Genomic DNA, 72,089 nt, shown 5'->3' with positions numbered 1-72,089 from the left:
CGGCTGGTTGATAATGTGCATTGATTATAAGTGACTTTGGTTGTAGTACGTCAACACAACACTGTGAAAATGTACTACACAAATACAAGTCTTGAGTGAAGACAATACCTTTAAATTGTACAATACAAATAAAAGTCTTCAGAAAAGACAATACCTTAAACCGTAGAACATAACTGCACGTCTTCAGGAAAGACAATACCTTGAAATAGTACATATTACGTATGTGAATAATTTTCAGGTGCAGGAAAACAATAACAGCAAAGATACGTATGCTCTAAAGATACTCAACAAGCAGCACATTGTTGCAATCGGCCAACAAACACAGGTCCTGAATGAAAAGAACATTATGGCGGAATTGAGATCAGATTTCATTGTAAGGTAAGATTATGATTTTTATTTTCCATTATGATTTTTATTTTCCATGCTCCCACTGCTTGTAGATGTCCTTAATACGAGATGTTGGTGTCGTTTCGTTTGTCCAATTGTCATTTTTTTTTATTATGCTCTCTTTAGGACGATTGCCTAAATAAAGAAGGAAAGAAATTCAATTGCAAGAGGAAGCCGTAGACATATTTACATACTCTTGAAAAGGATATGAAAACTGCTTATTCATCATTTTGAACTTTCTTTTTGACAACATCCTTGTTAGCACGATGAAGCAAAATCAGTTTCAAGTAGACGAACAAAACCTGGTACGCACGTTATCTTCTTAGCATATTTAATGCAATGACCACTTGATGTAGACAAAAGAAATTCGATAAGCTTGTTGGTATGCATTACGGAAGACCGACCTAGTGTTTCATGTCACTTGATCATTCTCAAATTTGGAATAGCTTTTTTTTTAACTGTTTGGGTCTTTACTTTGTTTGGTTTGAGCTGTTTGGGTCTATACTTGTATTGGTGTGAACTGAATGGGTCTATACTTGTATTCGTTTACAATCTTTGAGTCTATACTTGTACTGGTTTAAACTCTTTGGGACTATACATTGTTTGGTTTAACTGTTTGGGTCTATAGTTGTATTGGATTGAACGATTTGGGTCTATGTTTGTATTGGATTGAACTGTTTGGGTCTATACTTGTTTTGGTTTGAACTGTTTGGGACTATACTTGTACTGGCTTGAATTGACTGCGTCTATACATGTATTGGTTTAAACTCTTTGGGTCTACATATGCATTGGTTTGCTATTGAGCCATACGTATTATCCAAACGAAAACCGAATTCATTTCACTTCGGATCCCATTTGCACAGTAACTATTTTCTAGGTTGCATTAAGTTTTTCACTTCAGTGAACACTCCATGGTATCTAAGCATTGTTGTCAATTAAAGCTGGACAAAATAGTAAGTGAGCAGTCATTTTTGGGTCACTCACTTTTAGGAAAGACGGTAAATGTTTAGTTGTTATGCTTATTTCGAGGCAATTTACTTTATAGAGTTTCAATATATTAAATAGGAGTGTTGGATAGAATTTGTTCATTAAGAAACAGTAAATTTGTAAAAGGTAAGAATCATTAGATTACATTAACTATTATGATTGTGAAAATACTGTATTAAAAGAAATGAAGAAAAAGTACAAAAACACGTGCATCACGTTTTCATATTGCGCAAGGAGATCATGTCACAAAATTACTTGTCCACCGAGATTCGCCTTAGTCCAACACAAATTGATCTTCTCATGTGCATAAATTCCATAGGATGAGAGACAATAACAATTAAGCTATCGTACTATATTAAGACATGAAATCCTTGGCCTATAAAGACGTTACAAACAAGTCGGGTATGATATAATATAATTAAATGCATTCCTTTTAATAAAATATCGAGTCTCACGCGGAAGCTGCAAACGAATAATCAAACTCATACAAATGACAAAAGCGTCATGAAAAAATTTAAGAATCTTATCGACATTTAGACCTGACGAAAATTCAGTAGCTATTGTATCCATTTAAAATATTTGTAATTAAGGCATCTTCAGTTGAACATGTTAATACATTTATAGTATTTAGTAGATGATAGTTATAAGGTAGGTATGATCAAATAACAGATATGGAGCTATGTTTCTTTCACAATTTTTTTTCTTCCAGGTTGCATAAAACGTTTAAGGATGATGAACATCTGTACCTGTTAATGGAGCCTTGTCTTGGAGGCGAGCTGTTCACCTTGTTAAATGAAGAGTAAGTTAAACAATTTTATACACTGCTGATTTAGATTGTATTACCGTAATTGTTTGTTTGTTTTTCAAGAAAGCTAACACTTAAAGGATGGTGTTAAAATCCAAATTTAAATAAATAAGAAACATCAACTAACACTTTCGTACGTGGCACTGTAGAGGTCATCTTTCTCTTATAGGTGCACAATAATTTGATGATACAAACGTGCATATTTATGTCATCATAAAAATTATCTGAAGAAACGGAGATCGATTTTACTGCATTTATTCTACTTGTGCGTGTATACTTGCTATGGATGGCGGCGCTAATTTTGTAAATCTGTTATCTAGCAGCTGTGATTTCTTCCTTGTACACTGTTTTTACCATAAGTTTCCTGTTGAAACAAACATTGGCTACGTGTTACATTCAGGTAATTTCAAGTGAGCCCTTATTTAAATAAGATACAAAATGGCCTTTATCCCTCAACTTTAGGACACTATTAGCAGTACTGGCCGTGTTTGTATTATACGCTTGTATCATTTTATAAATTCATCATTGTTGGGCTTTCTTCAGACCTTACAACACGATCACGGGGATTAATTAAGGACAGGAAACTAAATTTTCTGTCAAATATAATCGCGATCCGGTTGTCTACGTGATCTACACGCATTAGTCACATCAGCTGTAACAAATTCTTTTTCCAAGGTTAAAGGTTATCCTTATAAACAAAATTAATTAATTTGTTGTTATTTAGATATGACACTCATTGAACAAATGTGACAAAAGTATTTACTTTTATTCCGCTTATTTTCTCACAAGTACAGTTTGGGTGCTACGACTCGACCTCCTACGTCACTGCCTTAATTAACACATACGTATTAGTTATAAATATTTTGAACTAATGTCATGTGACTCTCGACGTTATCAGTTCAATACACAAAACACGTAAAAATCACAACTGTAAAATTGCTTTTTTAAGAGTTGCAGATGTTGAATTATTCTGGTTATATAGTTATTTAGATTTTCATAATTTTATTTAGACCCTGTAAACAGTAGAAACGGTGAGGAACTTAAAATATTTGATGAATATGACTTTTGAGAAAAGGTTCACGTTTTGTATTTTCTGAATGAAAAAATATTTGTTGGAGATGTGAGTTGTTGATATTCACTGGAAGGAGATGAATGCCCTAGAATGGTCTGATGGCTTTAATATAAATCTTCATAGAACGCAATATATGGCGACTTTGAACAAAGTCTAATGCTATGCTCCTCTACGCTTCTAAATTTGTTACTTTTTTGTTATAGAAAGAACCTTAGTCATACAGCTGCAAAATTCTACACAGCCTGTATAGTAGAGGCAATCAGCTTCATACACTCAAAAGGAATCATCCACAGAGATCTACAGCTCGCAAACGTACTCCTGGACTCCAAAGGATATGCAAAACTGGTATGTATACCTACACATTTATACTCTCATATATGTAATCCTGGCTCCAGACTCCAGAGCGTACGCAAAACTTATATATATATATATATATATATATATATATATATATATATATATATATATATATATATATCTTTGTACTCTCAAATGAATATTCCTGGACTCCAAAAGCATATGCAAAATTGATTTCATATATTTTGGTATTGGTACTCTCAAATACGTACTTTTGGACTCCAGAGCATGTGCAAAAATGGTATGTATACTGTTACGTATATCTGATTTAATTCATATTTATTTTACTTTAATTGTTTGTCACTTTTAAATTTTGCATTCTATTATATGCTATTATAATGTAACTTTATTCACTGGAGATAAAAGTATTTCCAGGAAATCAGTTGACATGAATTATTCTTTCGTAAACACCAGGATTTGACCTAGAACCTAACCTTGATTCAAAGTTAGTAGCAAACACGTAAATAAGTTCTATTTTATTTTAAAATGATTGGTTGTTGTCAAGGTCATGATTCAAGATGTAAACAATTTTATTTTATTTTATTCTAAGAGTAAAACCATTCGTCTAATCAAGGCCATATTATGTGCACGTGATTTTTTTTACATTTAAACACGGTCATATGGCCCTGTGTTTCGCAATTTTTCCATTACTGTGCATCCGTTAGTTTCAATAAAGATGCGTAGAGAAAGATTTCTGTTTTGGGCTTTTTACACTGATGTTAAGTTATTTTGTTGTAGCCAGATTTTGAGTTATAATTTTCTTCAGATCAGTTAGATTTCGAAAGAATTAATTCTCTGGAAATATTTTAAGAAGTGATCACAGAGAAATTTTGAAAAGACATTGCTAAGAAATTTAATTTGGATTTCCAAGACCGACGTGATAAATTTTTATTTCTATAAGTAACTGTAGACTTCAACACTACAGAATGTAACACTACAGAATGTACCATACGTCATCGTCTTCCATCTTGTATTCTTCGTCGGGATTCGAACGTGAAATCAGTAGGACATTTTGTTATTAGGACTTTAAAAAATGTATTCTTCGATAATTCTCGGATTAATATTGGATTTGTTTCTATAAAACCGTAAGTTCATATTTTTTTTATTATTTTTACAGAACTTTTCCAGGGAAATAAATTTATGTATTTTTGTAAGCTTGTTGTTATCACCCTTTCTTCTCTTACTGTTTATTCGAGCCTAAACAAGTAACATAAGAATACTTCTATATTTTGCTCTCAAATACATGCTCCTGGACTACAAAGGAAGTGTAAAAATAATATGTATACCTCTAATGTTACTTTGAAATACGTACTCCTGGACTACATGGCATATGCAAAACTTATATGTATACCTATACATTTTTACTCTGAGATACGTACACTTGGACTCCACAATAGATGCAAAACTGGTATATATATATATATATATATATATATATATATATATATATATATATATATATATATATATATATAGACAGATAGATATACCTCCACCTTTTTACTCGGAAATACGTCCGTTTGGACTACAGAGGAAATGTAAGGCCAGTATGAATATCTCTTGATTTTACTCCCCAAAAATAATGACTTATACTATTCCTATTCACTGAGGCAATTTACATTCTTCTGTCGGATCGAATTTTAAATGATCATTATAACTGTCTCAATATATATCACGAGTTGATATGAAGTTGCTGTTATCATAAATATAAACGACACCGTAAGTCAAGAGCATGACCATTTCTTGTTCCGTTCTATTCCTTATCCCCACTCCACGACAGATATATGTAGCTAACGCTTTGTCCGTTTGTCTCCACGTAAACCCTCTTTGTCAATTCTAAGGTCCGGAGTATATCGCAAAAAATCGATGTATTTCTAAGAAACTTGAAACACATATTAGACTAGTGGCTCATATCTGCCTTATGGTCTTCACAGTGCTTCATTTCCAATATTTGTAAAATCTTTCGGCATTTATCCTGTTGATACATTTGTTGGTTATAAGGACCTTTCCAGATCACAACTCCAAAGTCGTTTGAGATATATAAATGATCTTTGGTAAATATTCCAAAATCGTAATTCGGTTGTATCTTCTGCATTTCATTAATTTATTTGTCATTCCTTCCATTATCCCCGATTTAGTTGCAGGGGCTTAACACTAAGATGTTGTCCAAAACGTGTATGATACACTTACTGGACAAGCGGTATAAAGGTACAGTTCCATATTCAAAGTTCTTCTATTAAATCCCGTGAGCATTTATCTCCATTTGTCAGATCATTCATCCATCAATTACACATCCATTTTTGGAGCACAACACATGCTCCAAGTCAATTTCCTGTATATTTTGTAGATACGAATGTCCTATTTATGAAATCTATGATTAGTAAGTATGTCTCCTAGCAGACATTTGGCCTGGGAGGGAATGTAGATGACTTCATGTTTTTGTTTCTTCTCTCCTATCCCCAATGTGATACAGAGGAGTGGAAATATGACATCATTTACTTCAACTGCATGTTCTTAAATATATTTCTTTGGCAGATCATAATTCCCAAACCGATTAAATTATTTCACCAACACCCAACAACAACAAAAACGATACAGATGTGAAAAAAATCGACTTGAGATCCTTAGATTTTTTCCCTGTTCAATATTTTTTTTTATGTCGCCTTATGGTAGTGGCAACCCATGTCTTGCTTGTTATAGTAGAATGGTATTCAAATAATGATTCTTCCTTTGATAAGTACAAGTCTACAACAATTTGCGCCATACATGTTTGAACTGTAATCTTTACACATGAATCTGATGTGCGTCAAAACGAATTTTAGAAAATTGGTTTTGGTTCATCTAGCCTTATAATGAATGTACTGGATTTCATAAAGTATGTAGAAAAATGAATGAAACATACGGCATACCTTTAGTCAATATTCGGAAATGGTTTTATTCCCATAACGATGTAAATAATTGCCTTCAACTCTCCATCAATAACATTCTTTGGTCAAACTTTGCTCTGCATTTTAGATATGTAAGTGGAAGGCATATTTTAACATTGATGAACTTGTGGCCTTGCTAAATTAGTCCTCCGTGTCTCTATGACACGTTAAAACTGAATCTTATACATCGCGCTCTTATTAATGGGTTTCATTCTTTTAGTTTGAGAATAAATATTATTTCTTTATGTGGTTAGAAAACATTATGTAATATTGTTTATCCTTTTCTTGCATAGATTGGCAACTTTTTGTTTCATAGCACTAATTTAAGTGCCCATTGTTATGCACAAATTAACAGGGGTTTTGTAAAACCTTTAGAGAAATAATTTGCAACACATGTCGGATTGATTTAGATCGCATTCGGTGAATCAGTGATAGATCATCCCCATCCTCACTCATGGGTTAGTTAGGTAAACATTTCACCTTTCATTACTTATAGTGGATATTGTCAAGTTAGGGTTACTAAGTACTTTCCGAATACACTCTGCTTTTCAGCTACATATAACACATATCATTTTGTTCGTTTTTTTCTCTCAATAGATTGACTTTGGTATGGCCAAGAAGGTCGGACCAGGTGAAAAGACCCAGACGATGTGTGGAACGCCAGATTATATAGCCCCTGAGATCATTTTAAAAAAGGGACACGACACAGCGGCAGATATTTGGTCCTTGGGAGTTCTTGTTTTTGCTATGCTTTCTGGCCGGTAAGAATTGACAAACATTGTGTACGGGAGTTATAAACGGTTTGCTGAGCACCAAAACTAGCCTGTGCCTGCAATACATGCATTTATACAGTACGCGAGCCTCTGGTGTTTTTATACAGCTAAATTCGCAATAGCGCACATGTCAAAACAGTTACGTCTGCCTCGATCATGTATGAATGATTAAGTTACGCCTCTTCGTATAAATAATATAATATGCTTAATATATAAGAAGAGAATCTAGTTGTCTACCCACGTCTTTCTTTTACAAACACGTACATCTTTTATATCTGAACCGAAAGTAACGAATAAACTAAAACTAAAAATCTATTTAAATGAAAATTTAATTTATACCGATTTTGTATTAACCTTAAGAAAAATGTAGGAGCCTAGAAATCAAACTTTTCCTTTTACGTATGTAATTCTCTAGAGATTTTAATTCAACTGTCATGGTTATAAATTAAATATCGTAAGCGGGTAGTGATTATATTGCGTGGAAGATACCACGATTCCGAGTTTTTCCGAGTTTTGATGAGACGACAGATCACGTGGTCCCGTGACGCAATACTAGCCAGTCCTCGAATACAAACGTAAACATGGCGAACGAGGCAGACAGGAGGAGACCACATTTGGGTTGCACATTCAAAAGTTGAATCTGCTGTCTAATATAAAAGTTTATGTAATGTACTGGTCAGTGCTAAACGAATTTTCGTAGGCACATGCAGAACACACAGTACTAATTATACGGAAGAACTGTGAACCAGTCTAGAAATGATAGAGTATTTACGGGTTTGGTGGTCCATAATTGGTTAATAATTTAAATCAAAATTTTAGGAAAAATATCTTTTGAGAGCTTACACTATATGCAATTTTAAAAAAAATATAGACAAATTTCTACTGATGCAATTTTAGCATTCTTACAGGCTTGACTCAGGAGTACTCGACAGTGAAAGTAGCACCTGATTCATCTGGTGCAGAATCAATAACATGTGTTTCATGCACATGTATGTAAACAAAATGCCGCAGCTCATATGGTGTTCTCCAAACATAAGCTTGCATCAAGGTTAGATGTACATGGAGAATTATAGGTCTCATCATCAGCACCCAGAAATTTTAAGTTATTGAATTTTAAATATGATGGTGTTTCCATATGTTTACTCATGGAGTTGAATTAGTACCGTGTGTCCTGCACCGGGCTGGTGACTTAAATAAACTCAATCCCTGACTGAAATTCCACAAGCCCGGACAGTTCATACCTGTCAACTCTCAAGCCGGGAGAAATACCTCCCGATCTCGTATTATCTCATTAATTTTTCTCAGCGAAGTCCCGATTATTACATTATGTCTGTCAACTTTTCATTTGTCAGAAGAAAAAAGCCCAACCCCAAACCATTTATTAACACATATAACGTATGCAATCCAGTCTAGACTGCCACACTGCAGACATTGTTGCAATGTGACTGAAAAATTGTCAAATCAAACGCACACACATCTAAATCCGGCACTGGACGAAATAATTAACATCACACAACAGTTTTGTTTTTCTTCAGTAAATAGAACGTGAAGATTAAACATTATTCAAGTAACAGTACTATAGTAAAAAAAAATTAATTTTTTGGTAAAGAAATGGTCACTAATTAGCTTAAACGAATGATCACTGTGAAATTTTCTCTGCAAACAAAATCGCATCTCCATTTCCGCCAAAGAAACTCGGCCAGTTAACACCTGACATTCCACCACCGTATATGTAAAGTTTAATCACTATGATTAAATTAAAACAAGGAATAAAACAAAATATACCATGCAGCATATGTGCCCTTAAAGAACTAATTCATAATAAATATTTTATTCAGCAAACAGTGTTACATGGATTAAGACTTAAACCTAAGGATATAAGATGGGGAATAAAACGTGAGAAAAACAGTTGCCACGTGTACGGTAACTTGTGACTGCAAATTTGAACAGTTAAAATGAAGTCCATGGCATCGTAAGTAACAACAAAATAGGCATCGTTTATTTGGCAATCAATTGATGGTGCTTTCATACGCACACTGTCGAACATGGTTTCTTTGAAGTATGTCTGAAGGGCAGTCGTTTTCACAAGATCAATGTAAGGATAAGGATTATGTTCATTAGTCACACCGGCTTTATTACTTGGATCAAAACTTTAGCTATTTTGCAATTTAGCCAGAGCTGACAAGAATATGCAAACCAGGCTTGTCCTGTAGGAATAATAAGGCGTATCACAAGGAGAAAAGGCATGTCCCATGGGCGCTCGCACATTGGGGCAAGGGGTTGGGTCAATAATATCCTCTCTCCCCCCCAGTTTATATTGTCAGCCAGTTAATGTGAAACGTTGACCTCCTTTTTTTAATCGCTGCTATTTAAACTGCCAAACTGATAGTTTTATATCAGTTCCAATCATTACAGGTTACCGTTTATGTATAGTACATGTAACAGGCATACACTAAAACTATTTTGTTTTTAATTTTTAATTTTTTAAGATTACTGAAGATTTTGTTTTCTCGAAACACGGCAGGTTTAGAATCTTATATTTAGCAAAGCTTCCATTTGATTAAAATCAGATCTAAATTTCACATACGACAGTGGTGATTTGACTTCGATTGTGCCGTGTTAAGGCATGTATGTCAACCTCTTGAAAATACATTTACTCATTTCGCCAGCGCGATCAAAGGTTTCTCAGGCAAACAATTTTTGTTTCGACAAGCCCGACGGGCACCTCACTTTAAATACAGGATTAGCCGAAGCTAAAACCAGATGGACCCAGGGTATCGGGCTATCAGATTTGTTTTAAGCACTGTTGCTGTAGATAAAAGATCTGTGAATTGATTGTTGCATTTTGTGGTCACTTACTCGGCCTTCTGCCTATTTTCGTAAATCAGACGTTTAACACTTTTCCCAGGATTTATAATATCCAAAGGTATGTCTGGAACAGCGCCAACTTTTAGTCTAGGCCTAGCATTTACGTATCCTTGAGCTTCCATTTTTTCATGATCCCTATCGTAACATTCCTTTTAGAAATGTAACGAGCACAGAGTACTGTATGGTGTTGCTTTAAAATCGACTCGTTTGTAATAATGTATCCATTCTTTCATTATGTCTTTATCGATCGGAAAAAAAATGTTGTCCACAGGCTTTACTTAATATTCTATTACACCCGTAAGCAACGCAAAACGGCATTGTCTTTTACTCTGGCAACTCCCACTTGGGTTGCTGGAGTTGCTACTATGACGTCCCAATAGTAACCGAATAGGCGCGAAACTTTTGCATACGAGGTCACGGAAATTCAGCTCCTAGAAGATAGGCCAATATTTAAATATTGGTGTTACGGTCGCAGATGATACTTCAGAATAAGGTTTTCTGCTATAGTACTTTTATTATTATTCTATATTTCCATTGGTTTCTGGTCTCCTTTAAACTTTAATTCATACATTATATACATTATTTTTAAAACAATAATATAACGGATTTGGTTAAACTTATACCCCGTGGATGATAAGTAATACAGTCATGCAATGGTATTAATGAATGTGAGAATGTGTATGCGTCTGTATCTAATGCATTTTTTGGTACTTCAACCGAGACCGCTACAGCAAAATTACTTCGGACAAAAGATAGTAGTTGAGTTATTGCAACTGATGATCTCATGCACTACTTTACATTCTACCTAGTCATTTGACGGATGCATCTGTCAGTAATCATTTTCAGTTACCGTTATCGGATGCAGCAAATGGTAAATACGTAGTTAACCTGTGACATCGTGCACAATTATTTGAGCCTTCACAAATACAATTGTGAAATATTTACAGTCTCTATTTCTAGCATGTGCTAATTTATTTCCATTATGTGAGATAACTCAGAGAAGACGAAAAAGAAGACACGTGATGGAGACATAATTCTTGGTTAAAACATGTCAGCAGATATATATTGTCTTGCATCTCAAGTCAATGTCGAAAATTGCTTAGTCCTTAGGAGTTCTTGATTTTGCTATGCTTTCTGTCTGTTTAGGTTATCCTTTCTGTACATATTTATAAGTACCTAGTAAGCACATGAAGTTGTTTATCTTTCAAATATTGTATTTCGTCTTCCAGATCCTTATTTGCAGACAAGGATGATAATGACATGCAGATATTTAATAATATCATAAAGGGGATCAATGATGTTGTCTTCCCAACCGAAATTAGAAAGAGCGCTGAAGATTTCATACGGAAATTGTGCAGGTAAGAAGGAGATATGCTGATGTCTTTGCAAATAATAAAAGAAACATTTTTGAAGGTCTCTTACGGAAACTACACATATCGGAAAGGGATCGATGCTGTTGTCCACCGAAGTGACATAGGAACACTGTAGATTCTATATGGAAACTATACAAGGAAGAAGGTATTTTCGTCTTTGATTTCAACGTACTAGCTATATACCAGAAATATAACGAGAACATAACGAAGACAACAAACATCTAACCTCCAAGCACACAAAACCAAAACCTACTCGATTTTAAATTAACACATTTCCAAAAGCTCAGATTGAGAGCTTATCGCTGGATTCTGGTTAAACACAATTTATGACACAAAGAAAATAAATTAATAATTAGGTAAGTCCCAGTAAATGAGAGCGGTGCACCAACTAAGGATTCTCTTATCTCACCTCAGTAGATATATAACTCTGCCGAACGGGTTTCAGTGTTTGTATACGTGAAACTATACCTCTATGCTTTCATTTGCTTCTAGACAGTTTGAAAAAGGGGAAAACACGGTTGATCATATCACAATATATGAAGCGCTAGACTTTGCATTTTTATGAAACTGTAAAATTCACCATAGATTTTCTTTAAATGCGTAGAGACAAACATAATGTTTTCAGTTGTTTTTGCCGTTAAATAACGAGTAGGTTGAACATCTATAGCCAAACGTGTCTGTACAACGACAAAGTCAATAAAAATTTTGCAGCTATTTCATTATCATCTTATTTGTCCTTTTAATGTTGTTATCTAATCTGTTTGTCTGTCTCTATATATAGAGATTTGAAAGTTAGTCCGAATTTCTCCCTGTCCCTGTCTGTCTGTCTGTCTTTCTCGATAGATAGACACAAATCATATAACGGTAGAATATTCACTCGTGCTTGATCAGAATGGTATTATCAAGCATTCTCTTGCAGATTCCATGGATAGCACTTTCCGTTATCGCCATTAACACAAAAAAGTTATCGATATTTCCAATTTTGCATATCTGTCTCATAGAAAATATGTAGAAAATGCACTGTTCCTTAAACCTCACAGGGGCGTCATCCATTTGAAGTAACGTGCGAAGAATGGAAGGAATATAATGTTTTTGTCTGTTGTATCACGGTGCAGTGTAGAACATAATTGAATGTTAATATTTATAACAAGGTATTGCCCATGAATCAAACTCATAACTAAACAATTAAACATTTAAAGCCAAAAGAGACATGCCTATAATAACCATGCGCCCTCTGCATGATTGATATATTGATTAATTTCATTCAAGCATTACCTTTATTCCCTTTCCTTTCTTTGCAAGAAATGATCCTGTCCAACGCCCCACCGCGCAGGAAATACCAAAGCTTGGATGGTTTAACGAATTTCAATGGGAGGACTTACGAGGCAGAATAATGGAACCACCTTTTATTCCAACGGTTATAATCTCTCTCTCTCCATTTTATTTTCTAAACCATGCCCGTCTCTACACCCAAACAAACAAAGAAACAAACAATGCCACAAAAACAGCAACATGCAGAAATAAACAAACTGCAAGACAATTAATGTGAATTGGCTGTTAATCATGATATACCAACTTTATTGGATTACGTGGATGCTTCATACAACTGATTTAAGAACCCCAGTTAGCAGCAGTCCATTAAAAGAGGCAATCGGTCCCTCATTGCCATCCGATTCATATCGATATTTAAGCACCGGCTAACACTACAGTTTCTAAAAACAAACACATTTGGACCAGCAAAAATGAACGGCTCAGTGGTATTTTCGTTCCTGTCTCCCATAAGATGATTTAATACAGGGCATTACTTTTATATGTGATTTGTCCCGTTTATCTTGCTCTGACATCTATTTACACTAAAATACAATATCGGCATGTATGGACAGGTTTTTGTAGGTGACGTAAAGTAATATCATCGCAAACTGAGTGAATCGTATTTTGACCATTGCCATTGTTTTATATTTTTTGTCTATCTATCTTAATATTTTATTTTTTCTTGGTTTTCGTTGTTCCTTCGTTGATTGTTTTCTAACTAGATATTAACCCAAGACGTGTGTTTCGTTATTCAGGTCGAATCCTCAGTTGATGCTAGAAATTTCGATTGTGAAAGCTTCACAGAAGAAACAGATTATCCACGCATTGATTACGTAATAAGCTGGGACCCGGATTTTTAGATCAGTTCTACTATTCCCACCTTACATCTGTCAACTTCTATTTTTCCCCGATGATCATAAATTTAGTAGCTGAGAAGCAAGTGAATTGATTAAAAGTGAATCCTGATGTTGGAGACTATCAAGAACGCTTACCACGCGCTGAATCACTGAAGCATGCACATTAGATGCAGAGTGAAGGGTTATGATTTTCAACAATGTCTACAAACATCTGTGAAGATATATTTTGCTGGACGTATTTTAGTGATGGCCATAACCCACTGGCAGTTGCACATACTTGATATCTCTATACAAAATATATGCATATTACAAGGCAATCGTTGGCAAAAACAAACACATTAATCATTCATTTTATATTTTAAAATTAACACAATTCAAATTTTAAGATCATGATCAAGCGTCTAATTGCATATTTTATATTCTTTTCATTTTGTACATGAAATGTGAGTACCGTGTAATCATACATGTTATTTGATTTTTATGGATGTGCACGCTGTTTATGTGGACACCTTAAGTTCCATCTCAGGCATCTGTGGCGTGGTTAGCACTTGAGAGGTGTCCCCTCGTAAGCACTGTTTTCGATCCTTGAAGATTTAATTATTTAAAGTGATTTTTTTTGCTCGAGGTTATTCTGATGGTTGTATGGTTCCCTACTCCCTCCAGGTATTTTACATGCTGGTCATCTTCCCTTCTCCATTCCCCCTTTCTTGGTTTTAATTAGTTGTGACTCTTGCCTAGAGTCATTCTTGTAGACATAATTTGTAATTTTACTTTATGTTATTGTTTCAAGAACTACTTTGGTGTAGATGTTTCAAATCATACAAGGCTGTTTTCTTTAATTTAAATCTGTTTTGTTTTACAGTTGGTGTGTTCGTGTGTGCCTCTCTCTCTGTCTCTCTCTGTCTCTCTGTCTATGTCTGTCTCTCTCTCTCTCTCTCTCTCTCTCTCTCTCTCTCTCTCTGTTGCATCCCTCTCTTAACCCTGGTCTCCTTTCAGAAGGCAATTGGCCATACAGGGGCTGGCCTCAGTTTGCTTGTTTGTGTGTCACTGCTTCATTAAATAGTTGTTTGTTTTCTATTGCATCATAGTACTTCCTTGTGGTTTACTTTGTTTTAGCTTTTATCTGTTCATCCATACTTTGAAATGTTGATTTGTGCTCGATTTGTGGTAGCTGCATCTGCTTTTCTTTATTAGTTGTCTTGTCGGTTAGATTTCTAGGTGTTTCTCTGGCTTCGAAGTCTTTTCCCTGACGGTTATTCGGATTTGTAATTATTTATATCGCTTCTGTCTGTTTTTGTAGTAGTTGGTCCGGTTCTCTGGCCTATTGTTGGTTTAGCCTTTCATCTCGTGAGAATGTAGTCTTCGTTTCTCTTGTTTCAGTCTCACTTAAACTAATGCTTATTGTTTCCATTGGAAGTAAGCGCGTGGGTACAGTTATGTCTGTCAGTAGTGAACGAAGTTACATTTGTTAAAAAAAGGCTTGTGGCGGGTACATTTAGAAGGACGGTATTCATCATTATAAAATAATATGACTTCAGCTGCTTATTTTATTAGTTGTGAGTCGTACTCTGATTCATGAAATAGACATGTGCCCTGTGCTCTACATAATTTTGATTGGTGGAACTCTGGCTTTGGAGGGTTTCCTAACTGCTGTTTACTGATTGGTAAATTTAGTCTGAAGGCTTGAATTGTCAGCTGGATTGGTCATCAGGAAAGCCAGGGCAATGTGACCCCTTGATCTTACATGGTTATTGAAAAAAGAGTATGTTGATTCATTTTGAAGTCATTGATAATCGTCAAGGGGAAGCTACTCTTCCAAGAGATTTTATTATCATGGTCATCCATGTTTAACTATGATAATTTTTGGTCATCCATGTTTAACTATGATAATTTTATGTGACTAATGCCTTTTTTCCTCTCTTACTTTTCCTATGTTTGCAAAACAATGTAAATAACATCAGAAGTTTAGAATTATGCAGGTCAATGGCAGAAATTCAATCATTTAATATATTTTATATGGCCTGTAAAACACCTGCATTTCCTCCAATATTCCAATATTTAACTTAAAATCACGTCATAGTACTGTCACACTCACGTGACCAACACTATATTTTGCATTGCCCAAGTATTTGTACTCTAGTTTTGTTTTGTTATTTGCTTGTTTTGACTTTTTAATTTGTTTGCTTTGCTTTTGTTATTTTGTTGATAATACTTTTTGGGTATTTGTTTCCTTCACATGCGAAAAGCGTGCTTGCATTGTTCAGAAGTTTATTCCATCAATCGGAATAAAACATTTTTACAAATGTAGAGTAACTTTTCTTTCAGCATCCTAAAAACATTTATAGCCATTATCACGGAGTTATATGCTGACTTGATTATTTCCAGAATACTGTTACTTACAGGTAACAGGAGATATTCCTTGTGTGAACAATGCGTCAATTAGCCTCAAAAAGATAGACATAATATCATTTACAATTTAGCTTGCCTCAGTGAAGTAGGGCAGAGTCGTTATAGTGCACGTCACGTTCTGTCACCAATGTTCCGATATGATAAACTCTCTACAGATAGGGTTATCTCATCGGAACTTTGACTAGCAAAGATGACTACACGTCAGATTTGGCATCAACGTATACATAATAATCGACATGCCTGTAAATTCTACCTGCGCTTATGTCCCTCCTCCCTCCCCACAATATGCATGCATCTCAACTATTCTTTTTTCCTAGGCATTTATCCCCTTCCCCCCAGGACGGCTTAAATGGGATACTGTTATACATATGTACTATATCTATATTCATTCAGAACATTTTGAGCTCGGTCTTGTTTTTTGGAAACAGGTACACTGTTATACATGGAATCTTGAAAGTTCACCAGGAGCTGCATGTTGACAAGTGTCGCACCTTGACTAAAAATATAGATCACAGTGACGCAGATATCGTTGTGGCAGTGACCTTGGTTAAAGTGTGCCTTATATTTATTTTTCAAATTTCTTTTCATGCTAGAATCACGAAACAAGAAATTGTATGCATATTTATTAGTAGCACACCTTAAAACCAGAGGTAATTGCGACCTATATTTAATATTTTACTGCCTTAGCTTAAGAGTTTGCCTTAACTGGTAATCATATAGGTTTCCTGCAGTCACGTTGTATACAAAATAGTTATATCTGGAATATTATAGAAAACAAACATATCATGAACGAATCCAGATTAAACTACCTTCTCAAACTTTAATAGTAATAAAATGACAAATAATGAAATGATGTGCCGGTATACCTGTTTCCTGTACTAATTTAAAGTGTTTTCATACCTCCTGAAGTGTGTGTGTGTGCGTGTGTGTGTGTGTGTGCATCTGTATGTTTGAGACATAGATTTGGATTTTTGACGTAGTTATTGTTCATTCATATCACTACAATCTCTGCAATGTGGCAGTTTTTAGTGATGTCTAGCACTGGGGCATCATACCGCAGACATGTAGCATCATGTCCCACCCATTCACTTTATCCTGACACAAGGCCACCAGTCCTAACACTAACCTATTAATGCTGAGCGCTCAATGAGGCAGCTGTTAGTACCATTTTATAAGTATTTGGTATAATTCGACCTGGGTAAGAACCTCTCTAACCAGTAGGCTTGAGGTATAGAGATGCAGTCGAGACATTATTGAAAAAAGATGAACTAAATTAGAATAGACCGACTAGTAGAAAATATACACTGAATGAAACTTAAAAACTGTCTGACATATTGAATGAGAATGTGGATAATATATTAGCGGAAATGGTGACTGAAGTAGTACTACCTAAAGTATTAGCCAAAATATATATATACGGGTATATACTTGTTGCTGTAACTGATCTTTAGTAGCAGTGTATATATCTGTAACATAATCATCATCATCATCATCATTCTCATGACCTAGTGTGGTCGTTGAGGCACTGTGCTGCTGAACATCTGACCAGTTCCCTCCACTTGTCTCGATCATGTGTCAATGCCTGTGTCTCCGCAAAACTTTTCCTGTCCATTCTGTGATGTTGTCAGTCTACTTTTTTCTCTGTCTACCTCTCCTTCTGCCACCCTGGACGCTGCCCTGCAGGACTGTGTTGTGGATAGAATGTTGACTCTAGTGACATGGCCATACCATTTCAGCTTTCTCTTTTTGACCGTGGTGAGGAGGTCCTCATATTGGCCTACTTCGCGCCTGATGGTGTTACGCACTTCTTCATTTGTGATATGGTCCATGTAAGAGATGCCAAGGATGGTTCTGTAGCAACTCATTTCAAGTGACTGGATTCTTCGTTGTAATTCTGCTGTCAGGGTCCATGCCTCACATGAGTACAAAAAGACTGAGATGACTAGAGCTCGCAATAGTCTGATTTTAGTTTTCAGACAGATATTCTTGTCTCTCTAGATGTGTCTTAGCTTTGACATAGCTGCCATTGTTTGTTCTGCTCTTGACACAATTTCTGCTCTTGATCCCTCTTCAGTGATTATGGAACCAAGATATTTGAACTGGCTCACTGTTTCCAGTTCATGACCTCTGACTTTAATCTTGGCTGAGATTTGTTTGCGACTATTTGTCATCAGTTTTGTCTTCTCAGCGCTTATCTCCATGTCAAATCTGGAAGATGTTTCATCCAGGTTCTTCACTAAGGTGACTAGCTCGTCTTCACTGCCTGCCAGCCCATCAATGTCGTCTGCAAAGCGGAGGTTGGTGATGTTACGCCTTTCAATGCTGACTGTCCCACAGTAGTTTTCCAGGGCTTCGCTCATGATGCGCTCTAAGTAGATGTTGAAAAGCGTGGGTGACAGGAGACAGCCTTGACGCACTCCCACTGTTGTCTGGAATCAGTCCCCCACGTCACCTTGGGCAATTACTGCACTGGTAGCCTTGGCGTACAGCTGCTTGATGGGATTGGTTAACTTTTGACCCATGTTATACTTCTTCAGTGTGACCCACAATGCCTCATTCCACACTCTGTTAAAGGCCTTTTTAAAATCTATGAACACATGATAGATGTCTTGTTGGTGTTGCGAGTACTTTTCGCACAGAACCCTGAGATTGAATATTTGTTCTGTTGTGCTTCTTCCACTCCGGAACCCGGCCTGTTCTTCAGCGATTATTTCTTCTGCTTGTGGTTTCAGTCTGTTCAAGATGATCTTCAGCATTACCTTAGTAGCATGGCTGATCAAACTGATAGTTCTGTAATTTTGGCACAGCTGGAGATTGCCTTTTTTGGGAAGTGTTATAATCAGAGACTCGGTCCATTGTGTTGGCCATTCACCTGTGTGCCAGATCTTGTTGCAGATTTTTGTTAGTAGCTCTTTCACTGATTCTCCCCCATTCTTGATAAGTTCAGCTGGGATGTTGTCTACTCCAGCTGCCTTCCCATTCTTCAGTGCTCTTATTGCTGACTCCACCTCTTCTTTGAGAATGGGGAAGTCATCATCATTTGAGGAGTTTGGAACTTCAAGCACCTCTGGGTCTCCTGTGGACTGATGGTTGTAGAGTTATTTGCAATACTCAGTCCATCTTTCTGCAATGTCACTCGCTTCTGTGAGGCATTTTCCATTTTTGTCTTGAATGGTACTGACTCTTGGTTGTTTCTCTCTGGTGAGGTCTTTCACAATTTGGAATGTCTTTTTGCTGTTATTCTTTATCAGTCTGTTCTCCATTTCTGTGCACTATTGTCCAATCCAATTTTCTTTTGCTTTGCTCAAGTTTTTTTTTCTGATATTCTTGTTTATTTCTCGGTACTTCAATGTCCCTGTTGTGTGTCTGGTGTTTTTTAGTTCTCTTCGGGCATCACACAGTATCAAATAACCACTCAAGCATAAAGGGCTTAAATATATACACGTGAGAAAGACCTACTGGCAACCAATACTAGCATACATGTTTGGTAATACTAATCATGTGATTTTAAAAGCCAATAACACGATTTACTTTAATGATGTTGAGTCCACTGATGACGATTATAATGATCCCGACCCTAATGGTGACTGTACTGATCCTGACTAATGAAGCTGACTCCAATGATGGCGACTATAATGAGTCTGACTCCAATGATGATGAATATAATGATCCTGACCCAAATGATGACTGTACTGATCCCGACTAATGAACCTGACTCCAATAATGACGACTATAATGATCCTGACTTTAATAATTCTGATTCCAATGACGACGCCTATAATGATTCTAACTCCAGTGATGACGAATATAATTATCCTGACTCCAATGATGACGACTATAATGATCTTGGGTTTAATGGGGTACTAATTTTCAACCTTCTATTATCTCCCTTGTTTTTATAAATAAGCGATATAACCCTAAATCTCATTGATCTCGACATAATATTGTCATTCACAACACTGAAAAATTTGCAGCATAATATCATATATACAATTATAAAATTTACAACATCTCTCTACTATGAATCTGTCCGGGCCGGGGCTTTAATTTTAGCCATCCCTTGTATAGAGCTGTACGTATTTCATCAACTGTTGTTATGGCATCACACATATCTTTATCCTCATCAGGTACAGAACAGTTTACAAAATTTAGAAGTGAATCTGTACAATTAATAGTTACCGAAGAGTATAAATGATTATATACTTGATGTATATCATCCAAGATTTCAGTGTGTGTGTGTGTGTGTGTGTGTGTGTGTGTGTGTGTGTGTGATTTAGATTTTTACCGTAGCTTTACCAATTGTTCTATCATATGGCTACGTTGTCTGCAATGTGACAGTCTATAGTGATGTCTAGCACTGGGGCATCATTCCGCAGACATATACCATGATATTCCACCCAGTCACATTATCCTGACACCAGGCCGACCAGTCCTAACACTAACCTCTTAATGCTGAGTGACAAGCGATGCAGCTGTTTGTACCATTTTTTTCACTTGTATTTGAAATAATTACATCGTCATCATCAGTCAATTCTTTGATTACATTTTTCTTGTGTCGATATTTTTCAAGATTTAGAAAGTATTTAGTATTTATATCGTCATCATCATTGTCAATTAAATTATAGACGTTTTCGCCCTTATTTGCAAGTACATCTGGCTACTGTTCATAAGCGGTCTATTTAATTGATCCCGGAAGAAGGAATTAGAGCCTTATCGCACTGGTATTACTGTGCATAAAAGGCACTATTTAATTGAGCCTTCAGGTGTTGGGTCAATATGACGGGCTTCATAGACCCTAGAGACCTGAATATAAGGCTATACCCGAGTGAGGATAGACCCATCACACCCTCGAGGTAAAGGCAGCAATTCAGTCTGCATCAGTTGCGCTAGGTGTCAACCAGGCAGTATGTGACGCCAGTAGCGATTGGTCGCCACTGTGACGTCACATCGGGAGACTTAGGTTTTTATTCCCATGTGGAGGGTTAATTAATTGTTCATGAAGAGAAGAAAAGTGCCTCTCTATTCATGTATTTAATATGTGCTATGCACGTTTATGAATTTTATGTCCGGCAATGGCGAGGAGGAAGGTTCGGTCAGGTACAGCCTGCTCAATAGGAAGGCACCTAGCTTTATGCATGGTATACGTTTTTTTACATCCTTGCCAAAATGTTAATGAATTAACGTTTTGACGGATTTGTGGAGATGTATTCTGTGCAGTTTCTTTTTTAAAGATAGTACCGCACCAGTGTCAGCATAGTGATAGTCTATAGAGTTATTTAAGCTGTATCTATTGAGTCTGTTTTGGGTGGGGTGGTTCTTGGTTTGGGTTCACCCTTTTGTGTATGTTATTTATACTTTGCTAGGCTTAAAAAGCTTAGGGTCCTAACTAGTTTAGCTGGGTATTTTGGTTGCCGCATTGTGCAGCCGGGCATGATGGTCCTTGGGCTTAGGAACATTTTATAGGTATTAATTTTGGGGTTGTAGTACAATTTCCTCTCTTGATAGACTTTGCCGCTTTTTGCAGCGGGGCCTGATGGTTTTGGGTTTTTAGACAACCTTATATATTCTAGTTTTTGTTTTAGATCTTATCTTAGTGTTAGGTGGTAGGTTTTCGTCAAGAAACATTCCTAGGAATCTGACTATTTTGACCACACAAAAAAGTTCTTCCTTGTATGTGCAGTTTAGGGTAATCTATAGTATTTCTACTGTGTGGCAAGAGCATAATGGCTTCTGTTTAGTGTTGGATATTTTAAAATCCCATTTATCTGCCCACGAACCTATTTGGTTAAGATTATCTTGTATTTGCCCCAAGACTGTCTTGCTGATTTGATTGCCTGCTTTCCAAGTCCCACTATAGTCAGCTCGCTGGTTTAGATCTACCTTATTTTTGGTTAATTATAGTGTCAAGGTCGTTTACCATATGTTGCATAAAGTGGGGCTAAGTACGCTACCTTGTGGTGTACCGTTTTCTAGGTTGTATATATCTGAATATTGATCTCCTACTTTTGTCAGTATATTCCGATCTGTTAGGAAGTCTGCTATCCAGTTATGTATGCGGCCAGTTATTTCGTATAGATTAAGTTTCTAGGTCGAGAAATACTGCCATTATCAGTCTGTTGCATTTGCATTTTGCATTAAATCCGAGCTTGATGATTGCTTCGAGTCTGAACAATTGGTCCAGGGTGGATCTTTTGTTGCGAAATCCGCTTTGTGTTTGTGCAATGTAGTTGTTGCTTTCTAGATGGTATTTTAGTCTGTCATTAATCATTGTTTCCATTATTTAGCATATGTTATCAGTTAGAGATTTGGGTCTATACGCGTTGATGTCAGTTCGGGTTTTGCGAGGTTTGGGTATTGGAATGACGATAGCTTTTTTTCAGCTTTTGGGTAGTTGGCCCTTCCGCCAGCTATTATTAAGTGGATCTAGTATGATTTCGGCTATGTTTTTTTGGGTTGTGTTTGTATATTTCATAGCCAGATTGGTCTTCCCCGGGTGAGGTTGAATTTTTCTTAGCAAGTGCAGTTATCCATTCTGCTATTGTGAAGTCCTGGTTTAATTTAGATTGTTTGGATCCTAGGTCGGAGAAGAGGTTTGGATACTTTCGTTCTACATTTTGGCGGTGCTCAATGCATTTTTGGGTATGGTTGGAGTTGCTGCTCATGCTTGCAAAGTGTGATGCCAAGCAGTTTGCCTTTTCTTTGTTGGTTAAATTTCCAGTCCATTTGAGAGTTGGTTGCTGGCTTTTCCCCTTTATTATTTATATCTTGTCCCATACCTGTTTTGCGTTAGTTTTGAAGTTTATGTTAGAAAAGAAGGCTTGCCAGAATTTTTCTTTAGCATTTTGGATTATTGTTTTCATTTCTTCTTGCCCTTTTTCGTAAATCCTAAAGTCATTGGAGTGTGTTTAAATCGACTAAGGGCCTTTTAAAAAAGTCTTTTGAGCTACTTTACATTCTTCGTTCCACCATGGGATAGTGGTTTAAGCTGTTGTCCTCCTGTTCTGGGTACACTTATATTGGCTGCCTCAGTTAGAGCCTTCATTACAGTTAGATCGTATTGATCGATGTTATCATTATAAAGAACTGCTAGAGTTATTGTAGAGAGGGCGATTTTAAATTTATCTCAATCGACTTTGTCACACCTCCACCTTGGTATGTTGTTAGTTGGGTGTGTATCTGTCATTATATTGAGGTTGAGTAGGATAGGGAAGTGATCGCTTTAAAAGGTGCTGTTTTGATCAACTTCCCAGCCTGATATATGGGCCAGTTTAGGAGTGATTATGGTGAGGTCGATATCTGACCGTTGATGGGGTCTAATCTTGTTCCTGCTCCATTGTTAAGGAGAAATAGATTGGATTCGGTTTTCCATTTTTTAAGTAGTTTTCCAGTTAGATTTTGTGTCATTCCTCCCCATATTACGTAATGGGCGTTAAAATCTCCGCTTATGATAAGATCCTCCTCTTTGTCAGTGGTCAATTTCGTATAGTGATTGATTGTTGTTGTATTATCTCCCCCTGGGTCATATATACGTTTAGCAGTTTTAGAGTATGCTGGTCAGCGTTAATCATGATGGTTTGAATTTCTATTTGTTCAGATGCGTCTTGGGTATGATCTGGGGCAACTTCTGGGGGTGTTTGGAAGTGAGTCAGTAACATAAATTGCTAGCCGAGTCAGTAACATAAATTGCTAGCCCGCCTTTTAATTTACCGTTTGTTCTATTTTTAGTGTATACAGGTGAGAATCCTGGAAATTTGCGGGTGATCTTAGAGGCCTGAGTTAAATGGGTTTCTTGTAAGCAGGTAAAGCCAGGTTTAGGTTTGTCGGAGTTTATTCTTTGGATTAGCTCGGAGACATTCTTAATGATCCCGCGGCAGTTCCACTGCCACAGTACGAAGCATTTACGTTGAGTGTGATACATATTGATCATTGATATTTACTATTGTTATGACTTTGGTATGGTTTACTTTGATCTCGAGTTTTGATTGGGAAAGAATTTGTTTAATAATTTGGTTAGCACTTGATTGGTCATGTCGATTGGGACATGATCATTCTTTGTGTTGTGTACAATGCTATTAGCAAATTCACTAATGAACCGGAGGACAACATTTGTAGAGTACGTATTTGATTTGGTGACTTGCTCATTCCATTCCTCTGGTGTGCTAGTGGATATTTTTAATTGGTTTGTTTAATATATGGGTACCTGATTATTATCATAATGCCTACTAGAAGTTATTGTGGTGAGAGGTTAGTTTGGGTAGTGCTGTTCTGCTTATGTTAGTTCTCCTGGGTTTTTTATTCTCATTTCGGCTAGTGTTTTTTCTTTGTGGGGTTTTTTGTTGGGGGGGGGTCTATTTTGTTTGATTGGTGATAATGTTCAGTTCTGAATTTGTGCTTTTTTGGGGGTTGCGGTTTTCGGATTTTGAATGATATTTAGTCTTGCTTCTTTATATGATGTGTGGTTCGAATCCATATGTTGTACTATAGCAAATTCACAGGCAGTGTGTGTGTGTGTGTGTGTGTGTGTGTGTGTGTGTGTGCATTCATATGATTTAGGGTAGTGAGGTCCTGTACAGTTAGCGCATTTAATTTCGCTCCTCTTGTACCGCCCATTTATTTTTGTTAGAGATAAACATTGTGAGATTAATGGGGTGAAATATTTTTAACAATGTCTTGGGTTTTGCTCTGTTTCTGGGGTAGGTTTTGGGTCTGGTTTGGTGTTTGACTTTGTCCCTCGTTTATCTGTTTGGTGGTTTGGTAATTGGTTTGGTAATTTCTGGTTTGGTTTTTGTGGCTTCTTATTTTGGTTTTGAATGTTTAATTCCTTTTCGTTAGTGTTGTTTGTGGTTTGATTTTGTTCATGATTGGACAATGTTAGTTGGTTTCTTGTGGGTAGTGTCTCTTTGTTTAATTCATTCATGGGTAGCTTCTCTTTACCTAAGTATGTTTGCTTATTCACTTGTGTTTTTCGTTCCAGAATTGACTATCTAAACAATCTAAGAATTCTGCTATTTCCCCTTGCTCTTCCTGTCCTAAGGTTTTGGTGTCTTCTAACGGCCCTGGAGTTTGGATGCAATGAATGGTTTCATTACTTTTTTATCTTTGAAAGTTGTGTCAAATTGCGCGGTTGCTGATTTAGAGATTGATTCTATTGCTGTATGATTTTCCTTGGTTTCTGGGTTTTGGATTTTGTAGTTTGGGGCGGGTTATGAATTCCGTACCCAGATTTGTTTTGGTAATTTTGATTGTGATTCGTGGTTTTCCGGTGGGTGTTAATCAAAGTTTTTGGATGATTTGGTCTATCGAGGGTTTGACTTGTCTTATTTCTGTCCATGCTGAGTCATTAATTAGAATCTGGAGTGTGTCGTTTAGGTCAATATTTTCTGGTCCTGTATCCGGGTGTAATTTGGAAAAAATGAAGGGTGAGATAAAGGGAGGAGTTGAGATTGGAGTACTACTTGCGGGTTCAAATGCAGTTAGATTGGGTGAGTTCGTCTGTTGGGGTTGGGTGTTCTTGTGACTGTAAAATGTAATGTTCTGACAATGTTGCTAGTGGTGGTGGCTGGGATGATGTCCATGCACCCATTATATGCTGTGGGTTGATTCTTTGGCGTAGTTATTTCGTTGCTTCATCGGGGGTCATTATGGGTCCTGTTTAGTGTTAGGGTTTTGGCCATTTTGTTTGAATGGTTGTTTTTTTCTCCTATCCTAGTTAAATTTCGTGAATGAGGTATTTTATGTTGGTTCTGGTTTAGACATGTACGAGCGTTTATTTCTTTTTCTTTTAGTTTTGTTATTTATTTATTAGTTTGTCATTAAAGTATTTATGTCTTATTTATTTATTTATTTATTTATTTTTCAGTTGCACAGTTACTTAACATATGTTTGAGTTCTTCATATTTGGTAATGTTATATGATTCTTTATTGATAACTTCTTAAAATGATTTAAATTTAGTTTGCAATCTAAATTAATCTTGTAATCTTTCCTTATGTCTTCTTGTATAGTAGACTTGGGAATTGTTTCTTTTTACTATAAAATATGTCAGCATTTCAAAATCTCATTGTCTTTAATACTTTCAGCAAACTCATGTTCCCAAAGGTTTCTTGCAATAATAAAATATGGCCTCTTTTCTCTTTAAATATTTCTAAAACAGACTTTAGTTTTTTTCAAATTATGCAAGCCATTTACGTTTAGAGATACAATATTTAACGCCATGATAGTGATGAGTCTATTCAAAGCATTACATATAGAAGAATGTTTTGTCATTTCTCAATAGTTTTTCGTCGCATACTATTCATTTTCAGGTTAGGTACTGAATTAATCCTTCTCCTCCTCCTCTGTACTACTTTGAAATTGTCTATGTTAGTACCGTTTTCTTTACATCTCTTAGCATCGTTTGACCTCTCAACAACGTCTTCAACCACAATCCTTTCATCACCTGAATATGTCACCGATCCATCACTAACAGTATGAATATGGATTATGTCTTGGTCAGATTATATTTCTTCACTGATCATATCAACTCTGCTTCTTTCATTTTATTCCTCTCTTCCCCCCCCCCCCCATTATCATATATTGCATTCACAGCTTATTTTTCATCTTCGTCACTCTGTATCTCCATTATTTCTTCCCTTATAACATCATCAACCTGCAAATTGTATGTTTCATCTGGAAGACAGCAACGGTATCCGTGAAAACTAAGCAAGCTGTTGGCTGTAATCCCCAAAGCTACGTATCCACTGCCACGAAAGAACACGCTCTCACTCGCACACAAACGAGAGCGAGAGAGAGAGAGAGAGAGAGAGAGAGAGAGAGAGAGATTTGTATGTACTAGTGTACACATCAAAGTAATATAAATAATTGTACATTTTTCCCTTGGAACATTTATTTTCGTATAAGGTTGTAATGCCAAGCAAAACCCGAAAACTACAAATGATTGAGCAGATTCAAGTTAGTGAAAATTTTAAAAATAATAATGGAAAAGTGCTTGGAGAATCCGGGTATTGATCCCGGTACCTCTCGCATGCTAAGCGAGCGCTCTACCATGTGAGCTAATTCCCCTCTCATCTTGCCAAATTTCATATGTCATTACCAAGACAGCAACGGTATCCGTGTAAACTAAGCAAGATGTTCAACGTAATTCCCAAAGCTACGTACCCACTGCCACAAACGAATGCGCTCTCAGTCACAATCGCACACACACACACACACACACACACACATATATATATATATATATATATATATATATATATATATATATATATATATATATATATACAGACACAAACACACACACACACGAGAGAGAGAGAGAGAGAGAGAGAGAGAGAAGAGAAAGAGATGTAGGGATCTATGTACTAGTGCATATAACACAGTAATATAAATAAATGTACATTTGGAACAACATGGAATTTTTGTTTCAGGCAGTGATGGCAACCCAGTCCCCCAACAATATCAGTGATACAACAGATGACAGTTAAAGAAAGGTTTTCACAAAAAAGTCAATAATACTTGCCTGGAGAATCCGATCGCTGTTCCCGGTACCTCTCGCATGCTAAGCGAGCTCTCTACAATTTGAGCTAACCCCCAACTCTCTTCAACAAGCTCCATGCGTCATCACCAAGACAGCAATGGTATCCATGAAACGCAACAAGATGTTCACTATAATCTTCGAAAAATATCGGCGAAGCAACAGTTCCAGGTTTAAAAATAGAAAGTTTAGAAAATATTTTTTAAAAATGTGGAGAATCCGGGTATCGATCCCGGTACCTTTCGCATGCTAAGGGAGCTCTCTACCATGTGAGCTAAATCCCCGACGGATTAATACAAACAAAATGTGTCATCACCAAGACAGCAATGGTATCTGTATAAACGAAACAAGCTGTTCACCATAATCTTCAAAACTACGTACCCACATCCACAAAAGAAGGCGCTCTTATCCTCATACGAGAGAGAGAGAGAGAGAGAGAGAGAGAGAGAGAGAGAGAGAGAGAGAGAGAGAGAGAGAGGAAAAGTCTCAGAGAGAATACTGGAATAGGTACTGGAATTTTGAATTCGAATGCGAAATGAAGATAAAACAAGAAACAAACAACCGATCTCTTTCTTGTAGTGCAGATTTGACAGTAAAATATATTTGTAAATCTTTATTTTATAGACAGTATTGGAAAACATTCGATGTGTAAAAATATTAACACAAAATATAAATTGCGAGCTTGTAACAGAAGACTTCAAAGAGAACATGGCATGTATCCCAACATGCTAAGCGAGCGCTTTACCGGGTTAGCTAATTGCCTGATTCCTGTTTATAGCATAATAAATGTGTCATCACCGAGATGACACATATCAATACTCAAGTCAATTATTATAAACAAGTTTGAAGTTAATGAACTATCTTTAAAAGATAGCTATTTTATTATCTCACATCAGAATTGTAAAAATAATAATTTTAATAATGTTGTATTTTTACATATCAATGTCCGCGAAGAATGGACACACACACTGTCCCGGAAACCCAAATACATCAAAACTCATAGATTCCATTAATGTTTTCAGCCTCAAACAATCAGTTAACCAACCCACCCATAAACATGGTCACATTTTAGACTGGATTCTTCATAGATCTGATGATAACATTTTACGTTCCTCCCTGGTATCCCATGACCTTGCATCAGATAACCTCTGCATTATATGCCATCTTTACGTATCAGTCCCTATCCCTCCACCTTTATCTGCTGCTAAGAGAAATCTCCGTATGATAAATATAACCAAACCAATGCACGACATCCAAGCTAACCTAACAACTTGCTTACCTTCTACCGCAGAACAACTTGATAACTGCCTGCGTTCATTGCTTGAAATGAAGCGATTTCTATTGGCCACTCTCGTAATGGTCATTTTATAAATAATAATAATAGGGTTTCTATTGAATCTTGTATTCTTACAATGTGTAATGATTATTTAATGATTAATAGGGGATCAAGGTTTCTATTTTATAATGTATTCTGGCTCACTTGTAATGGTCATTTGATGAATAAGATGAGAAAGGTTTCTGTTTCGTATTGTATTCTTGCAGTCCTGTAATGGTTATTTATTTATCCTCTTTCACTCATTTGTAAATTCATTTACTTCATAATTCTCCTATTTGTATCTGTTTTCATTTCATTTCATTCATTCATTCATTCATTCATTCATTCATTCATTCATTCATTCTGGTAAAACAATGCTTCAAAAAATGCAACGTATAAATGTGTAATCAGGGAAAATAAAATTCCTAGGAATGTTCTTTGACAACCACCTCACATGGAAACAGCACATTGAACAACTCACCCAGAATTGTAACAAAGATCTCAATTTACTCAGGAACATCACAGGGACTGACTGGGGACCCAAGCAGGAAACCCTCCTCACGATATATAAAACCCTAATTAGATCAAAACTGGATTGCGGTTGCCAAGCATATAACTCGGATAAGCAACCTGTACTACAAAAACTTGAAACTATCCAGAGAAAAGCCTTACTCTTATGCACAGGAACACTCCCCTCAACATCATGAGAAGAACTACAAACACTATCAGGAGAACTATCCTTAAAATTACGTAGGCAAGAACTGCTCCTCCGATACTCCATTCGATTAGATACCCACCCAGACAACCATCCCACCAAAATAGCTATAAATAAGTGTAAAGTTGTCTTCAAACCGAAAATCATACCCATCACACCAAGTGGCAAAGTAATCCTTGAACTAAGAGAAAAGATACCTTTACTTAAAAAAACAGGTAACGAACAATACAGACCAGAACAAATCACCATGGTTACAAAAACCACCAAGGATTAACACTGAAGCTACCAAATTAGGCAATAAAGAAGGACAAGAAAACTTACTAAAACCTGTACTGGTAAACGAAATCAACCAAAAATACCCAGACTATGATGGATCAAAAACAAACAACCCACCAAGAACAGCATCAGCAATAGTCATCCCTGAATTCAATATACAAACGGGATCCAAATTACCTGACTATTGCTTCATTTACACCACTGAATTCTGGGCTACACTTGAATCACTACAATGGATCAAAGACAACCAAATGCCTAAAGCAGTCATTATAAGCGATTCCCTAAGCGTTATCAGATTGATCCAAAATCGCAGTGCACACTCTAGTGAACAATTCCTCGACAGAGCATGCCAATTAATCGACGATATCACCACAGCACATCAATTAGTCGAGCTCATGTGGATACCGTCGCTGATTGGAATCTCTGGCAACGAAACAGCAGACAAAGTTGCACAAACCAAACGAGGATATAAAAACTCTATCAAGCTTAACTATAGCTGTACAGAAGCACTAAGCTTCGCACAAACATATATGGACCAAACATGGCAAGATTTTTGGAACTCCTCCACAAAAGGTAAAAAGCGCCATGAAACCCAAAAACCCGTAGATAAAAACATGCAACTACCTAAGGGTACCTATTTAGAACAGAAAACCATAAACAGGATAATAACTGGAAAACTAAACTAGCAAGCAGTTTTGGAAGGTTTATAGGACCCAAACCAGCAACCATTAACTGCTTTAACTGCCACACCACCGAAGATCTACACCACGTATTCAATATATGCCCAAAATATCAACCCGCTAGGAAAATATTTATCAAAAACCAAAAAGAGATTGGATCACCACACACATACCCAGAGTTACTTATGGACACTAATAAAAAATAAACAATCAGCATATAAAAATATAAATCAATTCATAGACTCAGCAGAACTTAGGAACGAAATATAATTACTATCCCCACAAAACCAAAAGACCTAGTAACTAGCTAAATAAATTTAGAAGCCACCACATAAAAACCCATAACATATCATTCAATTTTATAAAAGTATTAATAAACAATTCACTTACGAAGCACCTATAAAAAACTAAGGAAACCGCAAAATCGAAAGTCCTAGATGTCCTTAACGAACCGAGTAATCAGGTAGGACTCCGGTCCTAGATGTCCTTAACGTACCGTGTAATCGGCTAGGACTCCGGTCTCTTGCTAAATAAAGTATAAATAACATTCAATCTCTAAAACATTAATAAATAAATAACTTAAAGAGGCAATATCTAAATACTTATAAATAACATAACGTAGGAAGCACACCCTAAACACCTCGACTAGTAATACCATAATAACCTTTAAATCTCTCTTCATACATGATTTCTACTAAGAACCTCTATAAACAGCATAGAACATACCCCCCTTTAGAACATTTTGAAGAAGAAGAAAAAACTCTAGCAAAAAACTTGCAAGAAACACCAGGCAAATGCAACAAGAAGCCAGCGATGTAAAGCAAGCAGGACCGTTCCCGATCTCTCCTTCACACTAATGACAGCCAACCATTCATCTGTAGGGGACCTTTATGGACCCACAGATTGAGGCCAAACTATCAGGGTTCCTTGAATCCATAAAAGCCTGGGGGAGGTGACACCATTCCCTTCCCCAGGAACAACTAGCAGGCTGCGGTGCAGTCAGAAAAAAGTGGCACATGCACAATTGTGCGCACGCCACTATAATTAAACTCGGCAGCAACAAAAGGGGAGATAATAATAATAATAATAATAATGATAATAATCATATTCATCGTCGTCGTCATCATCATCATCATCATCATCATCATAAGAGAATCCTGTTATCGTTTCAAGAATAGTAAACATGATTGAGTTTTCTGTATAAAGCTCGTATTGATGAATAATCATTACATAAAGTATTGCTACACCGACGGATGTGAAAACTAATTATAGGTTGTTTAAAATATAGCAACACTGTCAGGCTTCAAAGCTAATTATAAGTTATTATGAAGCTACTGGGTAAAGTTACCAACTTATTGCCATGGTGCAATAATACGCATATATAAACAATCTTGAAACTGTGTGCTGATGGGTCTATTCCTAAAGATCAGTGATGAATTTCCAATCATTAATCATTACTGGGGTATGAAAATAACGATAAAAGTAATAATAATCCCCTTTTTCTAAATAAATTTAACATGGTACACAATCTAATCTCAATCCCTACTTTTTCCTTCTTCTCCTCCCCTCTCATGCACAAGGGACAAAATGCGAAGAAATCTGGAGTTAGAGAGAAAAAAAAATTGGGCTGGATAAAAAAAAACATTGAAACTGAAATTGCACCAAGCATCCTACAATATCGTTCTTCATAACGGTATGTTTATACTTCCCTTGTTTACACTTCACTTGGGACCTTTCTAAAGTGTTTTTATATTCAATGATACAACGTTGCAGGGGACCCCGAGTGGCCGAGTGGTATAAAGCGTTCTCCCATACGGATCACTGCCATCTCACCTCTGTCTGCACCGGTTCGAGTATCGGATTCAGTCAATGTGGGTATGTGACAAAGCATGCCAGTAACTTCTCGTGGGTCGGTGGTTTTTTCCGGGGTTTTCTCGGGTTCTTCTTCCACCATTAATACTGGCCGCCATATATAGCCTATCGTGTGCTGAAAAATGGCGTTAAACCCTACAACAACAACAACAACAACGTTGCAATGGCCGGTCGACACAGTAAGGTAAATGTTTTGGTTATGGGACACAGTTATGTACGGTACTTAAAGCTTTGTTGATGCTGTTGTTGTATCTTAAACCTAATATAAGTTTCTAAAATTTCATTATTGATAGTTAAATATGAAAATATCCGAAGACCGCGCATTCTCTCTCTCTCTCTCTCTCTCTCTCTCTCTCTCTCTCTTAACCATCGTATCAAGATATGGGCGAAAATCCAGGAAAAGACGAGAGTAGAGCATTTTCGCTTTTGTAATACCACAACGTATCTGGACCTATGAAGAATGATAGTAAATGTTAGGTCAAACCGACCAAAGGGGGGGGGGGGGAGGAGATTGGTAATACTGTTAATTAAAGCAGAACAATGACTTAGATCAACTTTAAATATATTAAAATATTTTAATTAGCTCTTGCTAGTTCGTCGTTTCGCGTTGATTCTATTTCACTCTAATTTCTTGCGCCTATACGTCAATGCATTGATGAGAATTCAATACTCAAGAATCTATGTGTCTGTAGGCATAGTGCTCTACTTTCTTCATTAAAACCATCTTTCATGTATAAATTATATGTGTAATTTATACCGATTTAATCAATGTGAATAAAAATTGAAACTCAAAAATGAAAACAATCAACTTGTCAATATGAAAAGTTCATTGTGAATATGCACAAACGGATAGAACTACATTTTGTAGCGGACACACTCGGCAGGGATAAATGGTGCACTTCCCACTTTTATTATCATTCTGTTCTTCTGTTCATTAGTTCTTCGCTCTATTCCTCATTCATCTTTATGCATATAATCCGTCAAATATCAGTTATTTTTTATACCTTCTTTCGTTTCTTTATTCTCATGTTTAGTTTACTCAGTCATTGTTCACCTTTGTGTCCTATATTTCCTTTAATAATTGCAAATAGTATATTAAGAGCTTCTTACTTTAACAATTTTATAATGACATATTATCGTGATCATCCGCGATTTAATGAGGTTTATTCACATGCATTTACAATTTTTGCATCGTGAAAGGATGCTTATTTGGTGTTTTGGTTGTAACGACACTTTTAACGCTTTATTGGCTATATCATTTGGATAGTATTGGAAATTCGAGCTAATTTTTCTTTGCCAAGGATGCGTCAAGGAAGCAGCCTCGGGCTGCCCTGGTTGGATTCAGAACCGACAAACATTGAAATTGTTCGACGCTTTGACACCTAAGGTCTCGTCGTCAACGGAGAAATTCATGATAATCCATAAATCCATCTTTAATTAATTTATATTTAAGCTCATTCCTAACTATAAAAAACATCGTTGACGGAAAAGGAAAAGACAGTTACTGGTCTGATGAACCTAAATATAATGCAAAATAAGGACTATGCAAAGATCTGAATGGTCAAAGCCTTTGCTATGATATGTAACATTAATATCGGTTTTATCTATTTGGTGATTGTTTCATTTACTAATATTTAAAGACTTATGGCGCTTTGAAGGAAAAGGATATAAATATGACAGGATATTGGACAACCATGCCTCTCTTATTCATTGGATGCTCAGAGAGAGAGAGAGAGAGAGAGAGAGAGAGAGAGAGAGAAACAGAGACAGAGACAGCGAGAGAGACAGCGAGAGAGAGAGAGAGAGAGAGAGAGGGAAGGAGGAGGGAGGGATAGAGGGAGACAAGTGGATCCACAAAATGTCAGTCGATTTCAACCTTTTGCCCGTTTTGACTCATGTGTAGGGTCAATGGCTGTATTACCATTTAAACAATGAACACCATTATCATCACATAAACTATGGCCTAAGCCTGTCACATAGCAAAATCTGGCGTAGATTGATATTCGATGTTTTCCCCCATTTCCAAGTGCCTCAAGACAATCGCTGTCAAGTGAAATGTTTTTTAACGCGCACATACTACAGTGATTTTTTTTCTAATCATCTAAAGATCACACATCGCGAAAATCATACTAAACAATATAGAGATTATTCTCTATGTGACAAAATTAGGGAGGGTCAATTTTACGAAACTAATCCATACTGTAATCAATTCATTTGAGTGTTCTGCATTATGACATTTGGTCATTGATATTGACTAATTGATGAGTTAAGAAATATATTGTAATAAATTTGGAGCATGCTCATTTGTTTATATCGAAGGATGTCCCAGATTTGTCTTTTGATTACATGTTTGATTATGGGATGTCGGTGCTGGGAATATAGTTCTCAGACTGAAATAATTAGCAAATTAATAGGAGGAAACGTCCCGTAGTGAAGTGTTAGTGAGTTTCCATGAGTCATGGTTTACTGTTGGTGAATTCATGTCAGATCCGCATGAGTGTCCCTGTCACTCCGTAGTCCTTATTAAAATCTAGTTGTGTAAATTGATTGTGTGACTCCAGGTGCAGTATTTATGTTTGGGGACTGAAAAATTATACAATGGAAAAAACGAGAAGGAATTGTTCCGTTGTCGGCAATCGTCGTTTGTTGTTGTTACGGTGGTACATATGGTGTGGAGTTATAATCGTATTGTCCTAAAATAATTATTTGACCGGCCTAAGGTAATAAATATAGTTCTCTGCATTAGGTGGTTGAGTTGTATAGCTTCACGGTGTGAATTGTTCGTGGTCCGTTGCGGAAAATTAATGATGATTAACGATGCAGTTGTAAGATTGATAACCAGTTTACAATAGTAGTTGTTTGGAAGTCTTTGGAATCCTTGGAAACTTATGACTCCTACCGGGATTCGCGCCAGGGTTAGACATCACTCGGTCAAGAAATCCCTTTCTATGCTACAATATTCTCCAAACAACGACTCCCCCAACCAATACAAATTCACAAAAACTAAACAAAGCGATAAACTGAGAGGAAGATGCAGATAGTACATTCCATATATTTATTACAATATTATCATGCTTTTCCATTCCAAACCCGAACCCCAGAACCATGTAAAGCAAATGGGACTATCATTAAACAAAATCCAATTATTTAACAACAACGCGAAACACGGTTTTTACATAAATATCGTAAATACAAATTTAAAAATAAAACTATAATAATTTAGTATTATATTTTATTTGGGAATATGCCAACACCAATGAGGTTCTTCCATAAAAAAGTGAGCAAGATGTATTGTTTAATATACTAAAAGTACTATAACCCTATCTACTACAACTACTGCAACTACTACTACTACTACTATATTAGTCGCTTTGTTCGTATTTAAGGTATGCACGTCACGTTTTGTATTTCTTCTTTCTATTCTGTGGATTAGGTAATACTTTAAAAACCAGGTTGTCAAATAAATTTAAACTGTTGTAGTACAAACTCATTTGAAATGAACTAATCATAATCTTGGTACTGGACTTTAATGCAGTGTAAAAGTAAAATGAAGTGGGTTTTTTTTCGTCTTCTTTCTTTCTAAATGTAGTACAAAACCTTTCACCTCTACGTATTAATATATCGTGTCCCTTCTATTAAATCATCATGGACACTTTGTAGAACTAATAAAAGCAAAGACAGACCTTTGGTCCCTTTTACTAATATTATTCAGTATTGAAGTGTAGACCAATGATTCACAACAACTAGGCCGTGGATCCCCGAGGAACCGCGGGGTTATTCCACGTCAGCATAAAAGTACAACTATTAGCATGTAGAAGTCCGCGAAATTTCACCTAAGTTAAGAAGGGTCCTCATTCTCGAAAAGGTTGGGAACAACGTGTTTAGATATCAAATTTCCTATATAACTGAAGTTATATACACGATGCTGACTTTATTTTGTCATTGCAGAAATTAAATATTGACTGTTTTATTATTTCCCCACTAAAATACAACAAGTTTGGGTTTTTAATCGTGATTTATCTATTTTAATAAACTCATAGATGACATTATACAAACATATGAACGTATACGTTTTCTTGTCGCAGCATGACGTCAACAATACCCGCGCCATGAATGACGTCACGTAGAAGCAGGGTAGTAACCAAGAGAGCTAGCTAGCTTTCAGGTCTGGATTACATTTGATCAATTAAAAGAAGCAAATATATATAGTCATGAAAACGAAATCGATGAGATTCCGATGGATGTCGAATTTAAAAAAGTGGGTAGTAAATAACCTGTGCTGTGTTGTAAGGAAGAAGAACAGAAAAAGAAAGCGATGCGAAGATCTGGAAAGTGCTGATGTGGTAAGTATGAAAAAAAAAACATCGTCGTGTCTGCGCGCGCGAAGAGAGAGGGAGAGTATTGAACAATGAACACATATTGCAGTTCTTTTTAACAGGGGCCTGTTTTTAAACAGTTAGTCACTTGTATATCAAGAGCATAAAGTAAAGAATGTGCTGTATCGTCTTTGTCTTTTAAAATTCTTCAGAAATTACATTGGTTTATTTATTTAATTATTCTCATAATCGGTTATATCCTTATTGATTGATTGATTAGCACTGGCAAATCGGCCCTCTCACAAGCAGTATATTTAAATTATCGTAATGGTTTAAGTTGCAATGGGTCAATGACATATTCTACTGGAGTTAAACAATTTCTAACTGGAATGATTATGTAAGATATCGTTTGGTAACTGTAAATATTTAATGAAATATGTTAATACAAATAGTTACACATATAGAAATCTTTTTAATTAGGTCCCGATTTGTGCAATTAAATCGTAGTAATATACTATAGGTGAGTAATTAAAGTTAAACTGTATAAGTTACATCAAGCTCAGTCTCCATGTTATATACTTCCAATGCAGGTTTTATCCCAGTCTTTAGCGAAGTGGGTATACTGATGGCGTCTGTTTCTCATAGTCTGTCCAGAACTCTTAAATTACGTGGTTGAAAGCCACAAAACCTAGTACTTAAGTTGTTTATATAATTACCATTTACAAAATGTACTTCATATTTTAACCCCATCCCTTTGACCTTGGAAATCATGAAAGATGAAGTATTTAAAAACATACATTTGCAGTGAAATATTTAAAGATATATTGAGCAAATTTTAGATTTTCAAGCAGGCAATGAAAACATACAGTTTATATCATAGTAAGCGAAATACAATCTCCGTGTAACGGCTTGGAGCTTGAACGGGTCGTATAACCGGGGTGGGGGAGGAAGAACGTGTCGTCTAAATGACAGAAGATCGCATAGAGAACTATGGATTATTAACTGACTAGTGCTAAACTTCACACCAGGACGTAACTGACTCCTGGAGTCAAGTACTTTTCTCAAGATATTACGGCTTAAAATCTTTGCTGGTCCAAGCCGTTTTCAAACCGCAACTCACTGTGTGTAATACACATTTTCTTTCTACTGAATATATGAGCTAGACAACTTTTATTTTTAGACGAAACGTCATGAAGTTTGTACGACGTTTCGACCAAATGAACATAACCAGTTTATTTAAACTTGAAAATTGGAAAACAGAATGGAAATTTTTCCTATCCAACAGTAAACACTATAGAAATTGTTAAAAGAGCTTATAGTTTCAACAATCGGACACGTTTTTGGCATTGCATCGAATAAATACCCACATACTCTATTCTTTCCGATTGTTATTTCAGGATAAATGTGGTGACGTGACAACCTTTTCGGCGATAGATCTGAGTACGATCACCTCTGCAGACCCACCGTCTTCTTGTCATGCTGAGTAAGTTAGGAATGGTTGATTTCTGCAGCATTATTTATAACTCACGAATTGCCAATGCAAACTGTATCTGTCATCCACCGTCTATCAGTCAATTGAGTACATTATCTCCCTTATGAGCCACGGATTGTCTCCCCATGTTAGATAGTTTACAGTAATGTAAGGCAGAACCTGGGTTTTATGCATTTTAACTTATTGTAATGAACGAGTTGCCGATATAATTGTGGAGTTCTAAAATACGAAACACAGCATTGTTGTTCTACTTGTTATTGGTATTAATAATAACTAGCATCAACTGAACAGGAAAAAGACTTCATATGTTATTTACAATGCGTTGTTATCCACAGGGCCGGTGCCAGAGCCGGCCAGACTATCTGGCGCCCTAGGCAAGGTTAGATTCCGGCGCAACCCCCCGAAATATCAATTTCAAAATTTATAAACAATACATTTTTTTTTTAAAAAAATGCGCCCCCTTGAAATCAGCGCCCTAGGCTGCTGCCTAGTTTGCCTATATGGTAGCGCCGGCCCTGGTTACACAAATACCTACTGTGGGAAGGTAACTCCTTGTTAGACACGGAAACAGACTTTATGATCCTACAAATTACGTCTTCTCCCGGGACACCTGTGGATGGTTACGTAATCTGATCTGTTGGGTTTCGCTCGTGTGATTGAAAGATAATGGTTTAACACCTAAACAGTTTCCACTGTATCGTATGTAAAAATGCAATAAAATGTTATTACTTTTCTTTTTTCATGCAAGTAGAATGGAATTATTAGAACAAAATTAAAATGAAACTGTAATAAAGTGATAAAATGGGCCAGAAAATCCCGTTTTACAAAAACTGCTACCTCATTGTGTCGACATAGATGTGTCAATTCACGAGAATCGTCGTGAAACTACAAGATAGCATTTAATACCCTCTTTACATTGATCAAATGTTTCACATCCATTTCTTTTCTATAATTCCTATTCTCAGAACATTTATTTTTCTATAATAAACGCGCTGTCTATAACGTAACCAAGGTGATGCAAAAGTTGCATCATGAGTCTGAGTCGAGTACGGACAATCAATCATTTCAAAATTTAGTATTTTATATCGGATAATTAATAAATAATATCAAAGGTACAGGTGCATTTTGCATGTTCATGAATATCCTTCTCTTTAATTGTTGACATTTTTGAAACTTTTTCTTTTACTACGGAATTAATTTTTAAACACTATGTTAACTAAAATGTGTAATTTTATTTACTAGAAATATGTTACTCTTTTAACTGATTTTCATGTATTGCATATTAAAGCGTGCTACTGAAAATGAAACAGGATTTAAAATTAAAATGTATTTAAAATATTCTTAAACTCATTGATCATTTATTTACTATCAGAATTTATTTAAAATGTGCGCAGTTTGTATTATAAAAGAAATATGAAAAGGCACATATTAACTTCATAACATTGAATTTAAACTGTGATTAGCTCCTGCTGATTTTAGATCATGAAAAATGACGCCTACTCAAAAACAGATTCAATTTTTTTCATCTGAACCTGCGTTATCATGCAACGATAACTATTTAGGAGATTTAAGGATTAATAGTTTCCAATATAATACGTATTTTAATATCATTAATATATATATTTATTTCAATGCCTCGCATGCGGCATTTTCTGCGTATTACATGCAGTATGTCATACATCCACGGAGTCATTGACACCCCGGTTTATCTTTTAAGTTTGAGAAAGGAAATTGTTTTCATTAAGTCATGTTTCTCCTATAATAATTAACTGATCACATTACATTAGATAACATTTTACTACCTCTGAATCCAGCCATCTTGGATAAAAATGTCTTTATGTCTATGGTGTCGCTCTCCAGTTTCGTATCTTTTTATAGTGTTAGAACGTGAAAGAAAACAAATTCCCAGGTTTTCCTCACTGGTTATATTGGCTACTTAAAATGACCTTGTATATATTAAGCATTGTTAAAAGAACTTTTGGTTCCCTTTACTTATTCTGTTTGATGGATGGGTTTATTTTGGGTTATAGAGTATTCAGTTTGGCCTTAGTTCAGATGTGCTCTTATAAAAATTAAAAAAAAAAAAAAAAAAAAAACACTTCTAGCTCCTCTTGATCGCTCCTAAAGGACGACAATATCCAAACTTTGAAATATCATCCAGACGGCCCCATTTTAGATCCAAATCACTTTTAAACTGATTTCTGTTTTGAACGAATTGCAGAGGTACAAACGATATGAAAGCCACAATGTGGTTGTGCCGATTTCCATTGCATGAACTGCATATCAAAAGTGAGTTCAAAATGGCATTTAATAATAACCGCGATATAAAAAGAGCTATAATTAGAGGAAATGCGTTAAGAGTAAAGATAGTGACCTGGAAATTCTACCAGTGAAAATGTTAATTGCCGTTCAAAATCATATGTGAGGAAAATTAATCAGTACGATAATTTTAAAAATATTGATCAATTGTCCGGAGTTTTTTAGAAAAATATTGTATGCATCATATCAAACAACTTTTGAACTTACTGCACCGCTGTAAATGTGAGTGAGATAAGTTAAGGTATAAAATATATCAAGATGATCAGGTAATATATTTGTCTGAGATTTCTTATGTTTTTATTTGTTCCGTTAATGACCTTCTGCTGTTTCGTTCTTCTAGTTTAGAAACAGAAATGGCAAACTTGAAGCTACAAGACCTGCATATAGTAACACCGCTGGGTGTTGGAGGTTTTGGAAGGGTAATATTGGTAAGTACTTTATTCTCCAATTTGTGTTTCTCCTCTTTTTGTCCCCATGAATAATCCTGCATGTCGTAGGAACAACTAATGAATGTAGGCTACGCGGTGGGTCATTCGTTTGGCGTGAGAGGCCCAGGACCGAAAGAATACTGCTTCGAATCCTACCATAGGATGAGCCAGGTCGGGTACATTGAATTGTCCTTGGGCAAAGCCCTTTACTTCAGTGTTATGATGTAAAATATCACATCCAACTAAACTCTTCGTATCTTTGGAAAAAGTGGGATATATCAAGTTTGTTCGTCTGTCCATCATTCCCTCTTTTCCAGGTTGGTCACTTTTAATCCTTATACAATAACAGAAGTTGGTAGAGTCACATATCATATAAACTAATCATGGCACATACATTTTGTTCCCATACTCCTTCCATTGCTTTTCGATCAAGGCTTCACTGTATCAACTGATTTTTTCAAGGCTCGGGATCAAATTTGGCATAGGCAAACAAAACCTCCAATTAGTGGTTCAAAAACATTTGCAATTGCACGTCCTTTATCCACTGAAACTATAACCCTGTTTTGCAGATAAAGAATAAGGCAGGCTTTTCAGGGCATGAGTACCTCATAAACTACTACATTTTCTTTCGACATTTTGTTTATAATGTAGTTGTTATTAGTATAATGGTCGCACGAAGCAAAAGTGGGGGATCTCGCTGAAAATGGATGCGGTCGAACTGCGTAGAAAGCAATAAGAATGAAAGGAAAAACATAAAGCATGTTTGCGTAATAAATTATGATGGTGACTCATAGCTAGCAAAGACGTTGATATTAATCTGCATAAAAAACTACTACGTACTACTTTAATGCAGACGCTGATTTAATGGAATCCGCTATGTTGACGTCAAAAGGATGAAACTTGGAATTAAAAGGATTAAATGATTATGATTTGGTTGGATAAACGTACGTATCTTATTAATCACTCACAAATCTAACACAAATCACCCAAATTTTATTTTTTGGCGACTGATTGGGTACAAGTTACACTTCGATAAATACTCATCGATTATCACATGATCCTAGAAAAAATCAATAAAGTCAACGGTGAGAATCGGCTGGTTGATAATGTGCATTGATTATAAGTGACTTTGGTTGTAGTACGTCAACACAACACTGTGAAAATGTACTACACAAATACAAGTCTTGAGTGAAGACAATACCTTTAAATTGTACAATACAAATAAAAGTCTTCAGAAAAGACAATACCTTAAACCGTAGAACATAACTGCACGTCTTCAGGAAAGACAATACCTTGAAATAGTACATATTACGTATGTGAATAATTTTCAGGTGCAGGAAAACAATAACAGCAAAGATACGTATGCTCTAAAGATACTCAACAAGCAGCACATTGTTGCAATCGGCCAACAAACACAGGTCCTGAATGAAAAGAACATTATGGCGGAATTGAGATCAGATTTCATTGTAAGGTAAGATTATGATTTTTATTTTCCATTATGATTTTTATTTTCCATGCTCCCACTGCTTGTAGATGTCCTTAATACGAGATGTTGGTGTCGTTTCGTTTGTCCAATTGTCATTTTTTTTTATTATGCTCTCTTTAGGACGATTGCCTAAATAAAGAAGGAAAGAAATTCAATTGCAAGAGGAAGCCGTAGACATATTTACATACTCTTGAAAAGGATATGAAAACTGCTTATTCATCATTTTGAACTTTCTTTTTGACAACATCCTTGTTAGCACGATGAAGCAAAATCAGTTTCAAGTAGACGAACAAAACCTGGTACGCACGTTATCTTCTTAGCATATTTAATGCAATGACCACTTGATGTAGACAAAAGAAATTCGATAAGCTTGTTGGTATGCATTACGGAAGACCGACCTAGTGTTTCATGTCACTTGATCATTCTCAAATTTGGAATAGCTTTTTTTTTAACTGTTTGGGTCTTTACTTTGTTTGGTTTGAGCTGTTTGGGTCTATACTTGTATTGGTGTGAACTGAATGGGTCTATACTTGTATTCGTTTACAATCTTTGAGTCTATACTTGTACTGGTTTAAACTCTTTGGGACTATACATTGTTTGGTTTAACTGTTTGGGTCTATAGTTGTATTGGATTGAACGATTTGGGTCTATGTTTGTATTGGATTGAACTGTTTGGGTCTATACTTGTTTTGGTTTGAACTGTTTGGGACTATACTTGTACTGGCTTGAATTGACTGCGTCTATACATGTATTGGTTTAAACTCTTTGGGTCTACATATGCATTGGTTTGCTATTGAGCCATACGTATTATCCAAACGAAAACCGAATTCATTTCACTTCGGATCCCATTTGCACAGTAACTATTTTCTAGGTTGCATTAAGTTTTTCACTTCAGTGAACACTCCATGGTATCTAAGCATTGTTGTCAATTAAAGCTGGACAAAATAGTAAGTGAGCAGTCATTTTTGGGTCACTCACTTTCAGGAAAGACGGTAAATGTTTAGTTGTTATGCTTATTTCGAGGCAATTTACTTTATAGAGTTTCAATATATTAAATAGGAGTGTTGGATAGAATTTGTTCATTAAGAAACAGTAAATTTGTAAAAGGTAAGAATCATTAGATTACATTAACTATTATGATTGTGAAAATACTGTATTAAAAGAAATGAAGAAAAAGTACAAAAACACGTGCATCACGTTTTCATATTGCGCAAGGAGATCATGTCACAAAATTACTTGTCCACCGAGATTCGCCTTAGTCCAACACAAATTGATCTTCTCATGTGCATAAATTCCATAGGATGAGAGACAATAACAATTAAGCTATCGTACTATATTAAGACATGAAATCCTTGGCCTATAAAGACGTTACAAACAAGTCGGGTATGATATAATATAATTAAATGCATTCCTTTTAATAAAATATCGAGTCTCACGCGGAAGCTGCAAACGAATAATCAAACTCATACAAATGACAAAAGCGTCATGAAAAAATTTAAGAATCTTATCGACATTTAGACCTGACGAAAATTCAGTAGCTATTGTATCCATTTAAAATATTTGTAATTAAGGCATCTTCAGTTGAACATGTTAATACAATTATAGTATTTAGTAGATGATAGTTATAAGGTAGGTATGATCAAATAACAGATATGGAGCTATGTTTCTTTCACAATTTTTTTTCTTCCAGGTTGCATAAAACGTTTAAGGATGATGAACATCTGTACCTGTTAATGGAGCCTTGTCTTGGAGGCGAGCTGTTCACCTTGTTAAATGAAGAGTAAGTTAAACAATTTTATACACTGCTGATTTAGATTGTATTACCGTAATTGTTTGTTTGTTTTTCAAGAAAGCTAACACTTAAAGGATGGTGTTAAAATCCAAATTTAAATAAATAAGAAACATCAACTAACACTTTCGTACGTGGCACTGTAGAGGTCATCTTTCTCTTATAGGTGCACAATAATTTGATGATACAAACGTGCATATTTATGTCATCATAAAAATTATCTGAAGAAACGGAGATCGATTTTACTGCATTTATTCTACTTGTGCGTGTATACTTGCTATGGATGGCGGCGCTAATTTTGTAAATCTGTTATCTAGCAGCTGTGATTTCTTCCTTGTACACTGTTTTTACCATAAGTTTCCTGTTGAAACAAACATTGGCTACGTGTTACATTCAGGTCATTTCAAGTGAGCCCTTATTTAAATAAGATACAAAATGGCCTTTATCCCTCAACTTTAGGACACTATTAGCAGTACTGGCCGTGTTTGTATTATACGCTTGTATCATTTTATAAATTCATCATTGTTGGGCTTTCTTCAGACCTTACAACACGATCACGGGGATTAATTAAGGACAGGAAACTAAATTTTCTGTCAAATATAATCGCGATCCGGTTGTCTACGTGATCTACACGCATTAGTCACATCAGCTGTAACAAATTCTTTTTCCAAGGTTAAAGGTTATCCTTATAAACAAAATTAATTAATTTGTTGTTATTTAGATATGACACTCATTGAACAAATGTGACAAAAGTATTTACTTTTATTCCGCTTATTTTCTCACAAGTACAGTTTGGGTGCTACGACTCGACCTCCTACGTCACTGCCTTAATTAACACATACGTATTAGTTATAAATATTTTGAACTAATGTCATGTGACTCTCGACGTTATCAGTTCAATACACAAAACACGTAAAAATCACAACTGTAAAATTGCTTTTTTAAGAGTTGCAGATGTTGAATTATTCTGGTTATATAGTTATTTAGATTTTCATAATTTTATTTAGACCCTGTAAACAGTAGAAACGGTGAGGAACTTAAAATATTTGATGAATATGACTTTTGAGAAAAGGTTCACGTTTTGTATTTTCTGAATGAAAAAATATTTGTTGGAGATGTGAGTTGTTGATATTCACTGGAAGGAGATGAATGCCCTAGAATGGTCTGATGGCTTTAATATAAATCTTCATAGAACGCAATATATGGCGACTTTGAACAAAGTCTAATGCTATGCTCCTCTACGCTTCTAAATTTGTTACTTTTTTGTTATAGAAAGAACCTTAGTCATACAGCTGCAAAATTCTACACAGCCTGTATAGTAGAGGCAATCAGCTTCATACACTCAAAAGGAATCATCCACAGAGATCTACAGCTCGCAAACGTACTCCTGGACTCCAAAGGATATGCAAAACTGGTATGTATACCTACACATTTATACTCTCATATATGTAATCCTGGCTCCAGACTCCAGAGCGTACGCAAAACTTATATATATATATATATATATATATATATATATATATATATATATATATATATATATATATATATATATATATATATATATATATATCTTTGTACTCTCAAATGAATATTCCTGGACTCCAAAAGCATATGCAAAATTGATTTCATATATTTTGGTATTGGTACTCTCAAATACGTACTTTTGGACTCCAGAGCATGTGCAAAAATGGTATGTATACTGTTACGTATATCTGATTTAATTCATATTTATTTTACTTTAATTGTTTGTCACTTTTAAATTTTGCATTCTATTATATGCTATTATAATGTAACTTTATTCACTGGAGATAAAAGTATTTCCAGGAAATCAGTTGACATGAATTATTCTTTCGTAAACACCAGGATTTGACCTAGAACCTAACCTTGATTCAAAGTTAGTAGCAAACACGTAAATAAGTTCTATTTTATTTTAAAATGATTGGTTGTTGTCAAGGTCATGATTCAAGATGTAAACAATTTTATTTTATTTTATTCTAAGAGTAAAACCATTCGTCTAATCAAGGCCATATTATGTGCACGTGATTTTTTTTACATTTAAACACGGTCATATGGCCCTGTGTTTCGCAATTTTTCCATTACTGTGCATCCGTTAGTTTCAATAAAGATGCGTAGAGAAAGATTTCTGTTTTGGGCTTTTTACACTGATGTTAAGTTATTTTGTTGTAGCCAGATTTTGAGTTATAATTTTCTTCAGATCAGTTAGATTTCGAAAGAATTAATTCTCTGGAAATATTTTAAGAAGTGATCACAGAGAAATTTTGAAAAGACATTGCTAAGAAATTTAATTTGGATTTCCAAGACCGACGTGATAAATTTTTATTTCTATAAGTAACTGTAGACTTCAACACTACAGAATGTAACACTACAGAATGTACCATACGTCATCGTCTTCCATCTTGTATTCTTCGTCGGGATTCGAACGTGAAATCAGTAGGACATTTTGTTATTAGGACTTTAAAAAATGTATTCTTCGATAATTCTCGGATTAATATTGGATTTGTTTCTATAAAACCGTAAGTTCATATTTTTTTTATTATTTTTACAGAACTTTTCCAGGGAAATAAATTTATGTATTTTTGTAAGCTTGTTGTTATCACCCTTTCTTCTCTTACTGTTTATTCGAGCCTAAACAAGTAACATAAGAATACTTCTATATTTTGCTCTCAAATACATGCTCCTGGACTACAAAGGAAGTGTAAAAATAATATGTATACCTCTAATGTTACTTTGAAATACGTACTCCTGGACTACATGGCATATGCAAAACTTATATGTATACCTATACATTTTTACTCTGAGATACGTACACTTGGACTCCACAATAGATGCAAAACTGGTATATATATATATATATATATATATATATATATATATATATATATATATATATATATATATATATATATATATATATATATATATATAGACAGATAGATATACCTCCACCTTTTTACTCGGAAATACGTCCGTTTGGACTACAGAGGAAATGTAAGGCCAGTATGAATATCTCTTGATTTTACTCCCCAAAAATAATGACTTATACTATTCCTATTCACTGAGGCAATTTACATTCTTCTGTCGGATCGAATTTTAAATGATCATTATAACTGTCTCAATATATATCACGAGTTGATATGAAGTTGCTGTTATCATAAATATAAACGACACCGTAAGTCAAGAGCATGACCATTTCTTGTTCCGTTCTATTCCTTATCCCCACTCCACGACAGATATATGTAGCTAACGCTTTGTCCGTTTGTCTCCACGTAAACCCTCTTTGTCAATTCTAAGGTCCGGAGTATATCGCAAAAAATCGATGTATTTCTAAGAAACTTGAAACACATATTAGACTAGTGGCTCATATCTGCCTTATGGTCTTCACAGTGCTTCATTTCCAATATTTGTAAAATCTTTCGGCATTTATCCTGTTGATACATTTGTTGGTTATAAGGACCTTTCCAGATCACAACTCCAAAGTCGTTTGAGATATATAAATGATCTTTGGTAAATATTCCAAAATCGTAATTCGGTTGTATCTTCTGCATTTCATTAATTTATTTGTCATTCCTTCCATTATCCCCGATTTAGTTGCAGGGGCTTAACACTAAGATGTTGTCCAAAACGTGTATGATACACTTACTGGACAAGCGGTATAAAGGTACAGTTCCATATTCAAAGTTCTTCTATTAAATCCCGTGAGCATTTATCTCCATTTGTCAGATCATTCATCCATCAATTACACATCCATTTTTGGAGCACAACACATGCTCCAAGTCAATTTCCTGTATATTTTGTAGATACGAATGTCCTATTTATGAAATCTATGATTAGTAAGTATGTCTCCTAGCAGACATTTGGCCTGGGAGGGAATGTAGATGACTTCATGTTTTTGTTTCTTCTCTCCTATCCCCAATGTGATACAGAGGAGTGGAAATATGACATCATTTACTTCAACTGCATGTTCTTAAATATATTTCTTTGGCAGATCATAATTCCCAAACCGATTAAATTATTTCACCAACACCCAACAACAACAAAAACGATACAGATGTGAAAAAAATCGACTTGAGATCCTTAGATTTTTTCCCTGTTCAATATTTTTTTTTATGTCGCCTTATGGTAGTGGCAACCCATGTCTTGCTTGTTATAGTAGAATGGTATTCAAATAATGATTCTTCCTTTGATAAGTACAAGTCTACAACAATTTGCGCCATACATGTTTGAACTGTAATCTTTACACATGAATCTGATGTGCGTCAAAACGAATTTTAGAAAATTGGTTTTGGTTCATCTAGCCTTATAATGAATGTACTGGATTTCATAAAGTATGTAGAAAAATGAATGAAACATACGGCATACCTTTAGTCAATATTCGGAAATGGTTTTATTCCCATAACGATGTAAATAATTGCCTTCAACTCTCCATCAATAACATTCTTTGGTCAAACTTTGCTCTGCATTTTAGATATGTAAGTGGAAGGCATATTTTAACATTGATGAACTTGTGGCCTTGCTAAATTAGTCCTCCGTGTCTCTATGACACGTTAAAACTGAATCTTATACATCGCGCTCTTATTAATGGGTTTCATTCTTTTAGTTTGAGAATAAATATTATTTCTTTATGTGGTTAGAAAACATTATGTAATATTGTTTATCCTTTTCTTGCATAGATTGGCAACTTTTTGTTTCATAGCACTAATTTAAGTGCCCATTGTTATGCACAAATTAACAGGGGTTTTGTAAAACCTTTAGAGAAATAATTTGCAACACATGTCGGATTGATTTAGATCGCATTCGGTGAATCAGTGATAGATCATCCCCATCCTCACTCATGGGTTAGTTAGGTAAACATTTCACCTTTCATTACTTATAGTGGATATTGTCAAGTTAGGGTTACTAAGTACTTTCCGAATACACTCTGCTTTTCAGCTACATATAACACATATCATTTTGTTCGTTTTTTTCTCTCAATAGATTGACTTTGGTATGGCCAAGAAGGTCGGACCAGGTGAAAAGACCCAGACGATGTGTGGAACGCCAGATTATATAGCCCCTGAGATCATTTTAAAAAAGGGACACGACACAGCGGCAGATATTTGGTCCTTGGGAGTTCTTGTTTTTGCTATGCTTTCTGGCCGGTAAGAATTGACAAACATTGTGTACGGGAGTTATAAACGGTTTGCTGAGCACCAAAACTAGCCTGTGCCTGCAATACATGCATTTATACAGTACGCGAGCCTCTGGTGTTTTTATACAGCTAAATTCGCAATAGCGCACATGTCAAAACAGTTACGTCTGCCTCGATCATGTATGAATGATTAAGTTACGCCTCTTCGTATAAATAATATAATATGCTTAATATATAAGAAGAGAATCTAGTTGTCTACCCACGTCTTTCTTTTACAAACACGTACATCTTTTATATCTGAACCGAAAGTAACGAATAAACTAAAACTAAAAATCTATTTAAATGAAAATTTAATTTATACCGATTTTGTATTAACCTTAAGAAAAATGTAGGAGCCTAGAAATCAAACTTTTCCTTTTACGTATGTAATTCTCTAGAGATTTTAATTCAACTGTCATGGTTATAAATTAAATATCGTAAGCGGGTAGTGATTATATTGCGTGGAAGATACCACGATTCCGAGTTTTTCCGAGTTTTGATGAGACGACAGATCACGTGGTCCCGTGACGCAATACTAGCCAGTCCTCGAATACAAACGTAAACATGGCGAACGAGGCAGACAGGAGGAGACCACATTTGGGTTGCACATTCAAAAGTTGAATCTGCTGTCTAATATAAAAGTTTATGTAATGTACTGGTCAGTGCTAAACGAATTTTCGTAGGCACATGCAGAACACACAGTACTAATTATACGGAAGAACTGTGAACCAGTCTAGAAATGATAGAGTATTTACGGGTTTGGTGGTCCATAATTGGTTAATAATTTAAATCAAAATTTTAGGAAAAATATCTTTTGAGAGCTTACACTATATGCAATTTTAAAAAAAATATAGACAAATTTCTACTGATGCAATTTTAGCATTCTTACAGGCTTGACTCAGGAGTACTCGACAGTGAAAGTAGCACCTGATTCATCTGGTGCAGAATCAATAACATGTGTTTCATGCACATGTATGTAAACAAAATGCCGCAGCTCATATGGTGTTCTCCAAACATAAGCTTGCATCAAGGTTAGATGTACATGGAGAATTATAGGTCTCATCATCAGCACCCAGAAATTTTAAGTTATTGAATTTTAAATATGATGGTGTTTCCATATGTTTACTCATGGAGTTGAATTAGTACCGTGTGTCCTGCACCGGGCTGGTGACTTAAATAAACTCAATCCCTGACTGAAATTCCACAAGCCCGGACAGTTCATACCTGTCAACTCTCAAGCCGGGAGAAATACCTCCCGATCTCGTATTATCTCATTAATTTTTCTCAGCGAAGTCCCGATTATTACATTATGTCTGTCAACTTTTCATTTGTCAGAAGAAAAAAGCCCAACCCCAAACCATTTATTAACACATATAACGTATGCAATCCAGTCTAGACTGCCACACTGCAGACATTGTTGCAATGTGACTGAAAAATTGTCAAATCAAACGCACACACATCTAAATCCGGCACTGGACGAAATAATTAACATCACACAACAGTTTTGTTTTTCTTCAGTAAATAGAACGTGAAGATTAAACATTATTCAAGTAACAGTACTATAGTAAAAAAAAATTAATTTTTTGGTAAAGAAATGGTCACTAATTAGCTTAAACGAATGATCACTGTGAAATTTTCTCTGCAAACAAAATCGCATCTCCATTTCCGCCAAAGAAACTGGGCCAGTTAACACCTGACATTCCACCACCGTATATGTAAAGTTTAATCACTATGATTAAATTAAAACAAGGAATAAAACAAAATATACCATGCAGCATATGTGCCCTTAAAGAACTAATTCATAATAAATATTTTATTCAGCAAACAGTGTTACATGGATTAAGACTTAAACCTAAGGATATAAGATGGGGAATAAAACCTGAGAAAAACAGTTGCCACGTGTACGGTAACTTGTGACTGCAAATTTGAACAGTTAAAATGAAGTCCATGGCATCGTAAGTAACAACAAAATAGGCATCGTTTATTTGGCAATCAATTGATGGTGCTTTCATACGCACACTGTCGAACATGGTTTCTTTGAAGTATGTCTGAAGGGCAGTCGTTTTCACAAGATCAATGTAAGGATAAGGATTATGTTCATTAGTCACACCGGCTTTATTACTTGGATCAAAACTTTAGCTATTTTGCAATTTAGCCAGAGCTGACAAGAATATGCAAACCAGGCTTGTCCTGTAGGAATAATAAGGCGTATCACAAGGAGAAAAGGCATGTCCCATGGGCGCTCGCACATTGGGGCAAGGGGTTGGGTCAATAATATCCTCTCTCCCCCCCAGTTTATATTGTCAGCCAGTTAATGTGAAACGTTGACCTCCTTTTTTTAATCGCTGCTATTTAAACTGCCAAACTGATAGTTTTATATCAGTTCCAATCATTACAGGTTACCGTTTATGTATAGTACATGTAACAGGCATACACTAAAAACTATTTTGTTTTTAATTTTTAATTTTTTAAGATTACTGAAGATTTTGTTTTCTCGAAACACGGCAGGTTTAGAATCTTATATTTAGCAAAGCTTCCATTTGATTAAAATCAGATCTAAATTTCACATACGACAGTGGTGATTTGACTTCGATTGTGCCGTGTTAAGGCATGTATGTCAACCTCTTGAAAATACATTTACTCATTTCGCCAGCGCGATCAAAGGTTTCTCAGGCAAACAATTTTTGTTTCGACAAGCCCGACGGGCACCTCACTTTAAATACAGGATTAGCCGAAGCTAAAACCAGATGGACCCAGGGTATCGGGCTATCAGATTTGTTTTAAGCACTGTTGGTGTAGATAAAAGATCTGTGAATTGATTGTTGCATTTTGTGGTCACTTACTCGGCCTTCTGCCTATTTTCGTAAATCAGACGTTTAACACTTTTCCCAGGATTTATAATATCCAAAGGTATGTCTGGAACAGCGCCAACTTTTAGTCTAGGCCTAGCATTTACGTATCCTTGAGCCTCCATTTTTTCATGATCCCTATCGTAACATTCCTTTTAGAAATGTAACGAGCACAGAGTACTGTATGGTGTTGCTTTAAAATCGACTCGTTTGTAATAATGTATCCATTCTTTCATTATGTCTTTATCGATCGGAAAAAAAATGTTGTCCACAGGCTTTACTTAATATTCTATTACACCCGTAAGCAACGCAAAACGGCATTGTCTTTTACTCTGGCAACTCCCACTTGGGTTGCTGGAGTTGCTACTATGACGTCCCAATAGTAACCGAATAGGCGCGAAACTTTTGCATACGAGGTCACGGAAATTCAGCTCCTAGAAGATAGGCCAATATTTAAATATTGGTGTTACGGTCGCAGATGATACTTCAGAATAAGGTTTTCTGCTATAGTACTTTTATTATTATTCTATATTTCCATTGGTTTCTGGTCTCCTTTAAACTTTAATTCATACATTATATACATTATTTTTAAAACAATAATATAACGGATTTGGTTAAACTTATACCCCGTGGATGATAAGTAATACAGTCATGCAATGGTATTAATGAATGTGAGAATGTGTATGCGTCTGTATCTAATGCATTTTTTGGTACTTCAACCGAGACCGCTACAGCAAAATTACTTCGGACAAAAGATAGTAGTTGAGTTATTGCAACTGATGATCTCATGCACTACTTTACATTCTACCTAGTCATTTGACGGATGCATCTGTCAGTAATCATTTTCAGTTACCGTTATCGGATGCAGCAAATGGTAAATACGTAGTTAACCTGTGACATCGTGCACAATTATTTGAGCCTTCACAAATACAATTGTGAAATATTTACAGTCTCTATTTCTAGCATGTGCTAATTTATTTCCATTATGTGAGATAACTCAGAGAAGACGAAAAAGAAGACACGTGATGGAGACATAATTCTTGGTTAAAACATGTCAGCAGATATATATTGTCTTGCATCTCAAGTCAATGTCGAAAATTGCTTAGTCCTTAGGAGTTCTTGATTTTGCTATGCTTTCTGTCTGTTTAGGTTATCCTTTCTGTACATATTTATAAGTACCTAGTAAGCACATGAAGTTGTTTATCTTTCAAATATTGTATTTCGTCTTCCAGATCCTTATTTGCAGACAAGGATGATAATGACATGCAGATATTTAATAATATCATAAAGGGGATCAATGATGTTGTCTTCCCAACCGAAATTAGAAAGAGCGCTGAAGATTTCATACGGAAATTGTGCAGGTAAGAAGGAGATATGCTGATGTCTTTGCAAATAATAAAAGAAACATTTTTGAAGGTCTCTTACGGAAACTACACATATCGGAAAGGGATCGATGCTGTTGTCCACCGAAGTGACATAGGAACACTGTAGATTCTATATGGAAACTATACAAGGAAGAAGGTATTTTCGTCTTTGATTTCAACGTACTAGCTATATACCAGAAATATAACGAGAACATAACGAAGACAACAAACATCTAACCTCCAAGCACACAAAACCAAAACCTACTCGATTTTAAATTAACACATTTCCAAAAGCTCAGATTGAGAGCTTATCGCTGGATTCTGGTTAAACACAATTTATGACACAAAGAAAATAAATTAATAATTAGGTAAGTCCCAGTAAATGAGAGCGGTGCACCAACTAAGGATTCTCTTATCTCACCTCAGTAGATATATAACTCTGCCGAACGGGTTTCAGTGTTTGTATACGTGAAACTATACCTCTATGCTTTCATTTGCTTCTAGACAGTTTGAAAAAGGGGAAAACACGGTTGATCATATGACAATATATGAAGCGCTAGACTTTGCATTTTTATGAAACTGTAAAATTCACCATAGATTTTCTTTAAATGCGTAGAGACAAGCATAATGTTTTCAGTTGTTTTTGCCGTTAAATAACGAGTAGGTTGAACATCTATAGCCAAACGTGTCTGTACAACGACAAAGTCAATAAAAATTTTGCAGCTATTTCATTATCATCTTATTTGTCCTTTTAATGTTGTTATCTAATCTGTTTGTCTGTCTCTATATATAGAGATTTGAAAGTTAGTCCGAATTTCTCCCTGTCCCTGTCTGTCTGTCTGTCTTTCTCGATAGATAGACACAAATCATATAACGGTAGAATATTCACTCGTGCTTGATCAGAATGGTATTATCAAGCATTCTCTTGCAGATTCCATGGATAGCACTTTCCGTTATCGCCATTAACACAAAAAAGTTATCGATATTTCCAATTTTGCATATCTGTCTCATAGAAAATATGTAGAAAATGCACTGTTCCTTAAACCTCACAGGGGCGTCATCCATTTGAAGTAACGTGCGAAGAATGGAAGGAATATAATGTTTTTGTCTGTTGTATCACGGTGTAGTGTAGAACATAATTGAATGTTAATATTTATAACAAGGTATTGCCCATGAATCAAACTCATAACTAAACAATTAAACATTTAAAGCCAAAAGAGACATGCCTATAATAACCATGCGCCCTCTGCATGATTGATATATTGATTAATTTCATTCAAGCATTACCTTTATTCCCTTTCCTTTCTTTGCAAGAAATGATCCTGTCCAACGCCCCACCGCGCAGGAAATACCAAAGCTTGGATGGTTTAACGAATTTCAATGGGAGGACTTACGAGGCAGAATAATGGAACCACCTTTTATTCCAACGGTTATAATCTCTCTCTCTCCATTTTATTTTCTAAACCATGCCCGTCTCTACACCCAAACAAACAAAGAAACAAACAATGCCACAAAAACAGCAACATGCAGAAATAAACAAACTGCAAGACAATTAATGTGAATTGGCTGTTAATCATGATATACCAACTTTATTGGATTACGTGGATGCTTCATACAACTGATTTAAGAACCCCAGTTAGCAGCAGTCCATTAAAAGAGGCAATCGGTCCCTCATTGCCATCCGATTCATATCGATATTTAAGCACCGGCTAACACTACAGTTTCTAAAAACAAACACATTTGGACCAGCAAAAATGAACGGCTCAGTGGTATTTTCGTTCCTGTCTCCCATAAGATGATTTAATACAGGGCATTACTTTTATATGTGATTTGTCCCGTTTATCTTGCTCTGACATCTATTTACACTAAAATACAATATCGGCATGTATGGACAGGTTTTTGTAGGTGACGTAAAGTAATATCATCGCAAACTGAGTGAATCGTATTTTGACCATTGCCATTGTTTTATATTTTTTGTCTATCTATCTTAATATTTTATTTTTTCTTGGTTTTCGTTGTTCCTTCGTTGATTGTTTTCTAACTAGATATTAACCCAAGACGTGTGTTTCGTTATTCAGGTCGAATCCTCAGTTGATGCTAGAAATTTCGATTGTGAAAGCTTCACAGAAGAAACAGATTATCCACGCATTGATTACGTAATAAGCTGGGACCCGGATTTTTAGATCAGTTCTACTATTCCCACCTTACATCTGTCAACTTCTATTTTTCCCCGATGACCATAAATTTAGTAGCTGAGAAGCAAGTGAATTGATTAAAAGTGAATCCTGATGTTGGAGACTATCAAGAACGCTTACCACGCGCTGAATCACTGAAGCATGCACATTAGATGCAGAGTGAAGGGTTATGATTTTCAACAATGTCTACAAACATCTGTGAAGATATATTTTGCTGGACGTATTTTAGTGATGGCCATAACCCACTGGCAGTTGCACATACTTGATATCTCTATACAAAATATATGCATATTACAAGGCAATCGTTGGCAAAAACAAACACATTAATCATTCATTTTATATTTTAAAATTAACACAATTCAAATTTTAAGATCATGATCAAGCGTCTAATTGCATATTTTATATTCTTTTCATTTTGTACATGAAATGTGAGTACCGTGTAATCATACATGTTATTTGATTTTTATGGATGTGCACGCTGTTTATGTGGACACCTTAAGTTCCATCTCAGGCATCTGTGGCGTGGTTAGCACTTGAGAGGTGTCCCCTCGTAAGCACTGTTTTCGATCCTTGAAGATTTAATTATTTAAAGTGATTTTTTTTGCTCGAGGTTATTCTGATGGTTGTATGGTTCCCTACTCCCTCCAGGTATTTTACATGCTGGTCATCTTCCCTTCTCCATTCCCCCTTTCTTGGTTTTAATTAGTTGTGACTCTTGCCTAGAGTCATTCTTGTAGACATAATTTGTAATTTTACTTTATGTTATTGTTTCAAGAACTACTTTGGTGTAGATGTTTCAAATCATACAAGGCTGTTTTCTTTAATTTAAATCTGTTTTGTTTTACAGTTGGTGTGTTCGTGTGTGCCTCTCTCTCTGTCTCTCTCTGTCTCTCTGTCTATGTCTGTCTGTCTCTCTCTCTCTCTCTCTCTCTCTCTCTCTCTCTCTGTTGCATCCCTCTCTTAACCCTGGTCTCCTTTCAGAAGGCAATTGGCCATACAGGGGCTGGCCTCAGTTTGCTTGTTTGTGTGTCACTGCTTCATTAAATAGTTGTTTGTTTTCTATTGCATCATAGTACTTCCTTGTGGTTTACTTTGTTTTAGCTTTTATCTGTTCATCCATACTTTGAAATGTTGATTTGTGCTCGATTTGTGGTAGCTGCATCTGCTTTTCTTTATTAGTTGTCTTGTCGGTTAGATTTCTAGGTGTTTCTCTGGCTTCGAAGTCTTTTCCCTGACGGTTATTCGGATTTGTAATTATTTATATCGCTTCTGTCTGTTTTTGTAGTAGTTGGTCCGGTTCTCTGGCCTATTGTTGGTTTAGCCTTTCATCTCGTGAGAATGTAGTCTTCGTTTCTCTTGTTTCAGTCTCACTTAAACTAATGCTTATTGTTTCCATTGGAAGTAAGCGCGTGGGTACAGTTATGTCTGTCAGTAGTGAACGAAGTTACATTTGTTAAAAAAAGGCTTGTGGCGGGTACATTTAGAAGGACGGTATTCATCATTATAAAATAATATGACTTCAGCTGCTTATTTTATTAGTTGTGAGTCGTACTCTGATTCATGAAATAGACATGTGCCCTGTGCTCTACATAATTTTGATTGGTGGAACTCTGGCTTTGGAGGGTTTCCTAACTGCTGTTTACTGATTGGTAAATTTAGTCTGAAGGCTTGAATTGTCAGCTGGATTGGTCATCAGGAAAGCCAGGGCAATGTGACCCCTTGATCTTACATGGTTATTGAAAAAAGAGTATGTTGATTCATTTTGAAGTCATTGATAATCGTCAAGGGGAAGCTACTCTTCCAAGAGATTTTATTATCATGGTCATCCATGTTTAACTATGATAATTTTTGGTCATCCATGTTTAACTATGATAATTTTATGTGACTAATGCCTTTTTTCCTCTCTTACTTTTCCTATGTTTGCAAAACAATGTAAATAACATCAGAAGTTTAGAATTATGCAGGTCAATGGCAGAAATTCAATCATTTAATATATTTTATATGGCCTGTAAAACACCTGCATTTCCTCCAATATTCCAATATTTAACTTAAAATCACGTCATAGTACTGTCACACTCACGTGACCAACACTATATTTTGCATTGCCCAAGTATTTGTACTCTAGTTTTGTTTTGTTATTTGCTTGTTTTGACTTTTTAATTTGTTTGCTTTGCTTTTGTTATTTTGTTGATAATACTTTTTGGGTATTTGTTTCCTTCACATGCGAAAAGCGTGCTTGCATTGTTCAGAAGTTTATTCCATCAATCGGAATAAAACATTTTTACAAATGTAGAGTAACTTTTCTTTCAGCATCCTAAAAACATTTATAGCCATTATCACGGAGTTATATGCTGACTTGATTATTTCCAGAATACTGTTACTTACAGGTAACAGGAGATATTCCTTGTGTGAACAATGCGTCAATTAGCCTCAAAAAGATAGACATAATATCATTTACAATTTAGCTTGCCTCAGTGAAGTAGGGCAGAGTCGTTATAGTGCACGTCACGTTCTGTCACCAATGTTCCGATATGATAAACTCTCTACAGATAGGGTTATCTCATCGGAACTTTGACTAGCAAAGATGACTACACGTCAGATTTGGCATCAACGTATACATAATAATCGACATGCCTGTAAATTCTACCTGCGCTTATGTCCCTCCCCCCTCCCCACAATATGCATGCATCTCAACTATTCTTTTTTCCTAGGCATTTATCCCCTTCCCCCCAGGACGGCTTAAATGGGATACTGTTATACATATGTACTATATCTATATTCATTCAGAACATTTTGAGCTCGGTCTTGTTTTTTGGAAACAGGTACACTGTTATACATGGAATCTTGAAAGTTCACCAGGAGCTGCATGTTGACAAGTGTCGCACCTTGACTAAAAATATAGATCACAGTGACGCAGATATCGTTGTGGCAGTGACCTTGGTTAAAGTGTGCCTTATATTTATTTTTCAAATTTCTTTTCATGCTAGAATCACGAAACAAGAAATTGTATGCATATTTATTAGTAGCACACCTTAAAACCAGAGGTAATTGCGACCTATATTTAATATTTTACTGCCTTAGCTTAAGAGTTTGCCTTAACTGGTAATCATATAGGTTTCCTGCAGTCACGTTGTATACAAATAGTTATATCTGGAATATTATAGAAAACAAACATATCATGAACGAATCCAGATTAAACTACCTTCTCAAACTTTAATAGTAATAAAATGACAAATAATGAAATGATGTGCCGGTATACCTGTTTCCTGTACTAATTTAAAGTGTTTTCATACCTCCTGAAGTGTGTGTGTGTGTGTGTGTGTGTGTGTGTGTGTGCATCTGTATGTTTGAGACATAGATTTGGATTTTTGACGTAGTTATTGTTCATTCATATCACTACAATCTCTGCAATGTGGCAGTTTTTAGTGATGTCTAGCACTGGGGCATCATACCGCAGACATGTAGCATCATGTCCCACCCATTCACTTTATCCTGACACAAGGCCACCAGTCCTAACACTAACCTATTAATGCTGAGCGCTCAATGAGGCAGCTGTTAGTACCATTTTATAAGTATTTGGTATAATTCGACCTGGGTAAGAACCTCTCTAACCAGTAGGCTTGAGGTATAGAGATGCAGTCGAGACATTATTGAAAAAAGATGAACTAAATTAGAATAGACCGACTAGTAGAAAATATACACTGAATGAAACTTAAAAACTGTCTGACATATTGAATGAGAATGTGGATAATATATTAGCGGAAATGGTGACTGAAGTAGTACTACCTAAAGTATTAGCCAAAATATATATATACGGGTATATACTTGTTGCTGTAACTGATCTTTAGTAGCAGTGTATATATCTGTAACATAATCATCATCATCATCATCATTCTCATGGCATAGTGTGGTCGTTGAGGCACTGTGCTGCTGAACATCTGACCAGTTCCCTCCACTTGTCTCGATCATGTGTCAATGCCTGTGTCTCCGCAAAACTTTTCCTGTCCATTCTGTGATGTTGTCAGTCTACTTTTTTCTCTGTCTACCTCTCCTTCTGCCACCCTGGACGCTGCCCTGCAGGACTGTGTTGTGGATAGAATGTTGACTCTAGTGACATGGCCATACCATTTCAGCTTTCTCTTTTTGACCGTGGTGAGGAGGTCCTCATATTGGCCTACTTCGCGCCTGATGGTGTTACGCACTTCTTCATTTGTGATATGGTCCATGTAAGAGATGCCAAGGATGGTTCTGTAGCAACTCATTTCAAGTGACTGGATTCTTCGTTGTAATTCTGCTGTCAGGGTCCATGCCTCACATGAGTACAAAAAGACTGAGATGACTAGAGCTCGCAATAGTCTGATTTTAGTTTTCAGACAGATATTCTTGTCTCTCTAGATGTGTCTTAGCTTTGACATAGCTGCCATTGTTTGTTCTGCTCTTGACACAATTTCTGCTCTTGATCCCTCTTCAGTGATTATGGAACCAAGATATTTGAACTGGCTCACTGTTTCCAGTTCATGACCTCTGACTTTAATCTTGGCTGAGATTTGTTTGCGACTATTTGTCATCAGTTTTGTCTTCTCAGCGCTTATCTCCATGTCAAATCTGGAAGATGTTTCATCCAGGTTCTTCACTAAGGTGACTAGCTCGTCTTCACTGCCTGCCAGCCCATCAATGTCGTCTGCAAAGCGGAGGTTGGTGATGTTACGCCTTTCAATGCTGACTGTCCCACAGTAGTTTTCCAGGGCTTCGCTCATGATGCGCTCTAAGTAGATGTTGAAAAGCGTGGGTGACAGGAGACAGCCTTGACGCACTCCCACTGTTGTCTGGAATCAGTCCCCCACGTCACCTTGGGCAATTACTGCACTGGTAGCCTTGGCGTACAGCTGCTTGATGGGATTGGTTAACTTTTGACCCATGTTATACTTCTTCAGTGTGACCCACAATGCCTCATTCCACACTCTGTTAAAGGCCTTTTTAAAATCTATGAACACATGATAGATGTCTTGTTGGTGTTGCGAGTACTTTTCGCACAGAACCCTGAGATTGAATATTTGTTCTGTTGTGCTTCTTCCACTCCGGAACCCGGCCTGTTCTTCAGCGATTATTTCTTCTGCTTGTGGTTTCAGTCTGTTCAAGATGATCTTCAGCATTACCTTAGTAGCATGGCTGATCAAACTGATAGTTCTGTAATTTTGGCACAGCTGGAGATTGCCTTTTTTGGGAAGTGTTATAATCAGAGACTCGGTCCATTGTGTTGGCCATTCACCTGTGTGCCAGATCTTGTTGCAGATTTTTGTTAGTAGCTCTTTCACTGATTCTCCCCCATTCTTGATAAGTTCAGCTGGGATGTTGTCTACTCCAGCTGCCTTCCCATTCTTCAGTGCTCTTATTGCTGACTCCACCTCTTCTTTGAGAATGGGGAAGTCATCATCATTTGAGGAGTTTGGAACTTCAAGCACCTCTGGGTCTCCTGTGGACTGATGGTTGTAGAGTTATTTGCAATACTCAGTCCATCTTTCTGCAATGTCACTCGCTTCTGTGAGGCATTTTCCATTTTTGTCTTGAATGGTACTGACTCTTGGTTGTTTCTCTCTGGTGAGGTCTTTCACAATTTGGAATGTCTTTTTGCTGTTATTCTTTATCAGTCTGTTCTCCATTTCTGTGCACTATTGTCCAATCCAATTTTCTTTTGCTTTGCTCAAGTTTTTTTTTCTGATATTCTTGTTTATTTCTCGGTACTTCAATGTCCCTGTTGTGTGTCTGGTGTTTTTTAGTTCTCTTCGGGCATCACACAGTATCAAATAACCACTCAAGCATAAAGGGCTTAAATATATACACGTGAGAAAGACCTACTGGCAACCAATACTAGCATACATGTTTGGTAATACTAATCATGTGATTTTAAAAGCCAATAACACGATTTACTTTAATGATGTTGAGTCCACTGATGACGATTATAATGATCCCGACCCTAATGGTGACTGTACTGATCCTGACTAATGAAGCTGACTCCAATGATGGCGACTATAATGAGTCTGACTCCAATGATGATGAATATAATGATCCTGACCCAAATGATGACTGTACTGATCCCGACTAATGAACCTGACTCCAATAATGACGACTATAATGATCCTGACTTTAATAATTCTGATTCCAATGACGACGCCTATAATGATTCTAACTCCAGTGATGACGAATATAATTATCCTGACTCCAATGATGACGACTATAATGATCCTGGGTTTAATGGGGTACTAATTTTCAACCTTCTATTATCTCCCTTGTTTTTATAAATAAGCGATATAACCCTAAATCTCATTGATCTCGACATAATATTGTCATTCACAACACTGAAAAATTTGCAGCATAATATCATATATACAATTATAAAATTTACAACATCTCTCTACTATGAATCTGTCCGGGCCGGGGCTTTAATTTTAGCCATCCCTTGTATAGAGCTGTACGTATTTCATCAACTGTTGTTATGGCATCACACATATCTTTATCCTCATCAGGTACAGAACAGTTTACAAAATTTAGAAGTGAATCTGTACAATTAATAGTTACCGAAGAGTATAAATGATTATATACTTGATGTATATCATCCAAGATTTCAGTGTGTGTGTGTGTGTGTGTGTGTGTGTGTGATTTAGATTTTTACCGTAGCTTTACCAATTGTTCTATCATATGGCTACGTTGTCTGCAATGTGACAGTCTATAGTGATGTCTAGCACTGGGGCATCATTCCGCAGACATATACCATGATATTCCACCCAGTCACATTATCCTGACACCAGGCCGACCAGTCCTAACACTAACCTCTTAATGCTGAGTGACAAGCGATGCAGCTGTTTGTACCATTTTTTTCACTTGTATTTGAAATAATTACATCGTCATCATCAGTCAATTCTTTGATTACATTTTTCTTGTGTCGATATTTTTCAAGATTTAGAAAGTATTTAGTATTTATATCGTCATCATCATTGTCAATTAAATTATAGACGTTTTCGCCCTTATTTGCAAGTACATCTGGCTACTGTTCATAAGCGGTCTATTTAATTGATCCCGGAAGAAGGAATTAGAGCCTTATCGCACTGGTATTACTGTGCATAAAAGGCACTATTTAATTGAGCCTTCAGGTGTTGGGTCAATATGACGGGCTTCATAGACCCTAGAGACCTGAATATAAGGCTATACCCGAGTGAGGATAGACCCATCACACCCTCGAGGTAAAGGCAGCAATTCAGTCTGCATCAGTTGCGCTAGGTGTCAACCAGGCAGTATGTGACGCCAGTAGCGATTGGTCGCCACTGTGACGTCACATCGGGAGACTTAGGTTTTTATTCCCATGTGGAGGGTTAATTAATTGTTCATGAAGAGAAGAAAAGTGCCTCTCTATTCATGTATTTAATATGTGCTATGCACGTTTATGAATTTTATGTCCGGCAATGGCGAGGAGGAAGGTTCGGTCAGGTACAGCCTGCTCAATAGGAAGGCACCTTGCTTTATGCATGGTATACGTTTTTTTACATCCTTGCCAAAATGTTAATGAATTAACGTTTTGACGGATTTGTGGAGATGTATTCTGTGCAGTTTCTTTTTTAAAGATAGTACCGCACCAGTGTCAGCATAGTGATAGTCTATAGAGTTATTTAAGCTGTATCTATTGAGTCTGTTTTGGGTGGGGTGGTTCTTGGTTTGGGTTCACCCTTTTGTGTATGTTATTTATACTTTGCTAGGCTTAAAAAGCTTAGGGTCCTAACTAGTTTAGCTGGGTATTTTGGTTGCCGCATTGTGCAGCCGGGCATGATGGTCCTTGGGCTTAGGAACATTTTATAGGTATTAATTTTGGGGTTGTAGTACAATTTCCTCTCTTGATAGACTTTGCCGCTTTTTGCAGCGGGGCCTGATGGTTTTGGGTTTTTAGACAACCTTATATATTCTAGTTTTTGTTTTAGATCTTATCTTAGTGTTAGGTGGTAGGTTTTCGTCAAGAAACATTCCTAGGAATCTGACTATTTTGACCACACAAAAAAGTTCTTCCTTGTATGTGCAGTTTAGGGTAATCTATAGTATTTCTACTGTGTGGCAAGAGCATAATGGCTTCTGTTTAGTGTTGGATATTTTAAAATCCCATTTATCTGCCCACGAACCTATTTGGTTAAGATTATCTTGTATTTGCCCCAAGACTGTCTTGCTGATTTGATTGCCTGCTTTCCAAGTCCCACTATAGTCAGCTCGCTGGTTTAGATCTACCTTATTTTTGGTTAATTATAGTGTCAAGGTCGTTTACCATATGTTGCATAAAGTGGGGCTAAGTACGCTACCTTGTGGTGTACCGTTTTCTAGGTTGTATATATCTGAATATTGATCTCCTACTTTTGTCAGTATATTCCGATCTGTTAGGAAGTCTGCTATCCAGTTATGTATGCGGCCAGTTATTTCGTATAGATTAAGTTTCTAGGTCGAGAAATACTGCCATTATCAGTCTGTTGCATTTGCATTTTGCATTAAATCCGAGCTTGATGATTGCTTCGAGTCTGAACAATTGGTCCAGGGTGGATCTTTTGTTGCGAAATCCGCTTTGTGTTTGTGCAATGTAGTTGTTGCTTTCTAGATGGTATTTTAGTCTGTCATTAATCATTGTTTCCATTATTTAGCATATGTTATCAGTTAGAGATTTGGGTCTATACGCGTTGATGTCAGTTCGGGTTTTGCGAGGTTTGGGTATTGGAATGACGATAGCTTTTTTTCAGCTTTTGGGTAGTTGGCCCTTCCGCCAGCTATTATTAAGTGGATCTAGTATGATTTCGGCTATGTTTTTTTGGGTTGTGTTTGTATATTTCATAGCCAGATTGGTCTTCCCCGGGTGAGGTTGAATTTTTCTTAGCAAGTGCAGTTATCCATTCTGCTATTGTGAAGTCCTGGTTTAATTTAGATTGTTTGGATCCTAGGTCGGAGAAGAGGTTTGGATACTTTCGTTCTACATTTTGGCGGTGCTCAATGCATTTTTGGGTATGGTTGGAGTTGCTGCTCATGCTTGCAAAGTGTGATGCCAAGCAGTTTGCCTTTTCTTTGTTGGTTAAATTTCCAGTCCATTTGAGAGTTGGTTGCTGGCTTTTCCCCTTTATTATTTATATCTTGTCCCATACCTGTTTTGCGTTAGTTTTGAAGTTTATGTTAGAAAAGAAGGCTTGCCAGAATTTTTCTTTAGCATTTTGGATTATTGTTTTCATTTCTTCTTGCCCTTTTTCGTAAATCCTAAAGTCATTGGAGTGTGTTTAAATCGACTAAGGGCCTTTTAAAAAAGTCTTTTGAGCTACTTTACATTCTTCGTTCCACCATGGGATAGTGGTTTAAGCTGTTGTCCTCCTGTTCTGGGTACACATATATTGGCTGCCTCAGTTAGAGCCTTCATTACAGTTAGATCGTATTGATCGATGTTATCATTATAAAGAACTGCTAGAGTTATTGTAGAGAGGGCGATTTTAAATTTATCTCAATCGACTTTGTCACACCTCCACCTTGGTATGTTGTTAGTTGGGTGTGTATCTGTCATTATATTGAGGTTGAGTAGGATAGGGAAGTGATCGCTTTAAAAGGTGCTGTTTTGATCAACTTCCCAGCCTGATATATGGGCCAGTTTAGGAGTGATTATGGTGAGGTCGATATCTGACCGTTGATGGGGTCTAATCTTGTTCCTGCTCCATTGTTAAGGAGAAATAGATTGGATTCGGTTTTCCATTTTTTAAGTAGTTTTCCAGTTAGATTTTGTGTCATTCCTCCCCATATTACGTAATGGGCGTTAAAATCTCCGCTTATGATAAGATCCTCCTCTTTGTCAGTGGTCAATTTCGTATAGTGATTGATTGTTGTTGTATTATCTCCCCCTGGGTCATATATACGTTTAGCAGTTTTAGAGTATGCTGGTCAGCGTTAATCATGATGGTTTGAATTTCTATTTGTTCAGATGCGTCTTGGGTATGATCTGGGGCAACTTCTGGGGGTGTTTGGAAGTGAGTCAGTAACATAAATTGCTAGCCGAGTCAGTAACATAAATTGCTAGCCCGCCTTTTAATTTACCGTTTGTTCTATTTTTAGTGTATACAGGTGAGAATCCTGGAAATTTGCGGGTGATCTTAGAGGCCTGAGTTAAATGGGTTTCTTGTAAGCAGGTAAAGCCAGGTTTAGGTTTGTCGGAGTTTATTCTTTGGATTAGCTCGGAGACATTCTTAATGATCCCGCGGCAGTTCCACTGCCACAGTACGAAGCATTTACGTTGAGTGTGATACATATTGATCATTGATATTTACTATTGTTATGACTTTGGTATGGTTTACTTTGATCTCGAGTTTTGATTGGGAAAGAATTTGTTTAATAATTTGGTTAGCACTTGATTGGTCATGTCGATTGGGACATGATCATTCTTTGTGTTGTGTACAATGCTATTAGCAAATTCACTAATGAACCGGAGGACAACATTTGTAGAGTACGTATTTGATTTGGTGACTTGCTCATTCCATTCCTCTGGTGTGCTAGTGGATATTTTTAATTGGTTTGTTTAATATATGGGTACCTGATTATTATCATAATGCCTACTAGAAGTTATTGTGGTGAGAGGTTAGTTTGGGTAGTGCTGTTCTGCTTATGTTAGTTCTCCTGGGTTTTTTATTCTCATTTCGGCTAGTGTTTTTTCTTTGTGGGGTTTTTTGTTGGGGGGGGGGGGGTCTATTTTGTTTGATTGGTGATAATGTTCAGTTCTGAATTTGTGCTTTTTTGGGGGTTGCGGTTTTCGGATTTTGAATGATATTTAGTCTTGCTTCTTTATATGATGTGTGGTTCGAATCCATATGTTGTACTATAGCAAATTCACAGGCAGTGTGTGTGTGTGTGTGTGTGTGTGTGTGTGCATTCATATGATTTAGGGTAGTGAGGTCCTGTACAGTTAGCGCATTTAATTTCGCTCCTCTTGTACCGCCCATTTATTTTTGTTAGAGATAAACATTGTGAGATTAATGGGGTGAAATATTTTTAACAATGTCTTGGGTTTTGCTCTGTTTCTGGGGTAGGTTTTGGGTCTGGTTTGGTGTTTGACTTTGTCCCTCGTTTATCTGTTTGGTGGTTTGGTAATTGGTTTGGTAATTTCTGGTTTGGTTTTTGTGGCTTCTTATTTTGGTTTTGAATGTTTAATTCCTTTTCGTTAGTGTTGTTTGTGGTTTGATTTTGTTCATGATTGGACAATGTTAGTTGGTTTCTTGTGGGTAGTGTCTCTTTGTTTAATTCATCCATGGGTAGCTTCTCTTTACCTAAGTATGTTTGCTTATTCACTTGTGTTTTTCGTTCCAGAATTGACTATCTAAACAATCTAAGAATTCTGCTATTTCCCCTTGCTCTTCCTGTCCTAAGGTTTTGGTGTCTTCTAACGGCCCTGGAGTTTGGATGCAATGAATGGTTTCATTACTTTTTTATCTTTGAAAGTTGTGTCAAATTGCGCGGTTGCTGATTTAGAGATTGATTCTATTGCTGTATGATTTTCCTTGGTTTCTGGGTTTTGGATTTTGTAGTTTGGGGCGGGTTATGAATTCCGTACCCAGATTTGTTTTGGTAATTTTGATTGTGATTCGTGGTTTTCCGGTGGGTGTTAATCAAAGTTTTTGGATGATTTGGTCTATCGAGGGTTTGACTTGTCTTATTTCTGTCCATGCTGAGTCATTAATTAGAATCTGGAGTGTGTCGTTTAGGTCAATATTTTCTGGTCCTGTATCCGGGTGTAATTTGGAAAAAATGAAGGGTGAGATAAAGGGAGGAGTTGAGATTGGAGTACTACTTGCGGGTTCAAATGCAGTTAGATTGGGTGAGTTCGTCTGTTGGGGTTGGGTGTTCTTGTGACTGTAAAATGTAATGTTCTGACAATGTTGCTAGTGGTGGTGGCTGGGATGATGTCCATGCACCCATTATATGCTGTGGGTTGATTCTTTGGCGTAGTTATTTCGTTGCTTCATCGGGGGTCATTATGGGTCCTGTTTAGTGTTAGGGTTTTGGCCATTTTGTTTGAATGGTTGTTTTTTTCTCCTATCCTAGTTAAATTTCGTGAATGAGGTATTTTATGTTGGTTCTGGTTTAGACATGTACGAGCGTTTATTTCTTTTTCTTTTAGTTTTGTTATTTATTTATTAGTTTGTCATTAAAGTATTTATGTCTTATTTATTTATTTATTTATTTTTCAGTTGCACAGTTACTTAACATATGTTTGAGTTCTTCATATTTGGTAATGTTATATGATTCTTTATTGATAACTTCTTAAAATGATTTAAATTTAGTTTGCAATCTAAATTAATCTTGTAATCTTTCCTTATGTCTTCTTGTATAGTAGACTTGGGAATTGTTTCTTTTTACTATAAAATATGTCAGCATTTCAAAATCTCATTGTCTTTAATACTTTCAGCAAACTCATGTTCCCAAAGGTTTCTTGCAATAATAAAATATGGCCTCTTTTCTCTTTAAATATTTCTAAAACAGACTTTAGTTTTTTTCAAATTATGCAAGCCATTTACGTTTAGAGATACAATATTTAACGCCATGATAGTGATGAGTCTATTCAAAGCATTACATATAGAAGAATGTTTTGTCATTTCTCAATAGTTTTTCGTCGCATACTATTCATTTTCAGGTTAGGTACTGAATTAATCCTTCTCCTCCTCCTCTGTACTACTTTGAAATTGTCTATGTTAGTACCGTTTTCTTTACATCTCTTAGCATCGTTTGACCTCTCAACAACGTCTTCAACCACAATCCTTTCATCACCTGAATATGTCACCGATCCATCACTAACAGTATGAATATGGATTATGTCTTGGTCAGATTATATTTCTTCACTGATCATATCAACTCTGCTTCTTTCATTTTATTCCTCTCTTCCCCCCCCCCCATTATCATATATTGCATTCACAGCTTATTTTTCATCTTCGTCACTCTGTATCTCCATTATTTCTTCCCTTATAACATCATCAACCTGCAAATTGTATGTTTCATCTGGAAGACAGCAACGGTATCCGTGAAAACTAAGCAAGCTGTTGGCTGTAATCCCCAAAGCTACGTATCCACTGCCACGAAAGAACACGCTCTCACTCGCACACAAACGAGAGCGAGAGAGAGAGAGAGAGAGAGAGAGAGAGAGAGAGAGAGAGAGAGAGAGAGAGAGAGAGAGATTTGTATGTACTAGTGTACACATCAAAGTAATATAAATAATTGTACATTTTTCCCTTGGAACATTTATTTTCGTATAAGGTTGTAATGCCAACCAAAACCCGAAAACTACAAATGATTGAGCAGATTCAAGTTAGTGAAAATTTTAAAAATAATAATGGAAAAGTGCTTGGAGAATCCGGGTATTGATCCCGGTACCTCTCGCATGCTAAGCGAGCGCTCTACCATGTGAGCTAATTCCCCTCTCATCTTGCCAAATTTCATATGTCATTACCAAGACAGCAACGGTATCCGTGTAAACTAAGCAAGATGTTCAACGTAATTCCCAAAGCTACGTACCCACTGCCACAAACGAATGCGCTCTCAGTCACAATCGCACACACACACACACACACACACACACACACATATATATATATATATATATATATATATATATATATATATATATATATATATATATATATATATATATATATACAGACACAAACACACACACACACGAGAGAGAGAGAGAGAGAGAGAGAGAGAGAGAAGAGAAAGAGATGTAGGGATCTATGTACTAGTGCATATAACACAGTAATATAAATAAATGTACATTTGGAACAACATGGAATTTTTGTTTCAGGCAGTGATGGCAACCCAGTCCCCCAACAATATCAGTGATACAACAGATGACAGTTAAAGAAAGGTTTCACAAAAAAGTCAATAATACTTGCCTGGAGAATCCGATCGCTGTTCCCGGTACCTCTCGCATGCTAAGCGAGCTCTCTACAATTTGAGCTAACCCCCAACTCTCTTCAACAAGCTCCATGCGTCATCACCAAGACAGCAATGGTATCCATGAAACGCAACAAGATGTTCACTATAATCTTCGAAAAATATCGGCGAAGCAACAGTTCCAGGTTTAAAAATAGAAAGTTTAGAAAATATTTTTTAAAAATGTGGAGAATCCGGGTATCGATCCCGGTACCTTTCGCATGCTAAGGGAGCTCTCTACCATGTGAGCTAAATCCCCGACGGATTAATACAAACAAAATGTGTCATCACCAAGACAGCAATGGTATCTGTATAAACGAAACAAGCTGTTCACCATAATCTTCAAAACTACGTACCCACATCCACAAAAGAAGGCGCTCTTATCCTCATACGAGAGAGAGAGAGAGAGAGAGAGAGAGAGAGAGAGGAAAAGTCTCAGAGAGAATACTGGAATAGGTACTGGAATTTTGAATTCGAATGCGAAATGAAGATAAAACAAGAAACAAACAACCGATCTCTTTCTTGTAGTGCAGATTTGACAGTAAAATATATTTGTAAATCTTTATTTTATAGACAGTATTGGAAAACATTCGATGTGTAAAAATATTAACACAAAATATAAATTGCGAGCTTGTAACAGAAGACTTCAAAGAGAACATGGCATGTATCCCAACATGCTAAGCGAGCGCTTTACCGGGTTAGCTAATTGCCTGATTCCTGTTTATAGCATAATAAATGTGTCATCACCGAGATGACACATATCAATACTCAAGTCAATTATTATAAACAAGTTTGAAGTTAATGAACTATCTTTAAAAGATAGCTATTTTATTATCTCACATCAGAATTGTAAAAATAATAATTTTAATAATGTTGTATTTTTACATATCAATGTCCGCGAAGAATGGACACACACACTGTCCCGGAAACCCAAATACATCAAAACTCATAGATTCCATTAATGTTTTCAGCCTCAAACAATCAGTTAACCAACCCACCCATAAACATGGTCACATTTTAGACTGGATTCTTCATAGATCTGATGATAACATTTTACGTTCCTCCCTGGTATCCCATGACCTTGCATCAGATAACCTCTGCATTATATGCCATCTTTACGTATCAGTCCCTATCCCTCCACCTTTATCTGCTGCTAAGAGAAATCTCCGTATGATAAATATAACCAAACCAATGCACGACATCCAAGCTAACCTAACAACTTGCTTACCTTCTACCGCAGAACAACTTGATAACTGCCTGCGTTCATTGCTTGAAATGAAGCGATTTCTATTGGCCACTCTCGTAATGGTCATTTTATAAATAATAATAATAGGGTTTCTATTGAATCTTGTATTCTTACAATGTGTAATGATTATTTAATGATTAATAGGGGATCAAGGTTTCTATTTTATAATGTATTCTGGCTCACTTGTAATGGTCATTTGATGAATAAGATGAGAAAGGTTTCTGTTTCGTATTGTATTCTTGCAGTCCTGTAATGGTTATTTATTTATCCTCTTTCACTCATTTGTAAATTCATTTACTTCATAATTCTCCTATTTGTATCTGTTTTCATTTCATTTCATTCATTCATTCATTCATTCATTCATTCATTCATTCATTCATTCTGGTAAAACAATGCTTCAAAAAATGCAACGTATAAATGTGTAATCAGGGAAAATAAAATTCCTAGGAATGTTCTTTGACAACCACCTCACATGGAAACAGCACATTGAACAACTCACCCAGAATTGTAACAAAGATCTCAATTTACTCAGGAACATCACAGGGACTGACTGGGGACCCAAGCAGGAAACCCTCCTCACGATATATAAAACCCTAATTAGATCAAAACTGGATTGCGGTTGCCAAGCATATAACTCGGCTAAGCAACCTGTACTACAAAAACTTGAAACTATCCAGAGAAAAGCCTTACTCTTATGCACAGGAACACTCCCCTCAACATCATGAGAAGAACTACAAACACTATCAGGAGAACTATCCTTAAAATTACGTAGGCAAGAACTGCTCCTCCGATACTCCATTCGATTAGATACCCACCCAGACAACCATCCCACCAAAATAGCTATAAATAAGTGTAAAGTTGTCTTCAAACCGAAAATCATACCCATCACACCAAGTGGCAAAGTAATCCTTGAACTAAGAGAAAA

The 72,089-nt window shown here is 36.1% G+C and overlaps 2 protein-coding genes and 2 non-coding genes across 4 annotated transcripts; 2 read left to right on the top strand and 2 right to left on the bottom strand.

Moving 5' to 3' along the window:
- The first annotated feature begins 346 nt into the window (after window positions 1–346).
- Window positions 347–12,114, top strand: LOC149774414 (cGMP-dependent protein kinase 1-like). The gene is made up of 6 exons (XM_089945286.1): window positions 347–378; window positions 2,084–2,173; window positions 3,455–3,596; window positions 7,133–7,296; window positions 11,406–11,534; window positions 12,042–12,114. The coding sequence occupies exons 1-6, from the start codon at window positions 347–349 to the stop codon at window positions 12,112–12,114; spliced, it is 630 nt and encodes a 209-aa protein (XP_089801412.1).
- A 14,998-nt stretch (window positions 12,115–27,112) lies between these two features.
- On the bottom strand, window positions 27,113–27,185 carry Trnaa-agc (transfer RNA alanine (anticodon AGC)). Its single transcript has one exon. It is a non-coding gene; the product is annotated as a tRNA-Ala (tRNA).
- Window positions 27,186–42,509: 15,324 nt separating this feature from the next.
- Window positions 42,510–54,326, top strand: LOC149774412 (cGMP-dependent protein kinase 1-like). The gene is made up of 6 exons (XM_089945285.1): window positions 42,510–42,541; window positions 44,247–44,336; window positions 45,618–45,759; window positions 49,344–49,507; window positions 53,618–53,746; window positions 54,254–54,326. The coding sequence occupies exons 1-6, from the start codon at window positions 42,510–42,512 to the stop codon at window positions 54,324–54,326; spliced, it is 630 nt and encodes a 209-aa protein (XP_089801411.1).
- A 15,003-nt stretch (window positions 54,327–69,329) lies between these two features.
- Window positions 69,330–69,402, bottom strand: Trnaa-agc (transfer RNA alanine (anticodon AGC)). Its single transcript has one exon. It is a non-coding gene; the product is annotated as a tRNA-Ala (tRNA).
- Between the last annotated feature and the right edge of the window lie 2,687 nt (window positions 69,403–72,089).

This window comes from Sinohyriopsis cumingii, unplaced genomic scaffold, assembly GCF_028554795.1.
Source record: "Sinohyriopsis cumingii isolate HCF-2022 unplaced genomic scaffold, ASM2855479v2 utg000229l, whole genome shotgun sequence".
Taxonomy (NCBI): Eukaryota; Metazoa; Mollusca; class Bivalvia; order Unionida; family Unionidae; genus Sinohyriopsis; species Sinohyriopsis cumingii.
This window is presented reverse-complemented; position numbering and strand designations above follow the sequence as displayed.

What these genes read in the sequence shown, in the direction of transcription:
- LOC149774414 (XM_089945286.1), top strand. Translation starts at nt 347, where the DNA reads ATGGCGGAATTGAGATCAGATTTCATTGTAAG. An exon ending in AGATCAGATTTCATTGTAAG is followed by an intron (nt 379 to 2,083) that starts GTAAGATTATGA and finishes TTTTTCTTCCAG; the next exon opens with GTTGCATAAAACGTTTAAGG. An exon ending in TTTGCTATGCTTTCTGGCCG is followed by an intron (nt 7,297 to 11,405) that starts GTAAGAATTGAC and finishes TTCGTCTTCCAG; the next exon opens with ATCCTTATTTGCAGACAAGG.
- LOC149774412 (XM_089945285.1), top strand. Translation starts at nt 42,510, where the DNA reads ATGGCGGAATTGAGATCAGATTTCATTGTAAG. An exon ending in AGATCAGATTTCATTGTAAG is followed by an intron (nt 42,542 to 44,246) that starts GTAAGATTATGA and finishes TTTTTCTTCCAG; the next exon opens with GTTGCATAAAACGTTTAAGG. An exon ending in CCAAAGGATATGCAAAACTG is followed by an intron (nt 45,760 to 49,343) that starts GTATGTATACCT and finishes TTCTCTCAATAG; the next exon opens with ATTGACTTTGGTATGGCCAA.